Source organism: Anguilla anguilla, chromosome 7, assembly GCF_013347855.1.
Source record: "Anguilla anguilla isolate fAngAng1 chromosome 7, fAngAng1.pri, whole genome shotgun sequence".
In the NCBI taxonomy this organism is placed as follows: Eukaryota; Metazoa; Chordata; class Actinopteri; order Anguilliformes; family Anguillidae; genus Anguilla; species Anguilla anguilla.
The window spans coordinates 7,906,211-7,977,092 of record NC_049207.1 but is presented as its reverse complement, the minus strand read 5'-3'; the positions used below and the strand labels follow the sequence as shown (position 1 = coordinate 7,977,092).

The window sequence follows — 70,882 nt, the reverse complement described above, 5'->3', positions numbered from 1 at the left end:
CATGGAAGCCCACCTGTTCTGTGAGCATAGCTCATGGCTGTGCTCATGAACCTCAGTGTGCAGATAGGCAGCCTATGTACACAGCACACGTATGACAAAAATGTAGCAGGAAAAAAAACATGCGCGCACGTGAACGCGTCCCTAAATTATAGCTTGAGTTCCTGTGGTTCCCGAACAGCAGCTGGTGTGGGGAGAGGGGACAGTCGACCCAGTGGGGTAGGCCGAAGGGATGGGTGGGGTTGGCTGTGAGGGGGGGGGGGGGGGGGGGGGGGGGGGGGGGGGGGGGGGGTGAGGGCGTTTTGGTACAGCTGTGCCCCTCTTACGGAGACTGTATCCCCTCCTCCTCCTCCTCAAACAGCCAATCAGGTTTACCTCTCATATCACCTCATTGGCCTCTTTGAGAGGGGAAAAAAGCTGAATCGGTTCAGCTGGGAAGCCGGGACTTCCTTCTCACTGACTGACTCAGCACACACCCTCAGCACACGGGACTGTAAAGCAGACACAGAAAATCGCCGGAAATTTTACGGGTTAAGGTTTGTGTGTGTCAACGGGGCGTAAGAGTCCCCCTCCTAGCAGGACGCCCTTTCCTCTGAACATTCTTGGTCATTCAGAGCGACCTTCGCCCATCCACGGCTGGGCAGTAGTCATCACTTCACAGGGTGAGCTCCTTAAAAGGTACCCTCCCCCCCCACATCAGAACCGCTTCTGTTACAAATGTCCTATTTCCTAACGATCAGGTCTTCAGTCTAGGGGCCCGCCTAGTTTCCACAATATCCTGGCTCAGAGAGAACTCGATAGCATTAAAATGGGCCAGACATCTCATATCCCGCTGAGTAATCCCAGCCAAACCTTTACATAACACTAGCATGGCTGACCTCCCGCCCGCCCAAAAAGAATCTGTAGGTTATGTCACAACTGCTGCCGAATGCCCAAGCTGTCACCCTGAGCGACGTGCCCTCAACTGTGAACCTGTCCTGCACCAGGGGGCAAAAGGTAGCAGGGCAATGACCTTGCTGTCAGGCTGCTCTCCTGTTTTCATCAAACCCTGCAAACTTACTTACATAACCTTCCAGGTGAAAGAGAGGCTTCTCTGGTAAACAAACAAAAATGCAAGAGTGACATTCTCTACCCTGGGTCAGAATAGGAGATCCGTATCAGCTCAGTAACAGTGACAGTTGTGCTGGGGAAATAGTGCTACACTTGGAAATGCTTAATGGTTATTTAATGGTCTGATGGTTAGTTTAACGGTTATTATAATATAACCGTGGGATGAGTTTATTAAATTAGAGGCACCTCATCTCTAAGATTCCACAGTTCAATTAGTTTTCCTGCTGTCATGGTTTTGTTCCAGTAGATTTCATCTTCAGATTTCTAGATTTTTATTTATGTAAAGCACACTGGGTTGCATCTGTGTATGAAGTGTGCCATAGAAATAAATTTTGATTGATTGATTGATTGATTGATTGATCTTCACCTCCTTCGGTCTTTAAAAAAATATATACAATGGCCCTCTGTTGGCTCCAGTTGATATTTTAGGGTTTAGGATTGGAGGGGATCCTGTGGGAAGGGAGTCATGGAGACAGCACCTTTGTTTTAAGTGGTGTAGCAAGCAGTGGGCTCTTACTGTATGTTTTCATTTACTAAATCAAAGAGACACAGGATAATGGAGGCCTTGGCATGCTCGCAGACTGGACACACACACATATACACACACACACACACACACACACACACTTGGGAGTTATTTTTTACCTCAGAGAGATGGTTATCACTCACACACAGACCATCCGCCTTCCTTTGGAGACTGAGGAGGGCTGGAAAACAGACTATTTTTATCTCTGTTTTCCCTTTCAGCATTCCTTCAGGGTAATTACTCAGCAGAAGAGCATTTGTCTTGCATCGCAGAGGAATGCTCCCAGGTTGGAAGTGCCTGCCTCCGTGGAGTTTGGGGGGGTCTCTGGTATTCCATGGTCAGGCTGGCGAGGGCACACAGTGTCAGGTACACTATACGGCCAAAAGTATGCGGACACCCGACATCCCACATCTCATCCAAAATCATGGGCTTTGATATGGAGTTGGTCCACCTTTTGGTGCTATAACAACCTCCACTCTTCTTGGAAGGCTTTATACTACAGATGTTGGATGTTGGAGCACTGCTGCGGGAATTTGCTTTCATTCAGCCAGAAGGGCATTAGTGAGCTGGGGCACCGATTGGGCGATTAGGCCTGTCTCGCATTTCCTATTTTCTAGAATTTTATATCTGCATCAGTGGCACTGTCATGTGTTATTCAGTGACATAAATCTGTCTGTGACATCAGCGCGCGCGCCTCTGAGGCACGTGTGCGCTGGAGCAGCAGACAGGGGTCAGGGGTCAGGGGTCAGGGGTTAAATGTGTACGCGGGGCCAGGTTGGAACGTGGCGGTTTTCTCCGGCGTTCGGGAGGGCTTCTTTAAAAGGAAACGGCAGCCGAGCCGCGAAACGGCTCGTGGCGACCGCCCCAGCGATTTAATTTAGACTCGCTTTTCTGCGCCCTCGCCCCTGCCGCAGACTGCCGAGCGCTAGCAGGAAATCAATCACGAGCTCACTTTGAACGATGTGACTGGCCTCTCTAGTGGTGTCAGGTGGGTAGAGCGATGGGGGGTGGGGGGTGGGGGGGGGGGGGGGGAGCGGGCGGGGAGGGGGGCTGCCTGACTTTGGTTTGGTAGTGTCCAGGCCAGCGTGCTCGTTCAATGGGCGCTGTGTCCATGAGATGCTGGGACAGCAAACTCTACCGTTGAGAAGACCAGCTACGGAGTGTAACTTCAAGAGAAGATGCCATTTCGCTGAGCGCTCTTAGCTGACATGCTAACTCGTTCTTGTCTCTTACGCTGGTGGCAGTGTTGGAGAGAAAGGCAAAGAATTGGGCTTATAAACTGTAACCAGGAAACACGTTTTTTTAATCTTGAATCTCTTCAGTCAAGCTCTAAGGACGCCACGTCGTACGTATGTTACATAAACCCCCTGACTCACACTGGCTCATAATATACTATAATATGTTCTGAGAACTAGTTACACAGATTCCAGTGAGTTAGCAACATCTACCAGATAACTCAGTCCTTTCCTTGGAAGGATGTAGGCTTCATAGATAAGCCTAGTGCAAAAACAAATAAAGAATAAAGAATAAAGAAGAATAAAAGATGGAAATGTTTACCAAGTTCGTCAATTCTGAGAGAGTTTACAGAGGTCACAGGTCACATAGGGCAAAGTTGAATTGCGGTATGCAGCTCTTTTTGGGGCCAGGGTTGAGACACCCACCCATAAAGATAAGTCCCTGTAAGTGCATTGGTCTGTCCTCTTCTTTTTAAGATTAAAGCAACTGAAACAACAGATTTATCAATACATTCTGTTCCTCACAACCATCCTGTCCAGCGGATCTGGTGTTGCCTAATCTCTTCTAAGTTGGTTGAGAGACAGACACCATGAAAATATGTTATGAAGTACAAATTCCCTTTTGGGAGGTCGTATTTACATACAAAATATGTCCAAAATACATCAAAAAGCCTGAAGTCAGCACTCATCAGATAAAAAGTATTTTTCTTTGCTGTAACTTATGTAAGCTGTTTAACCGATTTCTATCCCCAATATGTCAGCGGACTTTCAGATTGTATTTGTTGGCCCATCTTATAGCTGCATGATCCTCTGTCAGTACAGAAGGGCTTATGCTGCATGTGTTTCCTGCCCAGTCACCGCTGCTGTAGATCACCAGCTAAGCTGCGCAGTCATTGTGCAGGACGACCCAATGCGCAGCTGGAGCAGGCAGACTTCAGGCAACCAATGGCCAGGTCAAGTGCTATGTTCTGCGGGCCAGCCGGCCACTCTGAGTGCAGCACTTATAGCATTTCCTTATCCACACTTGGAATCAACGGAGGACGTTGCAGTGAAGAGTCTGGCTCATAAATGCACCTGGACTTCCCAAAATCAGAGAAAACAAAAAACAAAGGTTGAAAATATAAAATCTAAATAGGTCAAGCCCAAGAAATGGAGTGAGAAGTATTTTAAGCGCCTTCAGTGTGTCGAGGTCACAGGAGTAACACTTCATAAAAGTTCACCTGACGGTGGAACTGTCTGAACCTGTTAGGGTTACATAAAAGCAGGCAGCTGCTCCTCCTAAAAAATGAAAGAGGCAAGATGGTGTTCTGCTCAGATTACACGTTCCTCTCCTGACAAGGACACAGACTCAGTTACGGAGACGCTTTTATTTTGAGGCAGCGCCGGTGTTCTTAATCCCCTACCCATTTTTCTTCTGAAAGGGGTCAACCTGGGGAGACGGAACACTCCACCCGCTTTCTGTAACTCTTTCATTTTACGCCTCGCTCGAGACCGGTTTCTTCAGGGGGGCTGAATACCAGATCAGTTGCGATAAGGTGAGCTTCCCTACATGACATCACACGCGTTAGGTGAGTCAGCGGCTGGCGTGGGTTGTTTGTGAGTAAAAAGTTTCGTTGTAGCACAGGCCGCTCCCTGCTCTGGGGACTGATAGCGGAGTATCAGAAACAGTTGTGCATTGTTTGACTCCTGAACTGTTCTATTCTTAGATTGCTCAGGTGCCAGGGCTGTGAAGCTGTGATCTCTGTGCCCAGAGTGCGGGTGTGAATATGATCCAGTGCACAAACGCACGCACTCACACGCACACACGCACATAGACATACACCTTGACCCAGTTTGCCTGTTTACTGTGGCAGACTGGATCATGTGGAGAAGGTGTATGACTACGTGTGTGTGCATGTGTGTGTGCGTGTGGGGTGTGAAAGTCAAAGTACAAGCTGTGGTTACTAAAATGTTGAACAGCACTACAGAGCCATTCAAATATGGAGTTCAAACCTAAGAGGGGAGAAATCTGGTAAACAGGGGAAATATAATTGTTTGGAGAGGACTAGTAGCAACAGCCAAACATTTTTAGTGTTAACCCATTAAGACCTTATGCAACATTTGTGTGTATATCCCTTCGCTGGGAGCGACATTTGCCTGCTTCTCCCTTTAGAGCTGGATGCGACGTGAGTGCATTTTAGATGCTGTCATCATCATGTTTTCAAGACACGTGACCGATGAAATGCATCGTGATTCGCTGAAATACACGTTGGGCAGGCGAAATGCATAATTCATTATTCGCCTTAATGAAGAACCACTGGACACAATGTCATTCGGCTCTGAATGCAATGTCAGCCAAAGCATGTTAATGCAGTATCCCTGTCAGCGCAGACTCATTCTTCCTCTCATAACAGGATACTTTTCTGCTTGTGTTGGATTCACTTTACTGGCTTGCACTGAGTTAGTTTGGAAATAATCTTAGATTAAAAATGCACCACGCTCAGGTTCTCCATGAGGTGATTTCTGTGGATTTATCACCTCAGCGAGCTAGGTAATGTCTGTGTGTTTATGAAAGTGTATCATTTTTTTTTTTTAACAGTTGGGTAATGTCTGTGTAACTCTGTGTATGTGATTTCTTTTTGGATAGTTTCCACAGTTGGGTAATGTATTTGTCTGGTGTCCGCGTGTGCATGATTTCTATGCAATTTAATTTTTAAAACCCAAGACCCTGCCAGTTTTCCAGAAAAATACACCCACATGCAATCACTGCTGGATGTTGAACTGATATTTTCCAGCTGAACAAGAAGGTTAACAATACCTTTGTGTGGTAGAGACAGAGGCCGCCCTTACCAACTTGCTGCATGTACATGCACACGTGACTAACAACAATAACAGCAAAACTGAAGACGACAACAACAAAAGGAGAAAAAAAAAGAATCATAGTCTTCTGTCCTTATAGCAGTAGTGTAATATAATCTTTAAATAACTCAATATCTGAATGACTTCACTAAATTTCCACGTTTGTGAATGAATAGTAAGAAACTACATGGCCAAATATATGTGGACACCAGACATCCAACATCTCGTCCAAAATTATGGGAATTAATATGGAGTTGTTCCACCCTTTGCTGCTATAACTACCTCCACTCTTCTTGGAAGGCTTTATAATAGATGTTGGAACATTGCTGCATGGATTTGCTTCCATTCAGCCAGAAGAGCATTTTTGAGGCCAGGCACTGATTGGGCGATTAGGCCTGGCTCGGAGCTGGCTTTCCGATTGGCCCAAAGGTGTTGGATTGGATTGAGGTCAGGGCTCTCTGCCGGCCAGTCAAGTTCTTCCACACCGTTCTTGAAAAAACTAATTCTATATGGACCTCGCTGTGTGCCCGAGGGCAGTGTCATGCTGACACAGGAAAGGGCCTTCCCCAAACTGCTGGGGAAGCACCAAATCGTCTGGAATGTGATTGTATGCTGTAGCATTAAAATTGGCCTTCACTGGAACTAAGGGGCCTGGTCCAAAGCATGATAAACAGCCCCAAACCAAGGGGAGTCCAGATACTTTTGTTCATTTAGTCTATATACTGCTGAGGACAACGGCATCTGCTTACAAATAAACAATCATGCTGTCTTTCTTATTTTGTTTTTTCTACACAGCTAATTTATTGAATGGTAGAGAAAAAACATGGTGAAATTCTTGGGTGGTGATGGGTCAGTAGTTATACCTAGAAAGTGTGGTCCTGTAGGGGGGAAACAGGGAAGAGTTTTGCTGCAGCTGAACTGGAGAGGGATGGGAAAAGGGCAGCGTTTTTATGTGGGGGCCATTAAAATTCAGACATGTGCGTGGGCTTGGTTGTCACAAAACCTTTACATAATCAGCTTGATTAGCAAGGCAGCTACTTATTAGACATTTGTGTCGAGACTAGTCTGTTTCTTTGCAATGGAATGAGAAGACAGAACTTCTGGAAATGCTCCAGTCATGCAGACATTGTTCCTCCATCAATAATTCAACAGTGTACAAGACAAACACAAGGGTACAGTGTTCCCAGAGGCCCCATAGTGTTCTCATTAAAACGCAGAAACGCAGACCGATAATTTATTTCCCAGACGTACGCGCAGAAATTGTGTGTTGACCAGGCAATTAGAATATATCTTTCAATTTGAGGGTCATTATGTGAAGTTATAGCCATAACACTGTATTTTACATTTTTTGGTATTGGTTTAAGGAAGGGGGGGGGCGGTGGTTGAGGCAGGGATTTCAACATTCCAGCATGTGCTGGAAGAAAAAGTAAAACAAAGGAAGCATGAAACTTCTTGAATTTGTGTTTAGTGCTCTGTAAAAGCCTTCACCTCTATAATTATGTTGGGAAAGCAAAGAGAACTTGGACAGAGATGGATTTTCTGTCATCTCATAGTCCACGGCCTGTCCCCACAGGCATTTACACTGCATGTCCTAGACAAACTCACACTAGGAGCTGGAGTGCTGCTGGTGACTGTGCATTTACGCACTTACTGCCATCGAACACAGTACAAGCTGGAAGCCCAGCCCTGCGTATGACGGAATGATTTTTAAACTGGCTCTATTGTGGGAGGTAACCTCTCGTGAAATTAAAGGTGAGCCCCTTGGGGGGATTACTTATTGGCACCACTGGAATGGATACGTGTTCACACCCCTGTAACACATATCAAAAATAACAAGCTTCGTGCAGGCCGGTCGTGATGAGCTACTGAGCGGAATCCCGTTTCTGTTTTGTGAGTTGGTCTGATTGCATGTGTTTAGGTGGCTGGGTGGAGTGCTATAAGGTTTCACGATGCACACACAAACAGGCGCAGACACAAAGAGCAGGTTAGCAGTGACTGGCAGTGTTTTACCTGGGGGGGCTGAGTCACCCTGCAGGGGTACTCTGAGAATCCGCTGGTTTTTCTAGGGTCGGTGGCAAAAAAAAAAAAAAAAAAACTTTGTCCAATAACACTGTTCTGGGTAATTTCCGAAAAGTTTCCATACCCTCAATGGGGACGCGTGGCGAGCCGTACCTGCAGGGAAATGTGTTGTGTGTCAACAGCGTACCTTGGCGGTCTGAAATTTTGAGGGAAAGTATTCTGAGAATCTTGGCATTGGTGCGGAGACGTCTCTTCTGAGAAAAAGAAATGGTGTGGAGCACTTGTACATAAAACAGCATTTAACCCTTGTCTGCTTTGCCTTTAGTGAGGCTATTAACAATAAAAACAGCCTTCATAACCTGCACAGTCCTTATTTGAAATCAATCACAATGACAATCACAGTCACAATCAAAACCATGTGCATGTAGCCCGAGCAATGGCAACGAAAGCACAGTGAGATGAAATATGAAGTGAAGATCGGAATCAGCGCACAGACTAGTGAGAAAGCAGTAGATTGGAAAACCTGTTTATGGCCCCGTGTCATTTTTCAGCGTCAGTGAGACACATCAACAGTGGCGAGACAGTTCTCTGCCATTTTTTTGTAACTGTCAAAGGCAACGCCTAGTCAACTTTGTACGGGACTCAGCCAGTTGCGCTTTTCATGAAGCTTCTGTTGTGTCATGTTGCTAAGGTATCAGAGTTGTTTGCGTATTTAGTTACTAGCAACCCTGTACCTGTGTACAGACAACCATTATATCCCCCTGAGACCTGGCAAGAACCATATAATACGCTGTGCTGAAACCTGCACTACATTTAAAGACATGCAAAAATAATAAATCAAATTTATGAAAATATTTTCACAACAACACGTTTCTGTCATCTAAGATACTTGTAATATAAAAAAATAAAATACTGAAACTTTTTTTTTTCTGACAGGTCTCTATATTCCTCTGTATAAGCCCATGCTGGACACATAGTATTTTTCCTGTCCTTCAGTAAAGCTACAGTTCACAGAGCGTCAAGATTCACACAACATGGCTATAAGATTCAACAGTGTTCCTGAAAACTTTGGATGATGCATTGACTGGGTTGAAGTGGTGTCTGAGACTATAAGAATGAGAATATTTTCAGTGGTTACTGAGCAATTTAGAAGCAGCATTTCCAGACTACACGCTGTGCACCGACTGCTGCAGCAACATCTGGTAAAAGCATTGCTTCGCCACTGACAAAATGAGCCCTTAATTCAAGCCATACAGGAAGTCCTGATTAATGCATATCCTATCAGATGGCTTGAGGATCAGGTATCTATGGTAGTGAGGCCCTCTTGTTCATGCTGCATCTTTATTACCCTGATGAAAGTCATTACTTGAACCACTCAGCTGGACTATGAGTTAGTTTGGATACAGAGTGTGTTTAAAAGAAGGTATGTCCCAGTAGCTTCTGTGACTTGCAGTTGGACATTTCTTCATAAATCGCAATGATAAGAAGAAGGAACTGCTAAAAAAAATAAGGGGCCTTTGATCGACCAGAACAATCTACATTGTCATGGTGCAACTATGCATAACATTTTTTAACATTTCTGTAAGGGAATGTTTCAAATTACAGCTCAAAATAAAATCCATTGTTCAAAAGCCTTTAACCGATACTACGTAAGGTACTTATTTCCGAGATGAGAAGATTGTGGAAACTGGACGAGATAAAATGTGGGATCTGGCCCTCAACATTCGATCTAGGAGGACAACTCTAGCTTTGGCTTTAGCTTGTGGTTCCACTGTCTTAAATCACTGCGCCCATTTGGGCCACAAAGTGTCTGGAAAGTTCTGTGGGGGAGGCGGCCTACGCCAGCAATCGCTCCAAGCGCTGCGCTTAATACTTTACTGAGCTGAGGCAAAATAGACAATTAACGGGCAGCTCAAATATTGACTCCATTCTCCAGGGTCGTGCTGGCTCCCCCGGAGAGCACATCAAAGCTCCCGTGTTTCAAAGATGGCCACGTGATAAGGCTCTTATTTAACCGTCCTCAGAAGGGCGGATTTCGTTCAACAACATCTTTATCCCGGAGGGAACACGGGGTTCTGCGCGTGCAACAATATTGTTTCTAGCAGGGTTGTCCAGCACAAGGGCTTTCCACGTTCCAGTCGACCGCTGGAAAGTGGTGACGTAAGTTTGCACACGCATCCCAGTGGACTCAATACCGAAGATAGGCGCATTGTTATTTTTAGGCTGACTGCGTGTCTGCTACTGTTTGACTATTCGTCAGCTACGCCGCGGCTGTGTTGTTTTATCGACAGGATGCCCTGCGAATCTGGACCAGCTCTTTTCAAAATACCGAGCTAACCGCGGAGTGACCTTAGCGAATGTAAAATACCCAGCTTCAAAATAGACCAAGCGCACGCCCTGCACGGTATTCCCAGACTATGTTTAGAACCGTCAGGGTGAGACAATACCTGTCACCTGCCGGCGGTCTGCATTGTGTTGGGTAGAGAAAGGCTCGCAGGATGGTACGCACGCTTGGCCTAGTACACGGCATCTAAATTTAAAAAAAAAAAAAAAAGAAAAAAAGTCTGATGTAAATGCATCCTTTGTCGCTGGGGTTAGTTCAGAACCAGTCCCCGGGGGACTCGGTTTATCGCGGGCAAATCTTTCTGACGTCTGCTAGACGACAATAACCTGTTCCTGTGCTTTTGTGAGTGTGTGTCCCCCCCCCCCCCCCCCCCCCGTATGCCACCGCGACAGCAGCTCCTGTTCCCTCTGTATCTCAGAATCAGAAGCGAAAGGTGCAGGGGGGAGAACAATGCGTCGAGTTTATACACAGATAACTGAGGGGAAGATGACTGTCCCATCTCGATCTCGATCTCGGGTCACAAGACCGGTGCTTTCTTTGACAGAGCCGCTTTCTTAAAGCGCGGGCTGAATGCAAGGCCCTAATCTGATCACTGCTGCATTCTGGGACACCTGGCAGGTTTCACCCCCAGCTGATAAAGCATTTTTATACAGTCTATGAGTGAGACACATCTAGTCACAGGTTGTTGTTTTTTTTCTATAACAGAAATCCATTGTTATACCCACTGTTGTCCATTTTTCTATGGAGAGATAATGCAACAGTGAGTAGATCAAGGGTTCAAATCTTGTATGAGACACCGCCAACCTTTTGACTGCTATACCGACACAACCCCAGAAGTTAAAACAGTAGATGGAATATATGAGTAAAATTGTTACACTGTCTTTAGACTTAACCCAGGATGGCTGCAGAGCAGGTTCACAATGTGCTTCAGTGTGTAAAACATTGAAAAATATATTTGATCGTTGAGAACCAGTTGGATGAAACAGGAAAAACCCTCTACAAAAAAATTGTCATCAATCTTTCATCTCCCAAGAGAATGACTATAAGAGCGACAGAACGTCTGTCATCTTCAAGGAGCAAGTCACTTCTCAAATTTGTTCAAAGTTTTTTAAAAAACTGCATCGAGGATCCCAGTGGGTCACCCACACTCTCAAAGCCAATATTTGCATGTCTAACATCCGCACAAAAGATTCTCCGGAGGCCATTTTGTCTCCGACAGCATGTTGGGATAAATTTCACCTCACACATGTTTTTTAAGTCACGTTGTGCAGGAAAGCAGCGCAGGCTGCTAAAGTAAACAAGAGTGAGTGGAAATGGCTGAGGGGCAATCCAGCCTCAAACTGAGGCCACTCTGTCACGTTTCTCACGCGCACCCCTTTCAGCCTCCGTACCGCGAGGCCGCTACCGTTCTCAGAATGCATCCGCGCTGCACTCGAACGCCGTTACCAGCGCGCAACGACGTCGGAGACGCGTCTGGTGCCGGCCCGCGTCGGCACCGGTAACCCGACCCGATTCCCGAGGCCGCCGACTGCCCTCCGACGGCACCGGGTGATAAAGTGCTTATTGTGTGCAACTGCCCCAGTCTCGTGGGAAACCCGATCTGTGAACACACAGTCTGTAATCAGTGAGGTCACACACAAGGACAACCCGCACCACTTAATCCCCATTGGCCACAGTTGCTGACAGAAGGGTGATGTCACTCACCTACACGGTCTACCCTGTACAGTGACAAGGCTCCCTTTGTGCTCCTTTTATACGCGACCACATTTTTAGCAACACGTGAGACAAAACAGGAGAGAAACGTGAGCCTCCGGATTCCTTTTTCAACGGGGAACACCACAATGCACCTCAGACCCTTATTCTCCCGCATTGTTTTAAACTTCTTTTTTTTAAACCACACTCTTTTGCGTGAGAAGGTGCTGGTTCCCTCGCAGGAGGAAATTTATGACGGATAGGCCATGTCTCAGTCTTGTTCTGGAGAGGAGAGGAGACGGACCATTTTGTGTAATATTCACACAGCTGCGCCGCTTGTGAGCCACACAATCCATTTGTACTCTCCGAAGCCGTCAAACAAAAATGTAAACATCACACATCGCGCTTTATCTCCCCCCGCTCCACCGAGAGTGGCGATAAGACCTCACAGGACGTGTTTTTTACAAATCACAAAACACAATGGCAGGACCGAGAAGTGAACAGGTTGAGTGTGTTTTAAGGCATTTGCTTATTGGTATGCTGGTATGTTTATATTATAATTATCTCAACAAAAGGTTCTTCAGCATATAAGAGTCAGGTTACACACACAAAGCACACGCTTTATATATATATTTTTTTTTAAACCCTGGCCAATCAAGCAGTAATTTAACCGAGTCACAAAACAATATTACAAGGTTATACAATATAAATTGATTTTTTTTAAATGTGTTTTTGCTGGGGACAGAAATTATATGTCCCTGTAAGCAACAGTATTAATATTTTGGTTCTTATTAGTTAGCGTGTGAGTATTAATAACTGAGGCAAGAGTTTCATGTTTTGTTCAAGATTCCTGAACAAAATTAAATAAAATAGCATCATGTGTGCACATCCTTATGTAAAAATATTTTGTTATGCAATTTGCCACTGTAAACTGGGGTTGTTCATTGATGCCCAGAGTACCCATTTGTATGATAAATCAATAGCTGATATAAATAACTGATATTTGCATGGCCTAGCTGCCATTATAGCAGAAGTGCAAACTGCAACCAAGTTTACACATTCATGGAAAACGTAGATGAGCACAGACATCAAGTTATGAGGGAAACATGTTAATTGTATAACAAAATATTTCAACTTGCTTACTTTTTTATTAAGCAGAGAGCATGAGCCTGGGCAGCTACTGACTCTCTGTATAGATTTGCTTGAGTGCCTGGCTGGTAAAAATGATACAGTAAAAATAGATAATAAATACAGAAGTCACTATCTGTGTGGAGTAAGATCATGTGGTCGCTGTAGTTATTCCTGTGGGAAACTCCTGAGAAGCACTTAACTGTGATGGACAGTGGCATACCAGCCATTCCAGTATAAAGACTGGGGAAAGGTGGGTAATTGCAGGATAATGCAAATACTGCTTTAAGTCCAAGTCCTTTGTATCCTGCAGACGACACGTCATGTAATGGCAGTTGACTTGGTGGATTTCAAAGCTCTGGTAACCTTAAAGGTCAACTTGTGGAGCTTTCCTTTACTACTACTACAGGGGTGCCAGAGGCACGTCCAAAATTATCACCACCCTTAGTGACTCAGCTGATCTGCACTCAGGGAGTACTGGTGCCACAACCCCATCCGAAGATCCACAAGTGGCCTCTTCCAACCCCATCCAACATAAACCCACAGCATGACATCACTGCACTTCCAGACGCATCTTTAAGTTGAGATTCCACGGGTTTTTTTTTTTTCTGAGAGCATGGATGCCATGGATACAAAGCCCATGAAAACATGGCAACCAAGCTTCTTCGCCACTTGAACAAATAACTCCACAGAAACCCACTTGAAACAGGGCAACGGTTAATTTAACAAACAAAAAAACTCATTGCCATTACTCAGTCAAAGTTCTGGTTTATCTTGCTTGACCAAAGGTTAATTGATCCTTGAAAAATAGTCAACACTGGGTAATTATTTGCCCCAAGTAAAATCTTCATGTTGCTTTATACAGGCAGGTTTTTTTTAAAAAAACCTTCAGTAGTCACGGCGAATAGGACTGAGTCTGATGTTCTTTCATACGTAATTCCACAGAACTGCCTGTACTACAGACCAGCCCTGCATGGTCTCTCTCTGCTGTGCCTTTAACACTCAAGATAGCAGTATAGGAGTCAGGGCATCGGCATGACCGTGGGGGGTCGAACACCAACATGCCGTCCATCCGTAGGCCCACAAAGTGACTTACACTAGTAAACCCCCCCCCCCACCTGTGTAAACAGATCATCAGTAAAAACTAGGCCACATAAGTCGACCTGGATGAGAGTCTTAGCAGAGCAAATAAATGCAAGGAGGGAACAGCCAGAGCGAGCTCTCGGAGGACTGAGCCATGTTATTTTCAAACAGAACATCAGAACAAGGAGCGACTCCGCGGGAGCCTGTAATTATGGGAAAGGATTCCAGCTCATAGAAAAACAAAAAACAGGAGATCAACGATCTATTGACATTTCATTTAACCGTTTTACGTAATGGCAACCGACCTCTTGACTCTCATTTACAGTGATGACTTGTGGGAAGGTGAGGGGAAAGACATGCTGCTAATGGCTGTATAGCCAACTGGTTCCACAGGACAGTTAGGTTGCCAGATTGAGAATGCCAGGTAGCGTCATATTCAGTCAGTGAATGCTGTGGAGTCTTTGAAGACTATAACATGAGTTAACCTCCACAGACAGACCTGAAGACCTAGACTGAACTGATGGCATTAGCAACATACTTCAACGTTCAACATAACTCTCCACCATTTGCTGGCAATAAAACTAATATAAAGTACATTCTGATGATCTAGACTGACTGGTGTTCACAGGTTGGGGAATGGTTCATAGTGTTGTGAGCTTCTTTACTGGAGCAAAACCAGGTCAAAAGGCCACATGGGGGGGGGGTGAGGTGAAAGAGGCAGGGGGGTGAAATTCAATACCCCGAAGATGATGCCAGAGTGAACTACTCTACTACAGCCTTCTCCTGAAGCCCGTGAGAAGCTAAGGCCACGGCTGCTGCAGCTACGCCTGCAAATGTCCAAAGCCACCCAGGCGAGCTGACGAACATAGCCACGGTTTTACGGCTGTTTTTCAGAGCACTTCTGCAATGCAAACTGAGATCAGATACGGAGTCAAACAGACAGGCCCCGACCCAGCGGAGGGTCTTACAGACAGGCCCCGACCCAGCGGAGGGTCTTTTAATAAGAGCGCACGAGCGCGGTGGGCCTGCGTTTTACTGCTCCCACTGAAATAGAAACCGTGCAACATTAAGCCGGTCAAGAAGGGAATAACATCCTGTCTATAGGCTATATCATGGGCATAGCCGTGCTTTAAAAGCACAGATAATGCGTTATATACAGATATTAGGTTGATAAATGACATTTAGAGAATGAAATTAATGGTCAAAGTGAGCATTAAAATTGAAAATAAATTTGTTGCGCACAGTAAAATATTAATTCCAATGCATTTTGGAGCAGATAGACAGACAGCATTTGTTAGATAACAAGATGAACAGGTACACACCGCCCCCCACCCCCCACCCCAGGTCCACATTTTGCCAGCACCGGCAGGTTTTCCAAATATGAAAACGACAGACACATCGCTTAGTCGGTTAAACAGATACAGATATAGGCAATGATATCTATGCACATCCCTACTGTACACGTATCTAACCAAGTTTACGGAGGAGCCGTGCGGGCGATATTATGCAAGGCAAGTGAAATCAGATGAAATCTGGGCGGCTCATACAAATTTTTAAAGCTAACAAAGTGGAACCTCTAAAGCTGTCGAACGACCTTTTTGACTCCCATCACAGGGAGCTTCCTGACAAATGAGCCTGTTAGCGCTCAATTAGCGCCTCATCTCGGGCCGAGCGCTTGGCGGCTCCCTGTTTGTTTCCTGCCTGCCGTTGCTTTCTGAGGAAAGCCAGAGCAGGCGGGGGAGAGCGAGACAGCGGCCTCTCCCTTTTCCTCCGCCACCCGTCCGGATTTCTCTCTCTCTCCGCTTTCTCTCTCTCTCTCTCTCTCTCTCTCTCTCTCTCTCTCTCTCTCTCTCTCTCTCTCTCACTCACTCTCTCCCTCTCTCTCACTCTCTCTCTCTCTCTCACTCACTCTCTCTCTCTCTCTCTCTCTCTCTCTCTACCCATCTCACCCTCTCCCACCTCTCCTCCAGTCAGACCGTCGTTCTCTCCTTGGCCTTCCCTTCCCTTTCCTCTTCTCTTCTGTTCGCTGACAGGGCCCGGGCCCGGGCCCAGCCCTACAGCCAGTCGCTGTTTGGTTGCCTCCCCGAGTTTATGAGCTTCATTCACCGACTGGGGGTCACGACCTGTTTGCGTGTTGCTGAGTTCCTAATGAGGTAATGGGGTTTGACGGCAGTGCTGCCCCTCCCCCCCCTTGGCAGCGGCCATGAGTCGAGATACACCTGTACACTGATTCACTGTTTTTTAAGGCAGTAATTGCTAATAGCACGCGATGCAGCAACGACCTATTCACTCACCCCACCTGATACAGCGCGGCACCGACAGTGTGAAGAGTCTATGATTACCTGTTATGTAATGAGAAAAACAGGTATGCTGGCAACCGCCACCTCCGCCCCGACGCAGTCTGGTTCGCACAATGAAAGTAACTGCGGAGCCAAAGTAGAATTCGGGCCAGGGGAAAGAAAAAGGTAGAGAAAAAAAAAATGTAATAATGGATTTTCCAGTGTATTTGCGTTGAGCTGGAAAAACTGTAATCACATGTCTGTATCGTGCGGCCTGCATGTGAATTAGACCGCATCTACAGACCGGTGGACTGGTAGGTTGCAGAAGGCAGTGGAGCTGATCAATCAGACGAGGGTCTCTCTCTCTCTCTATCCCCAGTCCATTAAAGTTAACAGTGACCTGGGCAGTGGGCCTTTTCCGGCCTCAATCCCTCCCTTTGTCAGACTAGAGCTCAGGGTTGCCCAGGTACCCTTTCACTGCCAAGGGGAGACACAGGCCTGCCAAACATTCCTCCCCGCCCGCGAGACAACAGTGCTCCTCGGCAGGCGCTGAGTGAACCAGCGGAGATGCAGTCGCCGTACCGCCACCGCGCGCACACCGCAGCTCCTCTTCCCGCTGTGTTCCCGCCCGCCACCGGGCGGACGCGCCCGGGGCAGGAACAACAACCGGTGGCGTCCCAGCAAACGCGTTTCAGCCGTCGCCGGGGGGGGGGTGGGGATAACCGCGGCCGGAAAGCGCTTCCAGCAGCCCCACGGACTGCTGACACTTGGCGGGGTCCAGCGTTCCCCTCGGAGCACTTGGCGGGGTCCAGCGTTCCCCCGCTGCCTGTTGACAGTTGGCGGGACAGGGAGAACTTTGGGGCAGCTGAGCCCGGGGCTGAGCTGTGGCTGAACCCCACAGTAATGACTGCGTTCGCCTGGAATTTACTGCCCTGCTGGTCTTGGACCAGTCGAGGCACCGCTGGACAATAACAGTTCAATAATGATCAGTGAAAATGCCGCCTGTGTGTGTAGAAATACATTTAAAGCCAACATCAGGATTAAATTACCAAATGACGCACGTGCTGGACTTACCACTACATACAATTACATCTGCTCATTACACTTCTGATTCATTCCAAATACTCTCTGTTGTTCTTTCTTTCTCTCCCTGCATCTCTGTCTCTGTTTCCCTCTCTCACAGACACACACACACATTCATGCAAGTACAGACAACTCTTTCTCACCTTTTTCATGCTGATAGACAAATTTCTTTTAACCAAGTCATTAAATCCTACACTGGCTGTGAAGAGTTCCACAGACTGCTTGGCTATAGTCCTGTCTTTGCATAAGAGCCTGGCGCTGACCACTGCAAAATTTATGACTGTTTTCCTTAACTCCACAAGTCACTGTAAAAACAAAGCTCATTCATGGGGCCAAGTGTGACCCGCGTTGGCCGCTACTAACGTTAATAACTTCCTGAGCACACGCACAAGACGTGCAGAAGAAGGGAGGAGTGGGGGCAGGGGGGAGGGAAAAGGGGCAGGAGTCCGTATCTTTAATAACTGTAGCAGACACAATTTAATTGCTTGGGTAGTTTTGCATGGTAAGGACATTATGGCCGAGGTTGGAAGCGTTTGAGGGGTTTGGTTTGGCCTTTTCCTTGAAGGATGGATTAGCAGTGGACCGCTAACGGTGCCCGCTGCCCAGATCGTCGAGGAGAGCGACGCTCACGTGGCGACTCTGCACTCACAGTTCAAACGCCAGGCCAGCACTCAGGGGCCGATAACTGCAGCCTGTAAATTTCTATTTCCAAAACCTCCCTCCCGCAAAATGACAGGCCCATATAACCAAATTAACGTTGTTGTTTTTTTTTTTGCCTGTGTTTAGCTGACGGGCTCATCAACATTCCTTCCTGTCTATTGTGGATTTACTGGTATAATCCTAGCAGTTGTACAAGTAATAGGAATAGTATCGGTCGTGGGGGTGGTGCTGGTAGTAACATTACATTACATTACATTACAGGCATTTAGCAGACGCTCTTATCCAGAGCGACTTACACAACTTTTACATAACATATGAAGGATAGTAGCACTGGGGCGTTGTGGTGTGGTGTAATAATAGAAGTTGTACCGCAAGACTCACAGCAAACAAAGAGGACATTTTTTTGTTGGATTTTGTTGCAATAGCACTTATACTAAAGTGTCTTTGTGACAGTGTCTCTCTACTATACAAGTGTTATAAAAATAAAACTGAACTGACGTGAATTACAATAGGGATTTTTCTGTTGCACAAGTCAGTTTCTTGGGGTTAGCAGCAAAAGCAGTTGCAACCACAGAACGCCGCAATGAGAAACAGCAGCCATGGCAGCAACAGCAGCAGTGACCATGCTGTAGCTGCCCTTCCTGTCAACATCACTGAATTACAGCTGGTTCTAGAACAATGCCCACCTTGTCCCTAGCCGCCCTGGAGAGATTCCTGCCGTGACTTCTATCAAACGAAACCTTTGCCACATCACCACGTTACATCTCACGGCCTCACAACCCAAATGGAGGGCAGCTCTCTCATGCATAGGTATTGATTTACTTCCTCTGCGGGTGTTGGCTTACTTCCTCTGCGGGTTTGGCATTTCAATTTCCTGAAAATGGGGACGGAGTGTCTCGCCCAAATGTTCACCAAGGGTAAGAGATGTGATTGCTAAATAACTGATTGCATATCTAAAATGATACCAATTCCTTACAAAATGGTAGGAAAATGTTAGCTGAGACTGGGTAGTGGTGGAGGGTGAGACTGTTCAAAACAGTCTGAAAGACTAGGCCAGGGTTTGTTTCTGATGTTGGAGGCGAGAATGGGAATGTCAGAAGCTGTCTGGAAAGGTACTGGCAGACAGTGCTGGCTAGCAGTGCGCAATTCAAGGGAAGCCATTTTGGCTTTAAAAGTTCTTAGCCTGGCAAAAAAAAATCACTGTTTACACTGGTGCTGCACACAAGGTGAAATAATACGAACGAATTTTACAGGCAAGAAAGCTAAGAAATATTCCTAAGGCTGACTGGAAAGCACTATGGGCAGATGGTTTCCATCTGAAACAGACGAGACGGAGAGAGCGAGGGTGCGGAGAAGAGGGAAATCCTTTTGAAGTAAACAGAGAGATTACTATAGCAGGCCCTCTCCCTTTGAAACCAGTTTAGTGTGGATCTCTCTCTCTCTCTCTTTCTCTCTCTTTCTCCCTCGCTCTCTCCCTCACTCTCCCTCGCTCTCCCTCTCTCTCTCTCCCTCCCCCTCTCTCTCTCTCAAAATGATTTATATAATCAGAGTAATAAAAGAGACCAAAATATCTTGGAGTTCTTCTCCTTGGAAAGAGGCAAGGTGCATGATTCCAGAAATCAGGGTAACAAATATCTAAAATTGGCCCTAAAAAAAACATTACCCTTTTAAAAGAGAAAGGGAACTATGTGTTGTGTCATGAATCAGCCGCAGTCATTCCATTCCTAAATGGCTTGAGGGGAGAGCGTCACAATATTGTGTTATGTAAATCGCTATCCAATAGAGAATGATAATTACATTGGACATAACAGATTAATTATTGTGTTAACAGAGTAAACAAACAGTAACCATAAAGGCAGGTCCATATGCACTGTATTTGCTGACTTTTTTAAACGCAAGAGATTTAATCTAATGAACAACTTTACATTGAATACATTTCAGAGAAGGAAATATGGAATATATGGTACTGTAATGGTATTCTGGAAGCTAAAAGTTGTTGTGCTCATTTCAGGAAGTTGAAATTGCTGTAAGGAAAACATAAATGCACTACTGTCTAATACAGTAAATCGTAAAGGTGTGGCAAAGTGCCATTCTGAGACCAGCTGTAACAAGCATCAAATGCCTCTGTTTGGACACCTCTTTTTTTAAGTTAAAATGTGACCTTTGACCTCTCAGTCCCTGAATACAAGGACTCCACAGCTGCTCCCCTGTTTCAAGAAGAACCTCCCCACGCAGATGATCACACGCTACACGCAAACACACATGCGGGGATGCATGTAAACATGCTGCACAGGTGGCTTTCACAGACTGCATGTACTTTAACTGGTCTTTCAGATCAGCACTGTGCACTTTTCAAAGGAAAACCTAGAAAAGTCCATGAATTTACAACAGCATTCAGGACCGCCAGCTGGCTGCCCTGAAACATTAAAACGGTGCACTCACACATGCATAACACCATCTCTGCTTCCCCATGTCTGGTTTTGGAGTTCCCAGACACAAGGCTAGGTTTCCTGTTGAAGCGGTAACAGGCATTTTGGCAAAAACAAAAAAATAGTAGAGGTTTAAATGCCAAAGGTCCAGACTCTGGCTGCTGAGAGGGTCCAATTTCTGTCACTAAATTGAGACTTGAATTAACAGACTGTATGTATCCATAATTTCGAGTAACCACACAGCAAGGAATCTAGACATTACCTAACTTCCCCAACTGGGAACATGTGCACGTTTGCTGTCAAGCCAGGGTTACATGTGTACTTGAAACTGTTACAAGTTTCAACGGCCATTCTGAGCGTGAACTTGCTTATCTGTGGTAAGTAAGTGACTCAGAGAGAATGAATGTGTCACTGTTTGTCCATGGAGGCACAGCTTCCTAGTATATCGCCGCAATGTGTACACACTGTTAGGCCCCAAGGCCGTGAGTTATCTAAAGGAGGGATGGTCTGCAATGGATTGAAGGTGCTTTTACATGGGTACCAAACTTGTGCACATACTCCTATTGCGAGATCAGTGAAGTCAAAAGCATGTTCCTGTCTCAGCACCAGTGGTGTTTTCATTGGTCTGGGAGCACCCAACACAATACTAACCATTTAAGACTGAGATACAGTATTCAAATGTTTGTTAGATTATGGGACGATGACTGGGATGTAAGAAATCTGAAAGGACCCAACGTTGACCGGGTTTTAAGAGTACTACCTGAAAGGACCCAGCATTGACCGGGTTTTAAGAGTACTACCTGAAAAAACCCAACATTGCCCAGGATAAAATACTCCTGCCTCAATGTTGACTGAGATGAAAAGAATGTGAAGCATTCATCTGGTCCACGGGACTGCAGCGAGCCTCTGTGATGCCTCTTCCAGCTGTTTGGCCCTAAATAAATCAGACTCCAGGCAACAGTCTCTGGAGATGCCTGTGGTGACCCCATAAGCACCACACGGCTTTAATTCCAAGACAGAGAGGGGGAAGAGAGAAAAGAGAGGGAGAATGATAGAGGGAGAGAGGTCAGACAGGAGCAGACTCCTGGTTTGGTCTACAAAGAGAAGCAGAGAGTTTGTTTACGGTCACTCCGCCTCCTAAAGATGCAGCACACGGCTGATGTCACCGGGTGGATATTTACGATCCTAAAACACAAAAAACACGTGCACTGGATAATGAATGGCAGGCGCTGGCTGATGCTCTATCAGACCAGGGAGGGTGAGTGGAGAGGAGAAGCATGTGCTCAATAAAGCCGCAAGTATTCAAGCCAGAATAGCTTATTGGCACGAATCAGCATAGCTGCATCACTTCCCATTGTTTGGTTTTTTTGTTGGGTTTCTTTTACCTCAGTTGTTGGTTTATTTTATTTTATTGTTTTTTTTTTTCCTGTGGGTTCAAGCATAGTCTTTCCCAATGTTCTGTTATCCTGTTAAGGCTACATTTAGCCTATATGTGCACCAGTACCCCGATTATTGGTATCAATCAGTTTATGCCAGTACTTTGATTATTGCATACACATGCATATTATTAATGCGAGTACTCCAGTAGCCATTTTTGCATGATTCTTTCCACAAGCAGCATATGCTCAATGGAAACAGTGTACAGAGGAACCATGCTTAGATTCATCCAGAACCTTCAACTTTCGCCTGACAGGCACGGTTTCAAAAAGCTGAAAGAAATCGAAGACGTCTAATCGTCTACATGCAACCAAAAAACAAAAAACAAAAGATTGGGTAAAAATCCAGGTCCCTTAATTGGGTTTTGAATACGCTGATTACGGCCTTACACCAATAAAGATAATCAGATAAAGGCGTTTACATGACCATTTCAATAATCAGAGCATTGCCATAATTGGAGTAAGATCAGAGCATTAGTGTGCATGTACACGCACCCAGTGTCTCTGCAAAAAGCAACATACAAATGAATAGAATGGAACTCAAAGCATTACCTTAACACACTTATTTGACAGATGCTTTTTTCCAGGGTTATGGAGAAGTGAAGGGAATCAGCCAGTCCTGTTGGAGAGATGAAAGAGAATTAGGCACCGTGTGGTAAATGGCTGAAGTAAAGGTTCTGAAATACAGCTTGTGACCTTTGAGAATAGGAATGCAGTCAATATACAGAGATGCAAGGCAGTAATTGCTTTCATCACCACAGAACCAGTTTTGCTCAACTAATGTCAAGGCCTCACTGAATTGCAAATAACCATCAAAGGCCTTCTAACAGCATTCAGCACAGTCTAATCATATAAGCTACTTTTTAACAGGTCTCTTAAGCACAGGCACACACACGCACACATACACACACACAAACACACATGCATACACGCACACACATGCACACACCACACCACACCACTCTTAAGACCTACCATTAACAAGTCCAGCATCAGCTACCTTCATCAAATCATCAAAACCAACATTTCTTTGATAGGTAACAAATAGGGCTTTGCATAGTCAAATGCATGCATGCACACACACGCATTTTTCAATCATACAATGCCCATCTCCTGGTTAGTCTCTGACACATGACTGTAAAACCAACAGATCAGAATAAAACCAGGAAATGATCTTTAACAATGATGCTATACAGCAAGCGTGCTCAGCTCCACTGGTCAGACACTCCATTGTTTCACATTTTGGAGACATGCACATTCCTGCTGGACCTGGTGCTGGGGATTACACTGCAAGACCCCTCTTGACCTCAGACAGACCGGGTGAGTCGGCAACACAAACATCTGGTATGGTCTCAAGCTGGAAGAGTCTTCCCAATATCAGGAGCAATGGATGTAGCTACAGAAGTGCCCCACTGCTACCTGATAAACTGGCATTAATACAACAGCCAGCAAAGGGCTGAGGCACGATGGCCAAGACAAACTGTATCGTCGAAGCCACAAATGAATTTTGGCCACGAGTGAATCGCTTCTATAATAGAGCTGAAAAATTCAGAAACTAGCTGCATCGTCAGAAAGATGACAATGACGTGCCACTTCCATGATGGTTAGGCTTCACTCCGTGTTCATTTTCCTGCGGAAAACCGGCCTATTCGCATATTGCATTTACTGACCAAGGCCACGTGGCCCAATAGACAGGTTACATAAAGGTCACATGATCCTAAACTGGAACAGTTGTGGCAGCACCAAACATGGTGTAGCTTTTCACGAACCCAGGACCCCCTGTTTTATGTAAAATTGACTGTGTGTGCATGTCACTGCTTCACAAACCAACTTCGCCGTGCTCTCGTATGACCACTTGCTAACAGCAGTAGCCTACAATGTAAATAAGCAGCACTCAGCGCGGTCCTGTTTAGGTTATGAGGCCAAACTCGTGTGCAGACGTGCAACTTGTCAACTCCCTGGAGAGACGCAGAAAATGCTGAGCGAGTGTTGCCCTGAAGACAGGCCTAATCCCACCTTTGTTTTGTAACAAACACGGCCTTGCACAAGCACTGGGCATGTATGGTGCTGTCTGAACAATCTGCCCCCAAAAAACCAATCTTGTGGGCTTGCCTTCACCCTAGTAACACGGTTATGTTCTCGGCGCCAATTATAGTGTACCTGAAATAAGGTCAAAAACACTCGGGTTGATGGGATGTGTTTTATAAGTGAGGAACACGTCAAACTATGGGGCTCTATTACTGTCACCACACCTGGTGATTACAGTGGGTGATAAAAGCTCAATTGCAGAGAAGAAAACAGAACAGACATGACCCAAAGCACATTTTGTCCTGGGTCCGGATGGGGCTTTTTGGTATACGTAATATCTCAGGTAAAGGTTGAGACTCTGTGGGAAGGAGTTGCTGGCACGATCAAATGCCCCACCACAAGCACGCTTATACAAACACACACACAAAAACATGCAACACCGAAGAGAATACGGTTAGTCCATTTTCTAAAATACTACATCAAAATCTATCCATGAATAGAGAATATGTGATTCTGAACAAAAAACACTGATAATAAACCAAGAATTTATTTAGGAATGTAGTCAATATACAGAGATGAAAGACAGTAATTGCTTTCATCACCACAGAAACATTTTTGCTCAACTAATGTCAAGGCCTCACTGAATTGCAAATAACCATCAAAGGCCTTCTAACAGCATTCAGCACAGTCTAAGTCATATAAGCTACTTTTTAACAGGTCTCTTAAGCATGCTACACACACACGCAAACAGACAAACACCACTTGGGCTTAAAGAGCTACCATTTCCAAGTCCAGCATCAGCCACCATCATCAAAGCAAACATTTCTTTGATAGGTAACAAACTTACGTGATACGTGTTTGTTGAACTGCATGTACAATCAATTGCCCCACCACAAGCACACTTGCACGCACAAACACACGCAAAACAGAAGTTACCCCCCTCAAGCAGTCATTAGCAATGTAATTCCATCTTTCAAAAAAATGTCATAAAGGGCTGACTGTAATGTGAACCAGAGGGAGAGGACTAAATGGTTCCAGACCTTGATTTGTGTGCGACAAGCAGCACATTGTTTTGTCTGGGATAATGTGCGAACATGCACATGTTAGCAACCATTGTTGAAACCTAGCATGAGGCGCTTTTAGGCAAAGTGTCAAGCATCACATTACAAAATATTTTTAAAATAGAGTGACTGGAGCGACAGCACTTTCTGCAGCATAGTACCCCCTCATCACAGTGCTGGGCCAATGGATTTTATTTGGTCTACAGAGAATAGTGCCCCCTACTGGCTCAACAGCACACCTTCTGGCAGCAATTTTTTTCCCTGAAGTTTGAAATGGGAAGGCTACTCAGTGTAGTCTTTTGGCACTGTCATGATGAAAGATGTCCCTTGATCAACCTTATCTTGACATCTCTACTGAAACAGCCCAGCAGCATTCAAATGACAAATCTGTTTCCTAGGAGAATTAGTTTCACAAACATTACTAGAGACAGCCATCCACACAACCACACCTTCCTTCAGGACAAACCAGTCTTCTACAGCAGTTGGAAAAGCTGTAGTAGGCCAGTAACTACATGCTTTCAACTTTTTTTTCTGTTCGCATTCACGTGGCTCAGAGAAGAATAAGTCAATCCTGGCTTTCAGCTGCACACCGTCGTTAAAAAACAAACGTGACTTCTATTCCTTTTTTTAATTCAAACAAACCACAGCACGTGAAAAGCTTGGAAAAAAAAAAAAAAAAAGCTCTGTTTTCTACAGGTTAGCAGTGAAAAGCAGGTCTGGGTTTTCCAGCTCGTGTTTGGGCTGTCGCCAGAGCGTTTCAACCGACATTGTCTTCGAGGGAAAACTGCTGACTCCACCACGGGGCTCCGCGTTAGAGGAGGGGGCCACCCGCTGTCGGGGAAACAGATGGTGCTGTCATTTTCTCACTGCACAAGAGGAGAGGCCGCGCACACTCGCGTTAGGCGCCTAATGGCTGATACCTGTTTCAGTCAGAAATGTCTTCACCTACGGAAATAACACAGTCCAATCCACCCTCTCTACTACTTGGCTTTGTTTAGACAGGCAGTTTGAAGGGACCCAAATCTGATTTTTGTCACATGTCCAGTACGTATATGATGTTTTTTTTCTTGAAGAAGCGGCAAATAATCACATCAAAATTTATATTTTCAATTTGGACATGGTTCGCATGTGGGCCTAAATTGAATACATATCCGATACTTGCTGACTTGTGTCTAACTATTCAAATCAGATTTTTGCCCTCTCAAGTTTTGTTTTTTTTTGTTTGTTTTTTTTGTCACTGCTCAGTGTTGACTTGCATCATCATTTCATGGCAGAAGTTAGAAATAGCACACACATTTGATATGGCCACTTGGAAAAGCTAGACAGTCCCCCATAAAGTCCAGATTTGAAAAACAAATGACATCTGAGAATTAAGGCCTACAGCCAAGACAAAGCTGATGCTTCTGACAGCAACAATAAGTGAATCCATAAACTTTTATATTTCAATATACTTAACTTATAAAGTCAATAATTCACTGAACATAATGAAGCATTTGGCCAATTGATGGTAGGTTTTCAACTGCACTTTGTAAGTGTGATTATTCAGTGATCCTAGATAGTCTCTATAAAATGTGTTGCTGTGCATACCATAGGGGATTACGTTACATTTATTTAGCAGACACTTTTATCCAAAGCGACCTACAAAAGTGCATATCATGGTCATTGGACAACTACAAAACACAGGTTCAATGTCTGCTTTAGTTGAGTATGAATTTCATTTGCGATGTGCTGCATCTCACAGTTGGTTCCAGACAATTTGGTCGTATGCAGATACCATTGGGGGTTGCGAACTGAAATGTGCAGCTCCCTGTCTGTGAGAAACAGGCCTCACTGGGAGCTAGCAGAAACAGGCGGCCACAAGTGCTACTTTCCAGGCAAATTACTAACGGGGTTTTTTTTAATGATAGCTGTAAGTAAAGGCCAGAAACAGACCCGCAAAACATCATAGCGGAGGACTGTGTTTACCCTCCCCAAATGAGATTCAGGCTCGGGGCAGATTCCTCGTCTGTCGCGGCGCTTTATATCTCGGCTGACGATCTGTTTGTTCCGTTGCTCGGGTAGAGAGAGTTCACCTCAGGCTTGAGCAAGGAAACGGGGCAACAACTCTTAATTCAGGAAATAACGCCGACGGCTCCCCCAAACAGATGCAGAATTAATATGTTACTGTAGTTCTGTGTTTACGTTTCCAGGGTGTTCATTGTTCCAAGGACGAATGCTGCATGGCGTCCCGTCGAAAAGTCATCACATGAAACATCACGAATACGGATAGTAAAACGCCAATGCAAGGATGTATAGCCTTTGAACTACAAACTACAGGTTTCATAGGCCATGCTATAGCCACGGCTGTTCAAAAGCTAGGACATGGGCGAGCACTTCCAGTCAAGCTAAATCAATTAAACTCTACAGGCTAACCTAGCGTTCAGAACTAACAAGAAACACATTATTGCACAGTCGTCTGTGCAGGACTCGAGTCTGGTATGGTTTATGTTCGAGCAGAGAAGTGAGTGACTCATTTTGTCAGAAGTTCTGAGTGCATAATTCAAGGGCCGTTACTTCCTAACAACCTACCATTATATAGCCGATAAGAAGGAATAACAAATCTTCTTTCTGTATCCGTGTAAGAGCTTAAGTCCACGCTCTCAGCATTGTTTTTAGGGCACGACTGATACCAGAAGAGGCAGATGAACCACAAGGAAACCGTTTAAACTCGTATTATTTAAATAACTTGGATTCCTGGAAGCTACTACCATCTAGTGGCCACCAGCAAACATAGGAAACTAGACAGTTCAGTTGTAAATGGGAACTATATTACCTCCGCATGCTTGTGAGAGAAATAATCTCATTACATTACATTACATTCATTAGGCCCCTTATATGAAACTAAAAAATATAGAATCGTTATATATAGAATGTCCACATTTGAAACAATAAGACCAGTTCACAAGATTTCTTGATATATCCATCACGTTTTAAAGGAAGAAACAAATGTGACGTGTAATATTAAGAAAAATAATCACATTTATAAATAATATCCAGTAAATTGGAATATATTTAATACCAATAAATATGGAATGTTGGGTAATAAAGAGCAGTGTACTGAAGACCATAAACGAATGGAGAGGAGATTTAATTAATCACTGTTTAACAATACGCCCAAGTGTTCGTTTTCAGCAAGGATTCAAATAATTTTAAGTTGGAAACAAACAGCACTAATACAATTATGAGCTGAAGCAAGTATGTAAATTAACAACTGAATGGGAGAACAGTTACAGGGAATTGTTACGGTTAGTCTTCATTTAATAAGAACCAGAAAAACTCTGATCCAAGGCTCAACCATTCATCCAGGGATTTGGATGCAATTAGTCAGCGTTTGTGAAATTGCCCATAATCATTAAGATACAAGAGATGCTACCAGTAGGGGAGAGACATTATTACTGTCTTTATGTGCATTTATGAGGGGAAACCTGAGGGTGTGATGTTCAGAGCAATATTGTTCAGCAGATAAGGGAACTATGTGTACACAGCAGGACGATCCCTTCCTGTTGGGAGTGGTAACAGGAAATGTTGCTAAATTTTATGCCTCGAATATGCATATATCATTTTATCACTACTGTACGAACACATCACCTTGGCCCAAATAAATCTGTGTTTTTCAGCATATATAGGTCAAAAAACCTGCTGCCACTACAACAAAATCAAGGCTCTCATTCACTGACACGGTGTACAGAAGAAAAAAAAGTAACAAAGAAAGTAATGTGAGTAAAGAAAATACAGCAGTTAGTGATCCTAATTATATTTTAAATGGCCACAATTAAGTCAACGTTTTTCTTTTGTGTTGAAAGGGTGACAATTATGGAGTCTGAGCTCTGTAACTACACTACAAAGTCAGTTACGAGAAGTGTGAATTCTTCACGTGCTTCATACTGTGGCTGTTCTTTCTCACCATTACTTCCATTGCATTTGCTCATTAATGCCGAAAGCATTATGCTATTCAGCACAATCACCCACAGGCCAGGGTAAGGCTCAGCCAGTTTTAACGGCAGTTCCTTCCTGTCCTTAAAAGTAAACAGTAAGACGCATATTTTCTAGTAGTGATAATTTGACTCGTCTCACCACCAGAGTTTTTGCCTTAAGTGACTGTCGAGATCCTGTGCATCAACATATTTTCCTTCAGGGGCTATCCAAGACAAGTACATTTGAGAAGCCTGACAGTTTCTCACCAGTCAACTGCAGGAGGTCATGGGATTAGTTAGCGATTGGTTGTAACACCTTGATTTTTTATAATCAGAGAGGCTGAGTGAGAACGTGATGAAATCAGGTCTTATAACTAGTGGTGCACAATATAAAAATTTTTGGGGCCTATATCAGTAACCAATACGTCTGGCTATATTGGTTGATACTGACACTGATTCCACAGATGCAAACTGCAGCCAGGTTACCGCACTCATCAAAGAAGGAGATGGGCATAAACATCATCTTGTGAACGGAAAATGAAACACGTTTTAGTTGTATTATAAAATATTCCAACTTGCTTACCTCATTATTAAACAGAGATCACAAGTCTCAAGATCTGCTGACTCCCTGTATAGTTATGCTGGTGAGTTTAGCAGGTAAAGGGAAAACATAAATGAAAAATAAATTAGTAAGAGGGTCAGATGAATGAATGATTATCCTAGTTTTTGACATTTAAATTTCATTTACAGCATCAGTGGCACATCAAATGCACCATAACAGATGTGTGTGTTATATCACTATATTGGCCCATCTTATCCACCATAATCTTATTGGCTGATAAAGTTAGTTTGAAATACTAGCCTGATTTTAGGGTAAATTGCTTCATACCCAAAGATGTTGCACTTCTTGAGTACATTTTCTTTTATCTTAATAGCACCAATAAATAGCCAACAAAAACGTGTTAAAGATTTTAAGTGAGCTGTAAGTTTTAACGTTCAGACCTTTGCAGAAGTGAATGGACACCAGTGGAAAAAACAAAAGCAAACAGTGCCATGGTAGTTTTCCATTTCTAAAAGCTTTCAGGAAACCAAAACATACAGTTTGTTTTGCCTGTTTAAAATGGAGCTCAAACTACGGGGTACATCTGGAGAGGATCATGGTGCTATTCATGGGTGCATCCAACAATTCCTTAGATTCTTGTGTGTTGGCTGCCAGGTAGCAGCTCTGTGTTTCCTAAAGTCACAATGACTAATATTAAGGTGGAGTGGCTTTTGAACTTCAGAACTTCAGGTATGGAATGCATTACTTTTTTTCTCAAGATTCATCCACACTCACTGTGCAAAGAACAAACATCACATGTTTATTTTGCCATTTTCAATGGCGGTATCCGTTTGTATCGGCAGCAGTTAATTACTAAACCAGCACTGCGGTACAGCAATACTGAACCTAAGAATCCAGTGCACATCGTCCTAGTACTTATGGTAATGTGACCACATGAATGAGATATTAGCATAGTAGATACTGCATTTCTCAACCATCACTGCCTGCGTCAGTCAAGATGACATGGAAGGATGACACATTTACAGTTTACAAGCATCATCTCATTCTGTAAGCCACTGCCCAGCACCATTAGGAGTTTGGGTCTTGCCCTCACTCTCCTTAATAAGTTCAGAGAATTACACCTATGACCAATAAGCCAGACCCACATCAGGAATCCGTCTTTATCTTTTGCTGGATAAAAAAATATCCAGAGTTCGGAACATGCACTAGGACAGACTACTGCATATCTTACGTTAGCTTGGTGGTTTTATATTAATCAAACTCTCATTACAGACCAAATGAGATCTGGGTCCAGGCTGTATTTCTCTGAGTATATAGAGAAGATAATAATGCTACCTCTTCCTCCAGGCCATTTCTGTGCAAACTTTTGAAAAAGATTCTAGGCGCCACCTAGTGGTGGGCTAACAGAAAAAACTTTTGTATTTTTTAAGTTTCAGTAGCTTCACAGAAAAGGTAAAATGACAAATTTCAAATGTTTCCTTGTCTCTCTGCAGATGGAGTCCAAGATAGGAAGAATATCCAGAGTTTTACCACAGAATGATTAAAGAGACATCCACCAATTCATTGTATTCTAGATGGCTAGAGTATGTTGCGAGTCCCTCTTGGCATGGTAACAAATTTGCTGGTGCCAAATGACCCCTTTGCACTACCTGGCTTCTTTCTACATTGTTGAAACAAGTTTGAACAATGTGCATGTTCCAATTGTTCATGTTCTAAAAACAAGGTTTAAAAAAAACTGGTCGACTGGAATGCATCTTCAGTGTCTATCTGTGTATTCTATTGTACCTCAATGAAAAAGACCTACAGAGATGTTTTGCAGGAAAGTACCAGACCAAGTGGATAAATGATTGGTCTGGTTACTTGCCTGCAAAATGTCTCTATAGGCATTTTTTAGTTAGGTACAACAGAGTACACAGATCCATACAGTCTGAATCTTCCATTTCAGAATGTCCCAGGTACACTATTTTACTGCATAACGTTCAATGGACAAGTAATTAATTCTGTCCATAAATACTGTTGTTTTAGTATATCAGTGAGTACAGCAGGAATGTTTCACCAAAATGATATCGATATGTACGTATGTGTGTCATGTGCTGTTTAAAGAGCTTCACAGCACAGCAACACTGATAGAGATGTAACCAAGCTTTTAAAAAAAAGTGTAAATGGTAAATGGACTGCATTTATATAGCGCTTTTATCCAAAGCACTTTATAATTGATGCCTCTCATTCACCTATACACTCACACACAAATGGTGAAAAGCTGCCATGCAAGGTATCGTTCAGCTCGTTGGGAGCAATTAGAGGTTAGGTGTCTTGCTCAGGGACACTTCGACACTCCCAAGTGTGCTGCTTGCATGCAGGACAGGCTTAAGGGAACCGTTCTAAACACATGGCCCGCTTCAGTCTAGAGAGTACAGGAATGAGATATTTCACACAGAAAAAAAAAGTAACTGTGTGCCTTGCAGCCAATCGTCCTCTATGGCCAGGAGTTCCACTCCATTAGAGCAGCACTGGCAGGGGGGGAACAGCATATCTCCCACATCCAGCGCAAGGCCAACCACAACCACTGACCTACTGCACAATCAGAAGAGCAGTGTGTAATTAGGGCTGAGCACATTGCTAAGCAGGTATCATAATGGTCAGGGACCTGGGCCTGCAACTCCAGGGATTCAGGTGTGGTTGAGGAAACAGTAGCAGGTGTAGAGGTGTCTTTGATTGGTGGTATTTATGGTGTCATTGGGCCGGCCGAACAATGGGAGTTTGTTAGGATTATGATCCAGAATGGAATGATTTCTTGGGTCAGCAGCTTCTGAATGCTGCGGAATGATCTTCTTGTATTAGTCCTCCAACAAGTGGCTGGTGTGCAAAAGGGTATTCTTAGTAAACAAGGTCGCTGTCAAATGTGGTGCTGTTGGGTCCAAAGGGGCTATTCATCCCTCAAAACAAAGTTGAAAAAAAACAGAGCTAAGCCTGTCCTGTGGTGCATTGATGGGGATGCTGTGATGTCCACTCAGGCCCGAGTTTTAGGTGAGATGGTTAGCTGGCTGAATCCCTCAAGCCTTTGGAGCCAACATCACACCAATTTACAAAGAACAGGAGTGACAACTCCAATATCCAGGTCAAGTCGTAGCTCGATCCGCTACCTGCTAATCAATCCCAGCAGGTGACAGGCTGTCCCCTCCTTCGCGTCCGATTCCCCTCCTTGATCCGTCATTGTAAATGGGATAAGCAAGTAAAGGACACGTTTGTCAGTAGTAGGAGAGGTAGTTGATGATCCGGTTGGGTAATGTTAGCTTGGACACGACCTCCAGGGCTCTTTTACCTAGCACAGTCCTCAGCGTGAGCCTGCTCAGGTGCTGCAGACTCAGGGGCGTACCTACAGACAGACAGGAAACACAATGCTTCATGGGACTTGATGACATCACACACATATAAAAGCTCAGCACATAGCCACGACCTACAAATCCTCCATTACTCAGTAAGGCAATAGGCTTTCTGTTTATCTGCTCATCTTTGTCACTTGAATTATGGATTGACTTCACTCTGAACTGGATGAAATATAATCTACATGGGTTTACAAACACATTTGCACAAATCCAGTTTTGTGTGAGAAATCTTGCACAAGATCTCTCGCACAAGAGCATAAGGAATGCATAACTAATGTAATGTATTACACCATACTGAAACATTAAACAAAACCATATTTTTAAGGATTTCCCAGGGCACGTGATAGCAGCTACAAAAGGACCTGGCAGCAGGTATATATTGCATTTGTACATTTTCAAGTAAAAACTCTGGGCCACCTTCTTCAGTTAGAACAGAAATCCCTAAGAGAAGTGGCTCCCATTGAAGTCAGCGGTTTTCCAGTAAATGTAAAAAAATTTTTAAAAAGAGGTCAGGTTTGGTGAATCAATTAGCAAGTCAAAGCAGGTCCAAGCCGGATCTTTTATATTTGATTTTCTCATTAAGATTAAATCTAGGTGTTGGATTTGACCGGCCCTCCGTGACTAATTGCATAATGAAAAGCAAAATCAGGTTATTTCCTCAGCACGCCACCAAGTCACGGAAAGAGAAGCGTACCTTCGTAAAACTCTAAGCAGAGGTTCGGGGGGGACCCCGGCCTGGTGTAGTCGACGGGCTTCTTGCCCAGGTTGTCCCTGGCGTACACGTTCCCCCCGAACTCCACGAGCATCTCGATCAGATCCACGTTCTTCACCTTGGCCGCGTGGTGCAGCGCCGTCTCGTGCAGCTTGGCGGCGTTCACGTTGGCACCTTCGGAAAGGCGGGAGAGCTCGTCAGTGCTGTGGGTGCTAAGCAACCGGAGTGACGGACAGCTCACCGCACCCCAGCTGACCTATCCTGGCAGAGCACTGCAGTCACGCACTCCAGCAGGGCAGTTTGCCTCAGATAACGCACTCAGAAACCCAGAGGAGCTGTGTCTTATTTAGGGTGCGCGTGCACACTGTTTTACTTTGGGGAACAACTCCAAGTAAAATAACAATGCCTAACAAACCAGGATTCAAAATCAGGTCAGCGGTGTAATATCCACAGAAACAGAATTATTGCACTGCATAAAACTTTGCTATAGAAGGGAATCCCTGAGCAAACACTAACAGACAACCCTGCGCTCCAGAATCCCCAAAGCAGATTTGGTCATACATCCATAAGACCATTTCAAAACAGTTGATGGGCTTGCATATGTCACGGCATTACTTGCAAAGGGACGTCCATAATTCTGAAGTCCACAGTCAAACCTTTGGCTGGGTCCCACGAGAGGGCGTGGTCAGACGCGTCACCCTCACCTGCGTTGAGCAGCACCTTGGCGCAGTCCAGGTGTTGCCTGGCGCACGCCACGTGCAGCGGGGTCCCGAAGTGACAGTCGTGCGCCTCCATCTGGGCGCCCTTGGCGACCATGAGGCGCACGCAGTCCGCGTTACCTGCAAACGAGCACACGTTAGCGCACCTATCCGGGCCTCTGAGAGAGTCACTATAAATCTGCTCAGTGCGCAGATCAGTAACTAGACCTGTCGGTTGTGAAACGCTGAACACCCTCACTGGAGAGTGTGGACCGAGAGCTACTTAGCCTTCATGCCCCGCCCCTCTCAGCCAGGGTCCTCAGGACCCCGGGTGACCGTGCGCATATTTAAGAGGCGCCGGTGTCTTACCGCCCATGCAGGCCTCGTGCAGGGGCGAGAAGGTGAAGAGGGGGGGGTTGACCGTGGCTCCGTGCTCCAGCAGCAGCCTGACGCAGTCCAGGCTCCCCGCGGCACAGGCGTCGCATAGGGGCGTGCTGCTGTCGATGTTCCGCGCGTCTACCTGTGGGTGGGGGCGGGGGGGCGTCAATGCAAACAAATGCGTGGGAGGAAGTAATGTCAACAATGTGGTGACCCCCCCCCAAAAAAAGAAACCAATGCAGCAGGACCCAGCTATATCCTCTTCGTACAACCTTATCTCCCTATCCTGTGCTCTAGGGGAGTGGCCCTGTCTCTCTCACCTTTGCCCTGTGAGACTTGCCCTGTCTCTCTTACCTGTGTTCAGTGAGAGTGGCCCTGTCTCTCTTGTCTGCATCCTGGCTGTGCTCCAAGGCTTGTCTAATCTTCATCTAATCTTAACTGTGCCCCAGGAGTGTGGGCCTTTCGCTCTCTCTCACCTGTGCACCAGCATCCAGCAGCAGTCTGACACACTGTGTCTGCCCCTGTATGCAGGCCTCGTGGAGGGGTGTGATGGAGTCCACCGCCACTATGTTAACGGACGCTCCTCTCTCAATCAGCTGCTGCAGCTCCAGGGCGCGGCCTTGCGAGGCAGCCTCGTGGACCTCGGAGCGGTCCGTCCAAAATCCCAGGCCATGAGCTGAGGTTATAAAAAAGCTCAAGAAATGGGCTCCACAAAAGGACAAGCGAGCAACTACACAATTCAGCTTAATTTCACAAAATCTTTGCCATCTTTTCTAACCGGCAAACCATGTAATATCTTTTAAAGCAAAAGACTTCGAACTGCCACCAACCTTTGCACAGCATTGCATCATTTTGAAAGGAAGCAGTGCTGCATGCACAGGAACATTACTTTTAATTCCGTCAAAATATTTCGCAACCAAGCAACACACATAATTTAAAATCGCAGAAAACAAGTTGTACGTAAAACAAGTTATAGTAATACCAGCTGCTCGAGAATAACCGTTGTGGAATGTCGTGGCCGCAACATCAACAACATAGCCGTTTGACAGATTGTCTGAATTATCATAACGTATAACTATTACACTTTACATAGTGTAAAGGCAAATGAAGTACTATTACACTAAATGACATATGTTATTATTTACACTGAGAAGCAAGCACACGTAACAAACTTCGACGGAGGAAGTCAAGCGTTTGCTAACATGACCTTGATTTGCTTAAAAAATAGCTCGTTACCAGAAAGCTTACTAACGTTAGCTGGTTAGCAGGTCAGGTCGTGCCCGGTGCAGCTAACGACGACAGTCTTCGTGTACACAAAAATAACTCAAATCTGCCTTCATTAGACAAAGTGGGCACACGGACTTGTGTGACAGATCATTCTGCTTGTCTACACAGTACATATTAAAGAACCACCGTTAGCGGCGGTGTTGGTCAGGTTACGTTTACGTCATGTGGGAAATAACAGCTTGAATACCACCAGCAGCTGTATTTACGGACTCACCGATGTCTCCAAACAGTGACGGTCTAGCGTGGGTAATATCCATGTCAACAAAACACTAAAGCCTTTGTATTCGCTTCATCGACTATAATTAAGGTATTATAAACAAAACCGACAGCTTGAGAAACAAAAATACATATCCCGTTAGCTCCCGGCCCACCACTCTAATCAGAACAGTCCTGCAGTCACGTGGCCGACGTGTTTACAGACAGGAGACGATTATGGGATATGCAGTTCAGCGTTCTGTTCTTGCTCGTGCTTTTCAGATCCTTGCCCTGACAAAGTCATATGCAATAGAGTTTTAACGATGAAGTGTTGCAAATTCTAATGCGTTTCGTAAATTGAAAATGTACGTTTAAAAAAGCCCTTAATTTATCCATTATTTCCAGTATTGCGCGGTTTCATTTTCATGTGAGGAAGGCCATCTTGTACCAAGGTGATCGCTTGTTCATTTGCTACAACTTAAATAAACTGCGGTAAGCGTTTGATATGGGACACACTGAAATTAGGATAGAGTAGCTTAGCCTTAGGTCTACAATTTTGTCTATCTGCAGTATATTACATACAGTAACAATTCTCCATATTCTGTTCATGTCCGATTATTTAATTGCATGGTTGGGTAGGGGCTTAAAATATTCAGGAATGCCAAGTTATTAGGCCTGCTGTTCTGTGCCCTGGAGAATGTTAGTCTCGACGCAAGATGTTGCAGGTTTGTGTGAACTCATTTTTCCAAGTGCTCGCTGTTGTTGTTAGATTACAGCAGTCATCCATGTCTGTTTGTATACACATTACACAATTCTTCTGGAAAACATGGTATTTTGCAATGGATGTTAACTTTTTTGGATTCTGAAAGGCGATGCAATTTTGTGAACAGTGATCAGGCTTGGAGACAATCCATTGAAACACATGTTTGTAAAACAATCCTTTAAAAAAGCATAATTAACTTTTATATAATTAATTGCTGTCACAAATTACTTTACAGGGTTAATTTGTTGACACACATCCCCCAAATCATCTTCTGTTCAGATTCCAGACCTTTATTTCCTGACAGTACATTCTTTGTACTTGTGTTTATATAAAAAAAGTCACACTTGTGCATCTCATTTCTAGAGATCTCGCCTGCCTAGAACAGCAGATAAATGTTCTTTCCTTAAAAATGCTTTTTTCCCCCCAACGAATGTAGTCTTGGTTACTAATTCAAATGCAATCTCAGAGTGTACGGTGATGTACATTCCTACACTTTGATCATGCAGGCAGCATTGTAAATACACTGGAGCAAACTCCAGGGGCAAGTCTTCTCAAAGCAACCACAATATAATTTTACAGCATTTATGAGAAAATCATTAATACAAAATGGAAAACATAATCAATGTTCAGGCAGTCGTTATGTATGAAGCACTTCCTCTTGCTCAGATTGGACAGCCCTGGCTTAAACTGGAGTCATGCAGATTCCTAATAAGACTAAATTAATGAAGCCTAATAATCAAATATTGGACTACCTCAAGCAGGCCAACGCAACACCCAACATATGGATTTAAAAAACACACCAACTACAGACTCTTCACTGGAATGTGAAGATGCGAAAACAATGACTTATCAATGAGCAATAACAACACACAGATTTCCATTAGTTCACTTTTACTTTGCAGAACAGAAATCATTTAAACCCTGTTTTTGACATCCGCACTACTCCGTGGGTAGTCCAGGGCCCTTGTCGTGTCGATACTGCAACAGACATTTTGGTCCACCAAAAGTCACACTGAAAAGTACATTGAATTCAGTCACATATTTGCCCACTTTTACTCCGTTCAGTTTATTTGTTGAAGAAAGACAGAAGGACTTGTTAGGGTACATTGCATTCAAAATATTTGACACTTCTGTTGCAGTAGCTCTGACTATCAGCAGATATATTACATTTTGCCCTGTGCTTGGTGAACTTTAGTCAGGAGTAGGGGTAGATGCAAGAAAACTGGAAAGCATTTCCCCATTGAACATTGGGTTTCCCCTAAAAATCAGTTTCAATTAACAAAATTTTAATACATATTTAAGTGGATAACTGGAACTTGGTTAACTATCACCCTTGTGCTGAATTAACCATTGTCCTTGTGCACCAAATTACTTAAATTACTTTGGCAGCCCCCCACCCCCCGAAATTCAGGTTCCAGGCCAGGGGGTGTCAAATCTTATCCATAAAGCACTGGGTTGGGCGCATGTTTTTGTTTTAGCCCAGCGCTACGACGCCTGATTTAACCAATTAACTAATCATGGACTTCAAATCAAGACCTTTAAAGGTAGAATCAGGTACCTCAGTGCTGGGCTAAAAGAAACACTTGCACCCACACCTTTTTGGATAAGATAGGACACCCCTGCTCTAGACTGACCATTTCCCATTGTACACCCCCAGTAAGCCTTAGCCCCAGTAATTCATCACCAATAATCCCACTCAGGATTGTTTTGCTGAGCCCAGGTCATTCCAGAAATAACATCGCTTTTGTGGAAAAACTCACCCGCTAGAAGTTCACATATAAAGCACAACTACCCGTTGTTTCGGTGTTGCAGAGAAAAAGAGATATACTATTTAATAGTACTGAATATTCCCCTCCTGTAATCACTTTACTAAAAACCGATTATTTGGCATCTTTGGCAAAACACCCTCACTAGACAGGAAAGGAAAACTCAGCACATGATGTCAAGATAAATGTAAGGGGGTAAATGCAGGGCGTTTACCAACAATCAGTGCAATACTTGTCAAAATGCAATTATAAAAAGCAGGCTGGCCACTGCCTATCCCAACAATACAAAGTTATAACTTTATTCAGTTCCGTAAATGGGCGAAATATGCTTGGATCGTCGGCCTGTAACCGCTCGGTGATTACAGTCGTTTGAAAATACCATATATACTCGGGAGTGCAGTGGGCTGTTTTACTGATCGGCAGCGTCGCCGAAGATGTCATTCTTCTTGCGCTCCATTTCCGCAAAGTCAAAGTCCGTGCCCGTCATCCGCTTGTAGATGTCCTTGATGTCATCGCAGGTGGTCTCGAAGTGGGTCGTGGCGTCGTAGGAGCGGGAGATGAAGACCTGGCAAAGAAACGTTCATCTTTTCTTTTTTTTCGATGGGACGGTTTTTATTGTACCTCGTGTACAACGTAACTTGCATTTTAATGTGCGTTTGACACGCCGACAGATGCATTCATACATGAACAGTGCTAAACATTGGGCTAGATTAGTCAGATGGCAGAATGCCGATTCCCTTGCAGTGTTTCTTTGCTGATACTGAGGCACCTGTGACATGGCACAAATCAGCCCTAGCTTGCTTTAACTCAAGTTCCCACCCACACTTCTACTTTGTACTTTCCTCAGTCTACAGTCTTCAGTTTGTCAGCGATCAACACAAGGATTTGAATGGATTAACCTTTTTATAACCCTTCATTTCGGCTTAATAGTTCATAATAATAGTTTTTTTTTTTTTTTCCCCAGTGTGCAAGACAGTGTCTTTTTGTGAACAGGAGTCAGCTACAGACAGGCCATTGTTTGCTGCATGCGCACATGAATTGCATCACACCCACTCTTCAATATGGGAGCATCGTCATTCTAAAATGGATTAAAACGAATGGATGTACCATGCTTTCACTTTCAAAGTTACAAACATACAGAGTCCTGAACCGGTCCTCATCCCCCATTCCTGAAATGTCTGCATCACTGAGGTTGATGGTTGCTAAGCAAGCCTAGGCATAAACAAGCTACTGACCTGGCTTTCGGCACCCATGTCAACTGGCACATGCATGTCGCTGATGCTCACGAGCCTGCAAAGAAAGAAACAGATGCTCAAACTAATATCTGCGATGTAGTTTCTAATACTGACAAGCCATGCTTATTAAATATACACTCTCGCATGCACACAGATGGCAACAGGGAAAAAAACAATGCTTGCCAATAAGTCTAACAGTTACTAGTGTATCGCTCGGCCTTTCTGTAGTAAAGGGAAATGTGTGAGGAGCAGCTGTTGTTCAGGGAAATGGAGCTAGAAAGAAAGCTGTGGCAACTGCACGATAGACCATTGGTGTTAAAACACACAGGCACGCAACATACGCACGCGCACACACACAGCTGCTTTACATCATGTAAAGCACTTATGAGCCAAGGATGGATTAAGACAGAACACACATATAAGAGAGAGAGGGAGGGATGAGGCTCGTACTTCTGTTCCACGGGCTCCAGCAGGTCGAGGGCGGGCTTGATCTCCTTCTCGGGGTCGCTGGTCTCCACTGTAGTGCTGACGATGGCCACGTACTTGCCCTGGGCCGCCACGTTGTGTGCGAAGGAGATCATGCACACGTAGATGTCTGCACACGGTGAGAGGTGGTCATGTTACGGCACGCGACCCGCACACATCACCAGCCCAGGTTAGAAAGACTCCCCACTTGTTGCTTTCATTGTTATATCCCATTTAACAATTAATAAAAGAAAATAAAATAAATACCTTCTGTGCAACCAATAATCATTAAATCCAGGGCATTCTCCCCACAGCCACCAAAGTGACATTAAATTACATTCAGACTGCAGATGCCCTTATCCAGAGTGACTTACAAAGTGCAAAAATTATTATTTTTTTTTTTTTCTCAGAAACTGTAATGCCATACATTCCACCATATTTCCTGAGAGGTTGCTACAGAGAAAGCAGAAGAAAAACCGATCGTCACCACCGAAAGACCAACCAGAAAATACTTCCTCCCCTCTCGGGTCGGGCCCAGCCCCCTTCCGGACTCACCGTGCTTCCTGCCGACCTGGTTCTGCGGAATGATGATCTGGCAGGAGTTGGCGTCGCTGGTGTTCTTGATGGGGTGGTTCATGATGCAGATGACCCGGATCACCTGACCCACCTTGGTGACCTTGTCCATCACGTAGCTGGGGTCACAGATCAGCTGCTTGCAGCGTGCGATCTGCAGAGGCGGGAGGGAAAAGAGCTCTTCTGATACAGTCCGTCACACAAGTACTGTATCTGTGGCAGTACAGGCTGGGCACAGCACATACATATTGCTTCTCTTCAACATACTATCACACACCAAATACCTTGCTGAAATTAGCTTGATTTTAGAATTAAATGGTGCTTTACATTTTATTATGTCAAAAGGACAGACACAGGTTCTTGTAGCATGGTAACTACAAACAGTGCTGTAAAATGCTGTACACAGTGCTGTAAAGAGTGCTGTAAAATGCTGTACACAGTGCTGTAAAGAGTGCTGTAAAAAGCTGTAAACGCTGTAAACGCTGTAAAATGCTGTAAACAGATGTAAAATAGATAAGGAAGTGGCCTTGTCACCCAGGAGTTAGTTTTGATTCCCAGGTAGGGAACTAGCATCTAAACCCTGAGCAACTGGTTTACTTCTGTAAATATGCAGCTAAAAATACACACCATGTAAAAATATAATGAGCTGTACAAGTCACACTGCTCTGAATGCCTAACTGTAAGTGTAGAACAAAAACATTCATTATGTGAGTTTCACGCTTGGAAAAAGTTCCCCCTTTCTCTCCACAGGATAACACTATCAAATCAAACTACATAAAATGTATACACATTCAAATGAATTGTCGTTCTATCGTGTTTTTCCGGGGAAAATGCTTTTAAGGGTTTCGGCTATTGAGTTCATATGAAGTTTGGACTTGGGTGGAATTCGTGTGTAGATGAATTCAGAGCTGGATTCCGTGGCAGGAGGCGATGCCTCACCTCGCCCTCAGACTTCACTCCCACCACCTTCCCGTTCTCGATGATGATCTCCTCAATGGGCTTGTTCAGCATGTAGGTTCCCCCATAGATGGCACTTAACCTGAGACGAAGAGGAGGTTGGTAACTATGGTGTTAACGCTGCCCAAAAAATATGCATACTAATGTCATAACTGTCACTGAAACATTGGTTTAGAATCTTAATGAAAGCCTGCAGCAGCCCCCTCAGAGTGTAGAGGGCGGTAGAGGCAAGTAGAGAGCGGGCCTCTCACCTGGCGAAGCCCTGCGGCAGCTCTCCCAGGCCGTACAGTGGGTAAAGGTAAGGGCTCTTGCCGTATCTGGCCAAAGACTCGCTGTACAGCTTGATCCTGTTGATAGTGTCTAAGCACGGCTGATTCAGGTAGCTGTGGACAGAGGAAAAAGGTGACAGTCAGCTTTCCAACATAGTTAGCTACCCTGGCCAAATATTAATATTAAAATCAAGTGTTTAGGATTTACAAGGCATAGCAGCTTGGATATTGTAGGATTTACTAGAAGCAGGTGAGTGTTGAGTGGAATCCACCAACAGGCCAGTATTGACCATCAGTGACCATCCATCTAAGCAGCGGACCCCATCATACTGATATAAATCCAGGGGTTTTGTTCGCGTTCTGTTCATGTTGACCAACCGGAACGAACCGGTCGCGGCCACTCACTCATCTGTCCGGTAGAGGGCGAGGGCGTGGCCCGTGAAGTCCATGACATCCTGGCCCAGGGAGAATTTTTCGTAAACGGCTCGCATGGTCGTGTTTTTGGGGTCCACGCCTTCCAGCGTTTTGGGGTCGTTCTCGTCGAAGTTGGCGACGTACACGAGAAACTTCCGGAACCGTCGCTTCTCGAACAGCCCCATCAGACCTGCGAAGAGGACACGGCCGTGATCACTCCCGACTGAAGAGCTGAAGGATTCGGTGCGGGACACCGTGCAGAACCGGGACACCAGCTACTATGGTCTTGGTGCAAAGTGGTGCAGGTGCAACACAGTATCTAACTACTATTTTTGATTTATTTTTAAAGGCCCAATAGCAACAGACATACATACACCGTATTAGCATGTCCTCCAACGATGGGAGAAGAAAAATATTTAAATGCATTGCAGGAAGAGGCTTTACAAGTTTCATGCACAGTACAACAAAGACATGCTTCAAATGAAACAGCAAGCATCATCTTTCTCGATTTCGAACGTGCAAGATAGACATCGAATTTAAATAAAGATTCTGCTATATCCAGTTGGAAGGATGGTGGAAAAGGTATTCCTGGAACAGCTCCTGTTGAGGTTTAAACTCACTGGACGCCAAGGCCTCGGTTTCAGTGGAGGGCACTTTGTAGATGCCGCCCTTCTTGTAGACGAAGCTGCCCTCGATGACCTTGAAGTCCAGGTAACGGGTCACCTGCGTGATCAGCAGCATCCGAACCAGCTGACCTGGAGGAGGAGCACGGCTCAGGTGATGCACGTTTCGTTTTAATCCGAGTCCACAGTGCGCCCCCTCTCTACCTCTTCATAAATACGGCAGAGAGTATCAAAAACACAGACGGGCCATTTCCAGTCTGTAACATTACTAAGCTGAGGATAGTCTACAGCTGAACAAGACAGAAGCACCATGTTTACCACAGTATTGCAATTGTAAAACAAACTTTATAATTTGTCTTACGCAGGAATAATTCCCCCACAATGGTCCCCACAAAATTGTTTGAAAGACAATCAAAAAAACTGTCAAAAATATGTTGCCAGACAACTTCACACAAGTCACACGAGCAGAATATTAATGTAATGCATAAATTAATCCAGTGTTCCTCACGGGGTAGAACAATTTTTGCAGTAATGGTCTCGGTTACAGACAAACCTTTATACTACCAGAATTATTTGGAGAATAATACAATCACATACAAATTCTAAACATAAGATAAGGGTATTAAAGTCACTGCTGCCTGATATCCATAATGACCTCACTTCTAGTTAACAATGGTTCTCATCTATTTCAATTGAAGTAGTAACATAACCAATGTTTTCCCTCCTCCTCCAGTCTTCTTTTTTTAATGAAGAATTGTTTTCATTAGCTAACTCCAGGTATCTAACCTAACGTTAGCTGGGTCAATGCTGATGCTTGCTAAATGCTAGTGAACATTAACCCAAATAATGTTGCAGCCTTGCTTAGGGCAGAGGACACTTTCTTATGAGGAAACGATTCATAACAAAAGCTAAAAGGGGGGAGGGGAGTAATAACAGTCGGCTGTATGTCACTTTCACATTTGAAAGATGAACACAAATCAAAATGAAAGGAATGGTAAATGAAGAACACCCACAATCTCTGTCCCTGAAGTGTCTAATACCGTTTTCAAAACGAGGTAGGCAACCCTGGTGTGGACTTGTGGCCCACATCCACAGCGGGGTTCTGATCCAGCTGAAAAGTCTTACCATTGGCCATGAGGAACTTAGGGATGAGGTCCACGTTCCAGTCTCTTCCCTTGCCCATGGATTCTGGGGGATTGCCAGGCAGGCTGAACCGCCTGTACAGCTACAGGAAACAGCCATAAAAAGTCACACTGTTAAAACAAACAATCAAGCCGACTACAAACGTGGCAAGACATTCACTTCAGTCCCATTGCTGAAATAACAATGGAGACTGAAACCTTTTGTAATTACACACATCAGTATAACTAAGTGCTAAATGGTTTCTTTGACCCTGACAAACCAGATGACCCAATGCTGATTTGGAGCCATGCGTGTCTTTCATATTCATGTGAAAGACACACGTGGCATTTAGGCAGTATGGGCACCGATCTTGGCTCTGAAATTATGGCCGAATTGGATATATGTGGAAACGTTTGTCTGAGTGGAGATTGTATCTGAATGGTTCTGTTGTAACAGTAGTGGCAGGACAGGTTTGTAGCTGGAACGCCTCAAAGGTGTCAAAGGTCACAGCATTTCCCTTACGTCTTCCAGAGGCGTGATGGAAGCGCTATCTCCCCCGTAGTAATTGTTGCGATCCATGTGCAACACCTTCTTCCCCTTCACGGACATGATTCCTGAGAGGATGCATTCCTGGATATTTAGAAGAAGAAAAAAAACAGAAGAAAGAGGGATACCGCCATTAGTTAAGTTCCAAATTTTTGACTTGATGAGGTGAAACTTTCCTCCTGGATGGAGGAATAAGGCACAACTTAATTCTTCCATTGTGGCAAACCTAAAGGACAGAACACCACTTCCTGAAATCTCCTGTATCCCACTTACAGTACATTAGGCCCGCCCACTGTCACTGTGCCCTTCAATTCTTAAAGGCACAGTATTTATTTTCAAATGGATAGCAATTTTTTTGCTGCAATACAAAGCAATGTCAGGTGCATTCTCATAAAGCACTGATTTTTGATAAATGTGGGTATTGTAGTTTTAAGATTTATATCGCTGTAAATTTTTTAGTATCGGTAGGCTATATCATGCAACCCTAATCACCATCACACTACCTAACAGTCATATTCCACATAGCTAGCCACAACATTTGACTGGTAGTTGTCAATGAAAACTAAAAGAGCAATGATTAATGCAGCAGAAACTTTAGCAGGAAAGATTAAGCAGGACTACAACAGTTTGCTTTATTGTGGAGAGAGAAGTCTGAATGTCCATCAGTAAAAATGGAGTATGGCTTTCATCAGCCATACAGGCAATGAACTGGAATGGGAGCTATTTTAATCACAGCATCGTTCCTGAGAGGAACTTGGAACTGGCTCCAATGCAAATATTCTGTGGTTATGGTTATATCTCTGGAGTGCTGACACAGGATTCATTCAATCAAGTACAGTGATGAGGGTTTTGCAGGACTGGAACATTGCCACAACATGATTCTGACTTGAAATCCAAATGCTTATGCAACACCAGACTGAAATTCCCTCCCTAAAATCTTAATGCGATTACGAGAGGTTTCCTTTTAAAAACAGCAAATTCAATGTCATGTGACCAAAGAATGCTAGTCTTACGGCCAATACACACTACACCAATAGACTGCTGACAGGGTCACAATACGGGCACTAACACACACCACAGTAACCAGTACCAGAACCAAATGCATAAAACCACGCAGAGTTTACTTTTCAACTGCATTTACTATCAAGGAATGGCTCCTACCCGCTGTTAGGCTGAACCAGATCACATCAAATGGTAAAAAATTTTTTTTAAAAAGACAACACCCATCTGCATAAAAAAAGGTTCTTCAAAGGCAATGTCTGCCTTTAAGTTGTGTACACACTGCAAACGTGGCCTTTAGAAACCACAACTCACTGTGCTGGTATAGGCTACATGCTTTTTACTCCATCAGATACGAAACCTGTTCAACAAGAGCAGTAACTTGTGTCCTGTGCAACCCATTTACTATGCCGACTGCAATTTCAAAGCATTTTACATTTTCCATTTGCACTGTGTAAGGACGATAACAAACAATGTGAACATAAGCCAGGCTAGCCATTTCATAATCAAAGAGCTTTTCATATCACCACATTTTCAAGTGCACTGCAAAATCAGTCTGAGGAGATGCAAGAATTTTACACAGTAGACATAAATATCTTGTATCAAGCCAGTTTGAAATGCAGAAGCCTTTCAAAAAAAAAACCCATCTTCTCTGATCCTGCGACATTCCACAGTCAAAAAAGACCAATATTTATACACGTGGATATGAATGTGACAGGCTATACTCCTGCAAGCATCGCAGTTCCGCACGGCAAAGAAAAAGTACAACAACCAGTGTAAAGACCTAATATAGGAAAAAGGCTGACGCAGTCAAAGCTCATGCAAATAAAACTGTCCTCTTATGGTAAAATTCAAATTAGAGAAACGATCATGTGTCATATCCTGTTTGCTCCTCAATAGCTGTGTCCCAGATGGCAACGCAGGTTAACCGCCACATTGTGCAAATTTCAAAGCGGTCCAATAATGAGAGAAGGGAAAGGACAAAATCCATCAACTCGTGTTCAAAAACATTCCTCCCTTCTGCCAGAAAAAACCCGCACCAGATTTAGCGCCGTTCTGCACCGTTTCCTGACTCTTCCAACCCCCTTTCTATCAGAAAAAATGCGAGCGTGGGTAAAACTGCAACTCACTCACTTCCTGCTTCCTCTAAAAGACCTGATGCTTATGTAACATTCACGGAAACCCTGGAGAACACGCATAAGGCCGCCAGGGAGACTAGCAACGGCTTGCGTTTCGCGCACCAAATCAGTATTTACTTTCTCATCTCAGCTGAAGATTGCATAATGGCTGGAGACCCCTGAGCTTGTCCTCCTCGCGGGAGATTGGTAAATACATGGCACTGACCCAGTCTGACCCTAACATGCATTTACACTGCTCTAATCATCAACAATGCTGTCACTGTCACGTCTATGACATCCCTTTGAGACAAGTGTCATGGGTATACCTAGAAACCTTGCCTGCATGAACATGCTTCTACGTGCAACATGAAAGCTGCAAGAGGCCATTACATCTTCACAACTGTTAAATACTTAAAATTATCCCAAAACATTCATTTTTTAAGATTGGTGTCAGGAACAGAAACAAGGAGCAGAGCAGTCCTCAAAAAACACTCACTTTTCTCAGTAAAAGAACAGTGAGACGGATCAGATGAGACCTCAAATCACAAAAAAAAAAAAATTTAATCCCCCACAATCTTAAAACCCAAATTGCAAAGGTAAACATTATCAGTCTCTGAGCAATACTGAATAACAATGTTACTGGTTATGGATTACTCCTTGGACAATGGATTAATGGCCACATTAACGGATTTTAAGGTTGGCATGATTACATCGCAGCAAAAGTGCTTCACCATCAACTTGTGAGTTTGTCTCCTCTGTCCAGAGAAGCGGACACTGTTGTTTGAGATCGATTTCATTTTAACAGCAGGACACACATGGATCTGAATTAAGTATTATGGAAAGCCTGAACATTTGACCAGCCTTTATGGAGTACAAAATCTGTCAGGCTTTGCTGTGGTCAAATATGCAGAACTTCTCAGCAAACAAGAAAACTGGACTAAGGACCTTCACAGCCGGTCTGCATAGAAAGAACAGGACAAAGGCTTGGGTTCATGCACTTCTAAAAACTTGTGCACAGCACTGCGGTACATTTAACAGCGACATAGCTCAGGAGGTAAGACCGATTGTCTGGCAGTCGGAGGGTTGCCGGTTCAAACCCCACCCTGGGCGTGTCGAAGTGTCCTTGAGCAAGACACCTAACACCTAACTGCTCTGGTGAATGAGAGGCATCAATTGTAAAGCGCTTTGGATAAAAGCGCTATATAAATGCAGTCCATTTACCATTTAACAGAACCCGGTCAGGGTTTGGGCAGCCCTCGCCGCCCGTTCCCGAGGCTGATGACGTGTCCGGCTCCTTTCTTCTCAAACGACTCGCATGAAAGCAAAAGCACACCGGGTGGGTGCCCGGCACTGACCTTTGACCTTTCCCAACACACTTCCGAGCCCTCACATTCTGAAGCCCTTCTGCTGGGATACAGTGAGCACACACATTGGCCCGCCTCAAAGGTGATGTGCTGTTCTTTACCACAGCATCATCGAATATCTTTTCAAGTTGCTTCCTTTGAAAGGATCGCATTCATCAAGGTCAGCCTACCTGCCAGCTCAGTCTTGCAGCAGAGATTAAACATCAGACTCTTAGATTTATCATCCAGCCCCAGCTGGCTCAATGAGGGTTGTTAAACAAAACAATTCCATTTTTGTCAAATATCTTTTATTACCTCGAAGATAATTTAGATGAATGGACCATGGACCAAACCTAACAAACAAGTAGTCATACGTGAAATAAAACCTTGTGTATGCCCTTTTCAATTCTCACCAGTATAACTCAACCTACCTGCGTTCCTCCATCTTGCTTGCTGACTGAAGTCATGTCACAGAAGTGTGTAATTTGCCAATTAAATAAGCCTAGACAAATACCCATAGCACATCCGTTTCTAAATCTGATGGAGAAGATGCACCAGCATTAGCCTGCTAATAAAAAGATTTGACAACAACTACACTACAAGGCCAATAGTATGTGGACACCCCTTCTAATTAGTGGCTGTGGCTACGTTGGGCACACCCATTGCTAACAGGCACATAAAATCAAGCATAGCCATGCAATCTGCATAAACAAACACTGGCACCAGGATGGGTCATACTGAAGAGATCAGCGACATTCAACGTGGCACAGGCACAGGCAAGTGCGGTTATCGTGAAATGAAAACGCATAGGCGCCACAGCAGCTCAGCCGTGAAGCAGGTGGCCACACAAGCTCACAGCACGGGAGCGCCGAGTGCTGAAGCGCATAAAAATCATCTGTCCTCAGTCCTTCCAGACTGCCTCTGGAAACAACGGCAGCACGAGAACTGTTCACTGGGAGCTTCATAAAATGGGTTTCCATGGCCAAGCAGCCGCACACAAGCCTACGATCACCATGTGCAACGCCAAGTGTCGGCTGGAGTGGTGTAAAGCACACCGCCATTGGACTCTGGAGCAGTGGAAATGCGTTCTCGGGAGTGATGAATCACTCCTCACCATCTGGCAGTCTGACAGACGAATCTGGGTTTGGCAAATGCCAGGAGAATGCTACCTGTCCAAATGGATAGTGCCAACTAAAGTTTGGGGGAGGAGGAGGAACAATGGTCTGGGGCTGTGTTTCATGGTTTGGGCTAAGTGAAGGGAAATCTTCATGCCACAGCATATTCATGCCACAGCATAAAATGCCATTCTATAGAATTGTGTGCTTACAACTTCATGACAACAGATTGGGGAAGGCCCTTTCCTGTTTCAACAATGACAGAGCCCCCTAAACACAAAGCAAGGCGTGGAAAAACTTGACTGGCCTGCACAGAGCCCTGACTTCAACCCCACTGAACACCTTTGGGATGAACTGGAACGCCGAATGCGAGCCACGCCTTCGCCCGACATCAGTAACCGATCTCACTAATGCTCTGGTGGCTGAATGGAAACGAATCCCGTAACGTTTGGGACAGACCTGCTTTTTCTTGATTCTGTACTTCACAATTTTAGATTTGTAATCAAACAATTTACCCGTGGTTATAGTGCAAACTCAACTTTAATTAAAGGGAATTTTTATGCATTTTGTTTATTTATTTTTCGTATTCCCTCATTATGAAGCCTTAAAGCATCAGGCTGCGCACTATAATGCCATTACGCCAGCAAACATGTGTTGAGACGCACCTAACATTGTTGTGTACGGACAACAAAGTTCAACTAGGTTATTTACACATTGCATTGCCCGAGGTGTAGAGGGCAACTGGAAAGCAAGGTAAATGCGACAGTCTGTAGCCATGTTCACTGACAAGGTAAGTTAGCTAATGTCCGGATAAATTTTTTATTAGAAATGCAGCTGTTTCAACGAACATTAAACATAGCCAGATGGTGCATAGGGCCGTAAGTAGACTATCCCACAACAGAAACCAGTAGAATGAAATATTTTTTCCGCCCAGTTATACTGCCTAGCTAAGTAACGTTAGCCATATCACGAGGTTTAGCTACATACCAAGGCACCGTTAGACTAGCCATAGCATGTTTCTGGTGGGAACAAACACATGTACGATAATTTATAGTATAATGACTTTCAAATGTAACGTTAGTTAGCTAGCTAGATTGTACATTAGTTTGCTAGAAAATACTATCCATAAAATAACGAACATAGTAATCAATAAAAAGGTGACATATTAAATACACATTTAACTTAGCGGAAACGATTGAACTGGGGTGGGTAGATGGAAGCATAGCTAACTACTAGCCAATTCCAAACCAGCTGACGCTATCGTACCTAAATCGGTCAAGCAGTGGTGTCTCAATTTCGACAACAATGTAAATTGTACATAGCTGAACAATTTCTGCATAATTGGACTACGTGAAATGCATATTTTTGCCTTTGTGTTTCGAAAGTGTGCGCGCTGGTTAACTACCTACTGACTGTAACGATTGTCAATCGCAAGACTCAAGTAGACGTTAGACAACGCCAGTTAGACAAAATTTCACACTGCAAAGACCAAAAAGATTTATTCTTTCACTGAAATCTACAGAGCTAGTTTGCTACAACTGACCACCCGCGATAGATATAAGATATCTGTAACGTTAGTTATCATGCCAACAAGTAACGTTAAGTCAAGTGACAAGTATTGCAATGCACAAGATAAGTTAGCCACGTTAAAAATTGGATGGCGGTGCAGATTCGTGTGGTATTTTTTATTGCCAGCTAGGCCCAGTCTAGTTCAGCTGTGTTCGATTCATGCAGTTCACACGAAGCTGAACCACGTAGGGAACTGACTCGCGAATTCAACAAGTGAAACTAGTATCACTATCAGTGTAGTGCTAGCTAACTAGCCGTCCAACTGTTACACGTCTCCACCCAAACCACCGGCCTGCATAGCACCGGTTGTGTAAAAGAACGGCGACCTTGCGACCTTTTCCCTTTAGAAAACATTAAACTCCAGAAATACGGTACTGCTTTAATGAAGTATCCAACTTATTGTCAATAGGAAACAAACTCCTGATCTGCAAAAACACAGTGAAATTGTTTACTTGACAAAACAATGCATCTTGTCCCTTTTGCCGGAGGTAGTTTTTTTTTTTTTTTTTTTTTTTTAAACCTAACTAGATACGAGACTAAAACAGAAGTCCAACTTACCCTGTCGTTAAAATACATTCACTAACTTTGTTAACTGTAACTTAACTATTAAATCAAAGGAGTCAGTCTATTCTACACTAGCCAACTAGTTTTACACCGAAAGTCTAAAACATGTATTGTGAAGCTGATCATATGGTTAGTCTAAGATTATGTACAGTTCTCTACGAGACAGTAATATATTTGTATTAGTTGTAACGTTAATTGTGTACGGAGTGCAACGCGCCAAGCACACGCAAACGATTGTCTAATTCTGTCTAGGCCTCAACACAACTAAGTAGCTAGCTAGCTAGCTAACGTTAGCTACATCTGAAGAGAACAATTTCGGACTGCCTTCTCAAAATATTTTCAAAGTTGCAACCGATTCCGGTCAAGCCGCATCCGTTATTTTCTCACCGTAAGACCGGTCCCCAAAACGATAACATCATATTCTTCATTCATTTTCCTTGGGGTTTTCTCTTTGTCGTGGAAACACCTCGATCTGCAGAAAATGGAGAACAGCAAAGCTGGAAGTGAGATGTTACAATGCTACGTCAAGCCCGTGCTAGGGGAGGGGCCAACTTCGAGTCTTCCGTCAAATCAGATGTGAGGAAATGTAGAAAGCACTGAATCGGTAAAAAGTTTATGTCGAAGCTCAAGTTTGACGTTCGGCTACCGGCTTTATGGGAAATGGCGGTATTCGTAAGGCAGGGGTAAAACTGTGATACCGTGTGACTGTCAGTGATAAGATTCCATTGCCTTCGATATGATGAATTCTCATTTTAAAATCCAACCCATCAACACCAACTTTTTAATGTACATTGATTTGGCCTGAGGATGCTATATTGTTTTAACCAATGGCCTAGTGCATGTAGTATTTAGTTCTACCTCTGTTATTCAATCTCCTGTTTCTCTTTCCTGAATATAGACCAGGTCTTACCCAAGTTACTGGACCATGATAGCATACGTTAAAATAATTTCATGCGGTTATTTCTGTGTACAGGCCTCTGACCAGTCAGAGGGTCACTTTAACTAGAAAATAATCATTTGCATCCTGCTCTGCAGTGTCAAGTAGAGTATAACATAATAGGGCAGTATAGACATTTGATACATACCTCAGAAAGCTTTGAAATGAGGAAGCAGAACAAATGTAAATGTACATTAGACACTCCTTAATGCCAAATATTTCTGAAGCTGTTTCCTTTGAGCAGTGTTATTATTACAGTGCCCTCGACTGGTCTTTCAATCTTTGCTCCCTGTTGGCTCAACTATAATACAGTTATCAGTATAACACGCAAAGATGCATTGGTAAAAACCCATAAAATATAGCGGAGGTAGTTCCTGAAACTTGTTCATACTGTTACACGGTGCAGAAACGATAGCATATCTGGCAACGCAGAGAGTGGCGTCTTCTTAATGAGATCCGGAATAAATGTCAGCTTCATCAAAGTGTAAAAAGGATTTCTTATTTCAACAACTCCTGTTTGCTGATTTTTCTGTGTTCTAAACAAACAGTTTTTTGTTGGATAATGCACACTTTGTTTTGAGGGCATTTAATTAGGATTCTTTCTTATAATGTATGTAAAACACTGGAGGTAATACAACAAAAAGAAAACACTACACATGTGCCATGAAAAAGTATTTGCCCCCCTTCCTGATTTCCCCTGTTACTGCATATATGTCAAACTGAATGCTTTCAGATCTTTAGACAAAATGTAATATTAGAAAGGAAACAGAGTAAGCATAAAACACATTAAATAAATAATTTCATTTATTGAAAAAAGTTATCAATTATCTTTTAAAAGCTCATTTTACATTACAGGCATTTAGCAGAGCGACTTACACAACTTTTATATAGCATTTTTACATTGTATCCATTTATACATTTTTACATTGTATCCATTTATACAGCTCGATATATACTGAAACAATTTCGGTTAAGTACCTTACTACAACGGCAGTGTCCTACCCGGGAATCGAACCTGCAACCTTTCGGTTACAAGCCCAGTTCCTTACCCACTGTGCTACACTCCGTCCTACTTTACATTCAGACCAGTCTTGTCTGTCAATCAATCAATCAATCAATCAACCAATCAATCAATCAATCAATTTCAATCTATTTTTACTTGTATAGCGCTTTTAACAAAGGAGCTTTGTCACAAAGCAGCTTTACAGAGAACCGGCCCCCAAAAAGTAAGCCTAGGGCAACAGTGGCAAGGAAAAACTCCCTGACTGATAACAGGAAGAAACCTTGAGCAGAACCGGACTCAGAGGGGGAACCCATCTGCTGCGGGCAGGCACCGGTTTGTTATGGATATGGCTTACATGAAAACAGATAAATTATAATACATAAACAGCCAATCTAGTATTAATTAAGTCCAAGCAAAGGCTACTCCGGTCACATAGAGAGATGGGCAGGAACACCAATGGGTGGCAGGGTCAGACAGGGGGTGCTACAGCTGAATCAACAGTGGCAGGAGGTGGGGGTGCCCAGCTGATCCAGCTGGTCTAGGGCTGGAGCTCTGGGCCAGGGGGGGGTGCTCAGCAAACATGGGCTAGAGCTCCGGGCAGGTGCCCAGAGCCAAGGAAGACGTCCAGCACAGACACTGAGGCAAATCACCTGTACGCCACTCATACAAAGAGTAGGTGCAAGACACCATGGGGCTGATTTAAAAAAGAGCAAGTGCAAAACCAATAACACAACCAATGATTGGTGCAGAACAGATACCATAGCCAATCAGTGCATGTGCTAAAAGGTTTTGTAAATCAGGCCCCATGGATTTTATCAGTGCCTGTCGTTCACCTTGGAGAATTCAGGATAAAATTCATATTTACAAATTTAAAACGTGTTTGAGGTAAGAACAAAGACATAATATAAAGTGCAGTATAAAAAAAAACGTACATCCTCCACATTGATGTGTGCTATGAATCCACTCTCTTCATGTTTCTGATCATTTCTAAAGCTTTCCTACAGTTCCCAACATTTTATCTCCAGTCTCTAACTGTCATGAATGCAGTGTGTTCCATTTTATTCAATATCTGCCACAGTGGATCAATCCATTCCATTTATCTCCTGCGGTTGTATTTTGATGGTAGACTTCGGTAGGGTTTAATGGGTCTCTTTTTGTCTTCCATGGTCATACCTTGCTAGACCTGTTTTGTTCTTGCTGAGGCTGGTGTATTTCTGGGGGATGCAGAGGCACGTGTTCCGTTTCTGGTACTGGCAAATCTCTAGACCTCCATCCACTGAAGCTGTGCGTGTGTGTGAGAGAAAGAGAGAGCAAGAGATAATAATAATAATAATAATCATCAATTCCATGTATATGGTGGCATTCATCTTAAGATAACAGCCACCAAACTGAGAGGTGTAGGAATGGCCAATGGGATGATTAAAAAAAAAAACATTTTAGAAAATAGCCATACAATAACTTCAATGGTAGCTGTAGGACCAAAACGAATGGACAGTTTCTTTGGTAAGGTGTGCAGACATTGGCTGCAGCCCTGCATCGGCATCTCATGGCTTCCACCTCATTGCACTCCGCAACATTTCTTACCATTGCCTTTGTAGCATCAGGCCTCCTCCCACTGTTACAGCGATGAGAAGGATCACTCCGACACCGCTGCCCAAACCTGACAGACCACAAGAGAAGCAGGGCATGCCATTGGAAACACTTCTCTCTGCTTAGCAATTAAGTCAGCTGAGCACGATCATGTTGCTTCAGCTTACCAATGGGTATGGTGTTGTTATGTATCGCATCTGTCTCTGTCTTTTGTGTGCTGTTTCCTGCAAGAGTTAAAACAGATGGCAAAGATGAGCTATTTACAATGCAAGGAAGGACAAATATGAAATAAAATAATCGTGCAACTCTGCAAACCCAAAGCCAAATCTGTCTAATGCAGTACTCATGCAGGCTCTGACATCCCTTGTCCTTTATTGGTTGGTATTAATTGGCCAATGGACAGAAAACGAAACCACACTTTGATACATTGACCGTAAAATTAAAATAAAACAGTGGCCAAAGGTGTTTGCTATGTGAGGCATTGTTAATTTGATCGCCCCTGTGACTAGCATTTCTGACATGCTATGGCCTAAGAGGGTAAATAATCCCTCCAAACATCAAAAGCACATAAGTAAGAAAAATTAACAACTTGATAAAATTCTGGGATTGCAATTGGTGGTTGGAACAAAAACCAGCATACACAGACGGGCCCCGGGCCGGAGTTTTAACACCACTGATTTAACTACCTGTTTGAAAACCTTATTTAAACTACATTGTCACAGTATTTTCTATTTTATTTAATAATGATATTATTTATAAAACCTCTTCCGATATATAATACATCATATACATTTCATTTTTGTAAAATTCTTAAAAAAACAATGCAAGAAAACTTTGTTATAAACGTATTCTGCCAACATGGCTATAAAGTAGTTATTAGTTAATAATAGTTTATTATGTAATAGTTTATTATATAACTATTACATAAACTATTATTAACTAATAAACATTTTCTGCCAACATGGCTATAAAATAGTTATTAGTTAATTGTTTATTACATAATAGTTTATTATATAACTATTATTATAACAGTATCAAAAACTCACCATACAGTTCTGTAGAAGCTTTAAAGAGGAATTCCATTGAAAAATTTTAATGTGATAGCATACCCTTTACCAACCAAATCTTTGCTAGACAGAATAACACCTCATCTGAGAAAAAGAGGTTGAGCTTCATAACATATACGTTTGTACTTGGTACACACTTCTGCTTGCAATAAAAGTTGGCACACCGAGAAAAAACCCATAAAAAATGATAGTGCTTGGCTGAGCAGATTGTTAAATGTTTTTGCATGTGATTGTGTCATGTGAGGGGAGACTGGCAGTGATTCACCCTTTTAAACCCCACAGGAGCCTTATGTGTAGAACACATATACAGAGACGGTGTGATGTGTAGGACATATATATACTTAGACAGTGCGATGTGGGGATCATGGAGACAGAGTTATATAAGGCCATTGAGTGATGTTTAGGCCAAAGAATCAGATTTAATAAAGATTTCAATGAAGCAATTTACCTTCAGCTGTCTTCTTTCTCTTTGGATCAGCTAGATATGAATATCAGAAAAAAATCTCACAACCAATACCATCAGCACCATGAACTTACAATAGACCAGTCCTCACAATTTCTTTCATGGACCACTGAAGCAATTATTAGAATCTTGGTTGACCAACTAAAAATGTTTACATAAGTGCACAAAAAAACTGCACATTTGAAATGCATAAGTGCAGACTTACTTTCAGTCATCAATGGGATTGTTACGTTGTATCAACACTGTAGAAAACCAGTTCATTACACATCACAAATTCAGTTCTCATAAACTTGAAACATCACCTATGGCCTATCAAGGAGGCTTTTACTGGCAGTCACAGTACACAGGCCACAGTTTGGGAACTGCCACACTTGAGTAATCACAATTCACACAGAGAAGTGCCTGAGTGTGTGTTTGTGTGTGCAGCTTCTCCAGAGTGTATGCTACTGTGCAGCATATATCGGAGTGTTTATGTGCACAGAAAATGTTGCACAAGTCATTAACGATACCAGACTGAAGTAATCGCACATGCAATACTACAGCTTCAACTTTACAAGTACCATTTCAAAATAAAATGTGTTTGTCTACGTGAATACAAGCAGCTATGTGTGTACAACACCTGTACACACATGCCACAACTATGTGGCAAACACAGCATATATACCTATGAGAGCAAGGATGGCTTACGTATGCATACTAATGAAGTGTCCCCGCTGATATTATCCCACTGCAGATTGCTTCCATGGTTTCCAGATATTTTCAGACACCGAGTCATGGAAGAAGTCCCAGCTTTCCTCACATAACCCTCAATGCAGGCATAGAAGAACATATAACCCTGTGGGTAGCTCTGCATTGGTTGGAAAGGCTTTGTTTTGCTTTTGAGAGGGAGAAGTGGGCACCCTTCTGTAGCAAGAGAGGAACCATGTCACATTTCAGAAACCATTTCCTTTCCTCAACCTGAACCTCGCCATACATTAATTACTACAGCTATTGAGCAGCACTATGGCAAGCCATTTTAGCTTGAATTCATTTCTAGAGGATATCGCAAATACAATTCTAACTAGTTAGAATGCAAATTCTTGATATCAGAAATTCAATTGTGACTAGTTATAATTCAAGCGTTTTCCCCATTCATTTCAATGGGACCTTTCATTTTTGATATCAAGAATTACATTTTAACTATATAAAATAGGAATTCTTGTTATCGAGAATTGTATTTTAACTAGTTAAAATTGGAATTCTTGATATCAGAAATAGGTATTTTAACTAGTTGAAATTATATTGTTAATATCAGTAATTGATTTTATGATATCAGAAATTGGCATTTTAACTAGGTCAAATTCCAACTCCCATTGAAATGAATAAGAAAAACGTTTTCAATCTGACTAGTTAAAATAGAATCTCCGATATCAATAATATGCATTTTAACTAGGCTAGTTAAAATCGAATTTCTGATATCAGAAATACACATTATAACTAGTTACAATTGAATTTCTGATATCAAGTATTTGCACTCTCACTAGTTAGAATTAAAGCTAAAACGGCTTGCCAGCACTCCAGTATAAAAGTATATCCCCACTCATAATTTAACACTAGTAGTATGTCAATAAGAGCTTACTTGTGATTTTTCGAAAAACTTATTACCTATAGATAATACAACACTCTTAACACGCACAACGACTGCATGTGTATAAATAACCAAATTAAGTCCAAATTAATTTGATTTGACTCAACTGCTAGATCAATGAGCGCTTCACCGTGCAAACATTTTTCATACATCAGCCACAGGCAGAAAAAGGGCAACCAAGGCGTAAATGATTACTCATATCTCACGATACAGGCTGAATTAACGATATGGCCTATCATTATAGCGATATAGCCTGTCATGAATAATAAAGTTAACTAGAGCCGTCTTTACACAGAGCATCAAACCCGGGGAATAGGTGGAGCAGAGCCGGGTCTGATTTCTGTGTAAAGACGGCTTAATTTGTTTTAACGAAATGCAAACATGCAACAAGACTCGAGCAAATCATCAACATAGCTATTGTGTTCCAACGTATCGATACCAAGAATGTAAGAACAGGTTAACTGGCTTTTTTTTAAAGGTGAATGTCCTACTTACCGATCGCAGACACAATATCATTATTAAAGTTCGTTAAAAGAGGGAGGAGCCAAATTAAACTGGATACACGACTACTCAGTCTGAGTCTGTCCATTCCTGTAGTTTCGAGGCAGTCAGACAGAACTTAAGACCGCGCTGTCAGAAGGAACATAAGAGCTACACCGGTACTCACTTTCTCTTTCACTATAGAGACAGCGTCATACTCTGAAAACCACGCCCATCGGAGGAGTAAACAATCGGCGCCACAATATGCAACCAAGGGCTGAAACGTTAACAAAATGCCTGTAGCTAGCTAAAAATATTAGATTTAAGCATGTCACGGGGTTATTTTAGCACCCTATGTCCACCTGCGTTAGTCTAGCTCTAGCTCTAGAAGGTGGAGGCACTGCATCGTTTGTGGGGCACAATGTTTACTATTTGCTTGTTATGGAGTTTTAACGATCATTTGAACACTGCCATAGGCTACATGGTGGATGAGAAAATTTGAGTGCTTTTGCGCGATAAAAAGCAGCAGCAATTACTATGCAAATTCCAGATTCAGCTGAAACCTTTAAAACAAAAGATTAATTCAATTCAGCTTCAATTCTATTTTTTAAATCGATCTTTTATCTAATTTATTTATTTTACGGCTCTGTGTATGCCTATACTCCATCACCTTGTTACATTTTCTGCGCCAGTGGTCCGGATGTCCAACGCACGATGGCAGCAGAGAAAATAATGTCGTGCTTATGAGCCAAAGCTCCTCTTGTTCACCATTGTGCTGGTATCTTACCACCATAGATGTGTATCATACTCGTATCATGCTGTTGTCTGGTATTGTGCATACTTACGGCAATAATAGATGCGATTGCAAATGAATGTTTGTTGCAGTTTTAAGTATTCAATCAGGTGAGTTAGTCAGAAATCTGTATTTTGTCCTAAGTAATACATTTGCTTCATGGAACAAAAACGTTTGATGTTTCCCGCCAGCTTGCTTATCAATGAGTGCGTAGTAATTAAGCCAGTTAGGTACACTATGCCCCATCTTTTTAATAATAAATTAGCACATATTTATAGCCTGCATTAACACGGTATTTTATCAAATGTGGTTTAAAGTTTGAGTTTAAAGGTGGCATAACGTGTTGTTTCATTGATTATGAAACGGCTTGGGACACATACAGCTAGAAAATGACAGAAAATTACTGGGCGATTGCCATGTCATTTGTTTCAACCACCACCGGGCATCGATAGCTACACGGAGCCTCTGTTTCAAGGCACCAGTCAAATAAATAATTCTATTTAATGCAGTAATTGTCTTACTTAACATTTCTGTGACCATTTAAGCAGGCACAGTAGAAAAACGGCACAATGTTTACTTTCGTTGACACCTATCACGTGTAGTGCAGTAGGCAATGCTGCAGCATTAAAATGTCGACTAATGTCAATTAAAAACGTAGGATGCGTCATTTCATTGTTTTTGTGTCTTTGAGAGCCGGTCCGCTATAATTTTTATTCTGTGGTCTAAAGTCAAGTTGGAAAATAAATCACGAGCATTGAATGTACCAGTTGGGTGTTCTTTTTACTTTCTCGTCTGTCTGGGCGTTTTTGTGCATCCATGTTTCACTCCATTCCATACTTATCGTTAATGGGATGTTTTGCAGTCTTTTACTGAACAATTTAAGTGTCTGCTAATTGAACGATCGTTGAATTCAGAATGCGTACAGCGACACCTGGAGGATACCTATTGAAATTTGACTGCTCAGGTGTTCACATGGTTGAAAATTTCTCAGCCTATACATAAAGCTACTCTAGATATGATATTTATATCTTTGAGTAATATATAGGCTACATTTATTATTAAATATTGGGCATTAGACTAGAATAAACCTGATATTTAGCCATTGTGTTTTTAGTTAACTAGTAACTAGATGTATTAAATTGGCTTGCTAACTTAAGATAGCATCTTGTGTTTTGTTAGGTAACTTCCAGTGATCATATACTTCCAGTATAAATTCCAGTGATCATGTCCCTTTATGATGACTTGGGCGTGGAGACCAGTGATACCAAGACTGAAGGCTGGTCCAAAAACTTCAAGCTCCTGCAGTCCCAGCTGCAGGTGAAGAAGGCTGCTCTCACTCAGGCAAAGGTATCTCTTCTTGTGTAACATATAAGCACTTGGCTTCTGGACGGGGGGACACGTGCTAAAGTGAACTCAGCGAATTTGAGAGGACTGGCGCCATGGTGTTGTTAATCAGTAATCGTTGAAATTGTACGAAATATAGGCCTACGTGAAACAATATACATGATGAAAAACATGAGTGTGATATTATCTGAACACTGGGTTTGTTGTGGTTCAATACATTTTTGTAAAGGGGAGTTACTGTCTGAACCATCTTTTTTCTAATTGTCTGAACAATATTTACCCTGTTAGCATCTGTAATTTCATTCTTTTGCTCTTGTTTCTGAGAAGTGTAAATGTGTGTTCCCCCAGACTCAGCGTTCGAAACAGACCACAGTCTTGGCCCCGGTGATTGACCTGAAGAGGGGCGGATCCGGTGAGGACAGACAGATTTCGGACACGCCCCCGCACGTGGCTGCTGGTCTCAAGGTTAGGGCTGTCAGCCACGTCTCTCAGATCAGCCTCTGTTTTCTTTCCCATTGCCTTGTGGGCCGTGCGTACCACGCCATCTGGAGGAACCTAGCGCTGTGTTACCTTTAACTGAATAAATTGCCAGTTTTAGCAATTTCTCAAGACTAAGCAGCAGCATTTAGGCCGAAAGGTTTCTCGTCAACGTTGCGTCTTCTCAGTAAATAGGCAGACTGCTGTGGTTTTTTTTCATGTTTGAACAAATTGAGGGGAGGCTGTTGCATGTACATGTCATGTCAGCATGCAGCTGCCAGTTTATCTGTAGTTGTTACACCTCGTGATATTGTTGTTGATCACGTTTCATTTTCTTGAGTTGATTCCTTTTAAGAAAGTTAAAATTTGGATGCATGTGTCTGTTGTGGAACGAGTTGAGCTGACTGTGACTGGTCCCTGGCCCGTTACTCTCAGGATCCGGTTCCTACAGGGTTCTCTTCGGGGGATGTACTGATACCCCTGGCGGACGAGTATGACCCGATGTTCCCCAATGACTATGAGAAGGTGGTGAAACGCCACAGAGAAGAGAGGCAGAGACAGCGAGAGCAGGAGAGACAGAAGGAGATTGAGGAAAGAGAGAAGTATGAGTCTTCACGCCCCCCCCCCCCCCCCCCCCCGAGAGTGTTACAGTACATTACATTGCAGACACTCTTACATTTTTACATCCATTTATATGGCTGGATATGTACTGAAGTAATTCAGCAAAAGTGTACAACAACCACTGTCCTACCTAGGAAGCAAACCTGTGACCTTTAGGTTACGAGCCCGGTTCCCTGAGCATCATACCACACTGCCTCCCAGTGTTCTGTGCGTACAGCACACACGCATGAGGCCTGTTCTTACACGCGTGACCTGTGTTCTCTGCATCCAGGAAACGGAAGGAGCGTCACGAGGGCGGAGCCCCCAGTGGATTCTCCCACTTTCCAGCCGACGGGGAGTCCGACGAAGAGGAGGATTATGAGAAAGAGAGGAAGAAAAGGGGTGAGCGCTAATTTACCTGACCAAAACTCAACGCCTGAAGCTGATGCTGATGGTGGCGTTGATGTCTTTTGAGTCCACCGACCGTTTATGCTATATTACTGTAATATATATTTCTTTAAAATAGCTCCCTGTTCAGTGTGTGCATGCAATGAGGAGGGAATGCTAAAATGGACGTTGAGATATTCAGATAAACGATGTGTTTTATAATGGTACATTGCTGGCTATGAGACTAAGACTGTTTCTCCCTCTCTCTCTCTCGCTCTCAGTTTTGGGCGGAGCTGCCATTGCCCCTCCCACATCGCTGGTGGAAAAGGACAGAGAGCGTAAGCGCAGATTTGTAGTCAGGCTGATAATGCAGGTGTCGTCTGTTTGGTGTTACTTCCACTCTTGTGATTTGGAGAACTGGAGTCAGCCCATAATATTAGAATGATTTGAAATGGCCTATTCCTCTGAGCTTCACTCCACACTTGTTTTCACCGTTTCTCAAGCATCAAGTTGATGATATCAGTTTGATTTTACAAATTTTGGAGTTTTCTGTGGATTATTGGCAAATTTTGCACGTGTGCAGACAACCACAATTTTGCAAAAAGCAAATTGGCACGTTGTACAAACTTTCACACAAGTTTCCTGAAAGTTCAGTGGAATTGCAGTGTGAGAGTTTGACCACTAGGAAGTGCTGTTGTGCTACGTATGTGGGAAAATAAGGCGTATTTTCTTAGGGTAGCTGAATGCCATACGCCATGTATCAATGTATTGACCCTTTTCCTGTCAGTGTTGAATGCAGCATACCAGTATGATGATGAGGGACAGCCGCGTGCCCCCTCGTCGAAAGCTGCCATCCCACCCCCCATGTACGAGGATTCGGAGCGCCCCAGATCCCCTCCTGGGCCCGCCAACTCCTTCCTCGCCAACATGGGGTGTGTCTCAATGTGCCACTGTTTAAATTTCCACATTTTGGGCAACAAACATTGGGGGTGCAACACTGATATCCACCCGGTTTCACTTGTTTTAAATCACAGATGAAACAATGACTGAAAATGCATCAAACACGTGACCGTTAATCAAGAGATCGCTGTATAATGATTTTTACTTCTCTTTTACTAATAGTGGTGGTTTGATTGTATGTGTTTTAACCTTGATGTATAATGATTGTGTAGAATTGAGATGCCCATGGTATTAATCATTAATAAACAATAATGGTAACGTCATAATTTCTTAGACAAAGGTGCATCTCTCATGAGAACATAAGAAGTGTTTTTGACTTTGGCCCAGGTACAGGAAACAGGAAGTTGGTTTCATACGGGTAGAGGGAGAAGTCAATGGCACTTTGCAGACTAATGACGGTCATTTTGAATTGCTGCAGGGATGGTGACAGAATACGGAACGCTCTTGAATCTGTACAGTGATATTAGTGGTTAGCAGGCCAGTAGTGAGCAGGCCAATTGTGAAGTGAGACGATTACAATGTTTTGTACCGGTGGATCAGCAGTGCGTTTTCCTCTCCCCCCCCGCAGTGGCACAGTGGCCCACAAGATCATGCAGAAGTACGGGTTTAGGGAAGGCCAGGGCCTGGGGAAGCACGAGCAGGGCCTAAGCACCGCGCTGTCCGTGGAGAAGACCAGCAAGAGGGGCGGCAAGATCATCGTGGGCGACGTCGTCGACAAGAGTACGGCCTCCCGCGCACGCACACGCACCTCCGTAGACACACCCGTACTATTCACACATGCAATTGTGTGTGTGTGTGTGCTTGTACCGGTGGGCGCGCGTGCCTTTACTCATAGACACGCACACAGGCACTCCCGCTGGTACACCTACCTTCAAGTACGCACATGTACGTGTACCCATATTTATGTTCTCACATAAATGTACACACACATACACAAACACGTCTTGGCCACCTTTAAATTAACCAGAGGAAAATAAATTGTAAACCTCTTGCTCATGGGCAGTAACCTGTCTGTCAGTAACCTATTTGCAATAGAAACCACACATTTGTTAGGACATATGTGTCAACAAATCAACAACCATGGCCTACAATAAGTCTTGTTTGTTTCTAGTTCTTAATATTTGTCACCGGGCCTATAGAAAATTATTTTTCGAGCATCTTTCATTGGCATATGAATGTTATTTTAATGTCTAAGGCTGGAACGAGATTCATACATTTGACCCGCCTGCTAAATAATAAATACCCAGAACAATTTGGTTCCTCTCAGTCGCCTTTGTATATTCTGAGGGTTTGGTTTGTCTTCAGTTACATGTTGGGTCGGAGTTTTGACTTGTTCCAGCCTTTACTTTCAGGATTTGTGTGCCATTGTGTGATCAGCTCAGTTTCCAGCTTTAGGGCAGATTTCCTCACGAGTTTCCACAGGTCAGGTCTAGTCTCCCCCAATACAATAGAGGTGGATTTTACCCTCCCAATTCTGCTCCCGTAGACAGTGATGCCTCCTGAAGACAAGCCCTGCCCCAATTTGCCATTGAGGAAGGTTTGTGCTTCAGGTTGTCCTGGTAGCTGCTGTGGAAACTGAGCCTTTGCCATCCCATGATAGCGTCAGTGCTAAGTGTACCCTTCAGAATCTGCCGCTGCGCCGTGTCTGTGGTTGATCCTGGTTGTCGCTGCTGAGGTTCGGTTGTGCTACCACTGCCTCCTGTGTGTTGCACGTGTATGTGTGCTATGTTGCTGTGGCGTAACCGTGGTGACGCTGGCTTCCGTGTGTGTTTGTGTGTTCGTCCCTCAGCTACGGGATCCAGCCAGACCGTTTCACCTGCGGGTGAAATGCCCAGCTGGAGCTCAGGGGCTACAGGTTCGAGTCTTCATACTTCACGTTTCCCTTGTCTGCTGTACCTTGTGGTTCTGTTGATATTTCTGTTCACCATATAGACTCATTTGTTGAGCCCAAATGATCAATTTTGGCAGAAGAAAACCAGTAAAGCACACACGCATTTTGATACATAGTCATGATAGTCATTATTTTATTTTGAACTAGGAACTAGACTAGTTTTATTTTTGGCCTGGTGAAAATTTTTTATCCTATTCTATAAAACTGTAAAATTCGAATACCTATTCTGATAGTTTCCGAGAGTTTTGTGATTTTCAATGAAAGAAGGAATCATTACTAAACGCCAGGGCCTATCTGGCTCCAAGGTAGTGCATCCTAAATAACTGTAACCACACTAAACCACAACTAAGGACATCTCCTCGGCACAATCGTGGACGGGAGTCCCACAGGCCACTGCAGGATTAGCCGCCGCGTCACTCAGACAGGGAGGGTGTCACCTGCCTCATCCTGCAGCGGTAGCTCCTGCTGTCAATCAGACGCTTGATTTGCCTGCAGCGGCCATGCAGCCGTCCACTACGGTGGTTGAACCTTCCCAAGAGTAAAGGACATTAACTGCGCTGCTGCGTATCGCATGTCCGTATGTCCCACTGTAAAAACGGACCGCGTCTCTCCTCGTTTTTTTTTTTTCCCCGCTAGCGGACGCTACGAAGAAGTCGGACGCCAATCCGCTGACCGAGATCCTCAAATGCCCCACCAAAGTGGTGCTACTGCGGGTGAGAGGGACTTTGAGCCGTTCGGGAAACTTTGGAAACCCTGATAAATTTACCCCCTTTGTGAAGTTTTTCTCTTTTTTAATTTGTAAAGCTATATGCAAATCATACCACGTTTACATGTGTAAATCTTTAGCCCTGTGCCAAACTCGAGGTCCTCAGTGACCGATTTTAGTGTTTACAAAGTTTAATACTGTTAAATGTGCAAACTTTATTTGTAAAGAGGTAATGCCTTTGCACATTTTATTTTTCCTCTTAAACTTGCCACTTGCCTCTTTAATGTCGTTAAATTCCAGGTCATGCCATGTCATTTTTTTAGAACATGGTGGGGAGAGGAGAGGTGGATGAGGACTTGGAGGCAGAGACCAAAGAGGAGTGTGAGAAATATGGAAAAGTGATCAAGTGTGTGATTTTTGAGGTGAGAACACCACTGCAGTATTGTATTGCGGAGTGCCTGCTCTACTGTGCTACTGTAAAGGATTGTGTTTCTTGAAATGAGATCTGCAAAACCGGTTGTGCATCAGTCCAGAGGCCAGTAAGCTAGCGTGTGTCCAAATATTGGCATTGGTGTTGGGAAGTTTAAGGGCTCATTCTGCATTTACATTCTGCTGTAGCGAGTCGAAGAAGCGCCAGATAAAGTATTCACAGTTCCGAGAGCGACCCCCTATTTTCTTGTGAAGCTTGGATGATGGACAGAATTGTGTCTCTTCGCTGACCCCCACAGATCTCCGGTGTCATAGACGAAGAGGCTGTCAGGATATTCCTGGAGTTTGAGAGGGTGGAGTCGGCCATAAAAGGTAAGTAGGACCTCTAACGGTCACGGCAAATGCCAAGCAATAAAAATAAAAAAAATCTCTCTGACCCTGACTTTTCACTCTCTGAAGTGAGGGGGAAAATAAATTGCTTTCTTGGGTTTGAGAGCACTTTCAAGACCTTTCAAGATCTTAGCCATCCTTGCAGTGGTTACTTCTACCTTGGTATCTCCATCATAATTTGTAACAGTGTTCATAAACCTGAGCAGGGTCACACCAGTACAGGTTTATTGTGGACGTTAACCTGTTCTACAAGAGCCTACAGCACTGTTAAAACGTGTACTCTCGTTGATGATTTTCGGTTTTTTATTTTTTAAATTGCTGGCCTCGATTTGCTGTTATGCTGTCGAGTAGAATGGTCCCAGGTCAGGCAGTGGATAACCAGGTGCGCCGTGTTCCCACAGGTGTTACATCACCAGTCTTCTCACCTGAGAATCCCTCACCCACCCAGTTTCCCTCTCTTATGCTATATCCCTCTGGGACAGATTTTGAAGAGGGTTGTGTCAAGGACAAAAAAGTCCTATGTCTGATTCTTATTTTTTATTTTTTTTACGGCTGTATTCAAGGATGCATTTAGAAAGAGAGGTCCAAGAGCCTTTTGGGAGATGCTGGAAACCAGCGACCCAGCTTTTGGAAGCAGCTAAAAAGCTGAGTTAACCAGCTGTCTCGCTCCAGGTACATTACTTAATGCCTGGCTAATCGCAGCAGAGTGAGATGGTTTCATTGTGAAGCCGCCCGCCGCGAACAGAGCGGTGTTGTGTCTCAGCGCGAGCGCTGAAATTAGAATCGAGGTTGTTCCGTCAGAATGGCGTCTGGGGGACGCTCGGACAGGCGCCGACAACGAGAGCGGGCCGGGACTGTTGCCGCGCGCGCAGGTGGCGGTCCGCGGGGGTTTCGGCGGTCCGCTGAGAGAGCTCGCTGCCGGGCGCGCGGACGTCACCCAGCCGGCTTTTTGGTAGACAGCGCAATCACTTGACTACTTCTCTGGGCGGGAAGTGATGCGCGCTCGGCTGTTCTCATCCAACCTACCGCCCTGTAGCAGCACAAAACCAGAGGCAAATGTAGTGACAAAGCAGAACACAAATTTGAGATACAAATGCACAGGGAACGGAAGTAGTTCTGTACTGTAATTTACAGCACAAAGTTCAAATACACCCATTTTTTTTCAGAATTGATATTCTTTATTCCTTGGAATGCGGTTTCTGGTTTCGTACCCCGTCCATAACCTTCTCACCCCGTGATTTTTTGCAGGTGGTATAAATTGATTGATGATGATGATGATGATGATGATGATGTATCTCTTTGCTCAGTGACATGCTTACTGTATTAAGGCAAGCAGCTGCTTAGGCGGGAGCCGTTTGCTTCCTCTGTAGATTTACGGATGCCCTGCGAATGAACCGTAAGGGGTGTTGACGTCATATTTCAAGCGCATAACTTGCTTACGTCATTTTTGTTTTCTATTTAATGAGGAACTTCTGCATTTTTCCAAGAATATCTGATTTGTTTTTTTTTGTTTTTTTTTGGTTGATGAACAACATTTGTACTGGCCGGATTTCAAAATTGTAGGTTATGTGCAATAATTTAAAACGGTCTGCTCTGTTTCTCGTTGCAGCTGTCGTGGACTTAAATGGAAGATACTTCGGAGGACGGGTGGTGAAGGCCTGCTTCTATAACCTGGACAGGTTCCGGGTGTTGGACTTGGGGGAACAGGTGTGAGGGAGGCACGGGTCAGCAGCGTGATCACGCCTCATTGGGCCGGGGAGTTTCGGGAGCACGGAGACAATTCCGTCGGCCTCTGATGTATTTCTAGACCGAGAAGATCAGCAGTCGACGCTCAGCTGTACACGAACATCACTATCAACATGTATTTGTTATGTCTTCTGGTCAAAATGACAGTTTGTGATTTGGGGAGAGGATGCGCTGTTCTTGGAATTTGCACTGAGTGTGTTGTACAGTCATTTGAGAATAACATAGTCAGTTTTTTTTTTTTAAACGGCAATTTCAGTTTGTGGTTGCATGCCATAACACTTGAATTGAACATTCCACAGTTTGCCTGTCTTCCCCTGTATAAAATTTTGTGAATACTGAACTGTTTGTCTATGATGCATTATTTGCACTATTGTTTTAAGACCTTAGCATGTACATGTAACTCTAACAATAAATAATGTTGGTTTACTTTTTTAACATATTGCTACTGTTTACTTTGTTATCTTCAGAGATTTTTGTACTATACATTTTTCTGACTTCTTTGCTTACTTGGCTAAATGACAGTTGATCATAGTTTTTGGAAAGTCGGCAAAGTTTTTTTTTTTTTTTTTTGCAGACTACATAACACAACCTGTATTCCATACATCTGATATAATGAGGACCAACCCAGGAGAATAAGGGCAATCTTAAAATACACAGAGGACAGGCTAATGGGTCAGTGGCAGTGAGAATACAATGGGAGCGTCTCCAGGCAGCGTCGTAACGATGGTTACGCAAGCATGTAGTATTGAGGGTATTACGGCAGAAGTCTCAGGAGGGGGGTTAATTCTGAATGGGACCAGTAATATTGGGAAATTGAGCTTATTCACTGAGGGAGAGAAAGAGTGAGAGACCAGGAAAGGGAGGGAGAGAAAGATGGATCCGTAACCAAGTAATGCTCTGTGAAAGCAGACACTGATTTGTGTTTCTCTCAACCTGCCTGTTTACCATTAAGAAAACCAACTGTGCGATTTTTGTTGCACATGAAAAAGGTTTAAATTCAAATCCTGGGTAGCTTACTATTTGAAATTTAAGGGCAAAATTCAGTAAGGACATCATAGAGAAGTTACGCCAAGATGAGTAACAATTATTTGCTTCACTGATTTTTACCAAAACAAATGCATGCAAAAATGTATTTGAGACTCAGATCATAACATGGTGTAATAATTGCTCTTAAAATGCACCAGGTGCTTTGTTTCTGAGACCTGGCTCAGAAGAAGGAGGGTGCTACCATGGCAACATTGTGTCACTGCCATAAAGTTGAAGTGCAGTGAATTGCATTGCCCTAGCATTTAACTGTACACACATGCTGTTTTAGAGCTAAGCGGTAGCCCGATCCTGTGGCCTCTAGTAGCCCCTGACCTCCTTCTTTCTGGCCCAGGGCCCGTCACTCTGGTTACAGTGTGGGGAAACCGGACACCTGTCCTGAGCGTGCGGACAGCTGTCCATCCCAAGACTGTTTCATAGGGTGTTTATTGCTGCTGCACAGGCTCCCCTGCTGCTTATCACATCATGTACAGTACATGTTATTATGTTGGTTTCCCTCTCTTATGTAAGAGTGGAGGTGACAGGAGAAAAACACTAGCCAGTGAATCTCAGAGGTTAAGGGGGCTCCTGATGAATGTGTGTGGGGGGGGGGTGTTTGGTAAACACGTGCCCACGAGCCCCGCACATGCTCAGGAAGTGATCAGTCCTTCTCGGAGGCAGCTGTGTGTGCCGTTGAGTGGAATCCTCTCTGTAAACAGGGTGGGATGAAAACAAAGCCACTGCTTGCTCCTCGCCGGACAGGCCCAGGGCGGGGTGGGTGGGGGGGACGGGGGCGGGGGTTGTTTTTGGACGAGCAGACGCATTTGCACACGTTTGAAGAAGAATGTCACACCTAAGCTGGGTCCCGGCATAAACAGGCTTATTTGAACAACAGCCCACCCTTACTGTGCTCTGAATAGTCATGTGATGATATTATCAGCTTGTTTGATATGCAGGGGACACCTACTACCCCCCAATACCATGTTTTGTGTTTCTGTTGGAACATTGTGGACCAGAACAGCATATGAACTTGGTAAGTGCTTAATTGGCAGAGTAGTCACTAGAACAACAATGCCAACTCAATGGTTTTGAGAAATATAACTGCAAAATTAACTACATTTTCCCCCCATGAGACCACTAATGCAATTGTTCTAACTCTCCCCCATTACCTCATCATCTTAATTCAACACAATGAGTATTTATGTGGTTCATGGGTTGTCTTCTTAACATGCAATTTATCGTATTACACCTAGTAGAAACCTAGTCTAATAGAATGGACGTTTTGAAGCCTAATTGCTGTTTCTCATTGTCCGCCAGACCATCTTTGGTGCTTTGTGTGTAATAATGTGTTTGCTGCAGTGTGTGTGTGTGAAAGCAAAAGACAGAGGATGGTGAGTGGGTGTGAAGAG

At 43.7% G+C, this 70,882-nt stretch overlaps 4 protein-coding genes across 11 annotated transcripts; 1 reads left to right on the top strand and 3 right to left on the bottom strand.

Moving 5' to 3' along the window:
* Positions 1-29,863: 29,863 nt before the first annotated feature.
* LOC118232132 (ankyrin repeat and SOCS box protein 13-like) lies at positions 29,864-36,799 on the bottom strand. Its single transcript, XM_035426772.1, has 6 exons — positions 36,139-36,799; positions 35,114-35,313; positions 34,629-34,779; positions 34,266-34,400; positions 33,544-33,735; positions 29,864-32,839 (listed from the first exon to the last, which is right to left on the bottom strand). Exons 1-6 carry the CDS (start codon positions 36,179-36,181, stop codon positions 32,712-32,714), a joined length of 849 nt encoding a protein of 282 aa, XP_035282663.1. The 5' UTR covers positions 36,182-36,799; the 3' UTR covers positions 29,864-32,711.
* A 957-nt stretch (positions 36,800-37,756) lies between these two features.
* Positions 37,757-51,992, bottom strand: LOC118232131 (rab GDP dissociation inhibitor beta-like). The gene is made up of 11 exons (XM_035426771.1): positions 51,948-51,992; positions 44,829-44,936; positions 44,310-44,409; positions 43,182-43,316; positions 42,553-42,751; positions 42,130-42,261; positions 41,861-41,960; positions 40,904-41,075; positions 40,334-40,478; positions 39,884-39,938; positions 37,757-39,213 (listed from the first exon to the last, which is right to left on the bottom strand). Exons 1-11 carry the CDS (start codon positions 51,990-51,992, stop codon positions 39,058-39,060), a joined length of 1,347 nt encoding a protein of 448 aa, XP_035282662.1. The 3' UTR covers positions 37,757-39,057.
* A 1,791-nt stretch (positions 51,993-53,783) lies between these two features.
* On the bottom strand, positions 53,784-58,928 carry il15ra (interleukin 15 receptor subunit alpha). Of its 6 annotated transcripts, XR_004766159.1 has the most exons (7): positions 58,743-58,909; positions 57,308-57,523; positions 56,826-56,862; positions 56,606-56,635; positions 55,258-55,314; positions 55,085-55,160; positions 53,784-54,782 (listed from the first exon to the last, which is right to left on the bottom strand). XR_004766159.1 is itself a non-coding variant. In XM_035426094.1 (6 exons), the coding sequence occupies exons 1-6, from the start codon at positions 58,834-58,836 to the stop codon at positions 54,668-54,670; spliced, it is 588 nt and encodes a 195-aa protein (XP_035281985.1). In that variant the 5' UTR covers positions 58,837-58,928; the 3' UTR covers positions 53,784-54,667. The 6 variants fall into 6 exon arrangements, 1 of the variants encoding a protein (XP_035281985.1); XR_004766157.1 differs by having other exon boundaries at positions 55,258-56,635; positions 58,743-58,927; XR_004766158.1 differs by having other exon boundaries at positions 56,826-57,523; positions 58,743-58,915.
* A 434-nt stretch (positions 58,929-59,362) lies between these two features.
* rbm17 (RNA binding motif protein 17) lies at positions 59,363-68,885 on the top strand. 3 transcript variants are annotated; one of them, XM_035426091.1, is made up of 13 exons: positions 59,363-59,630; positions 60,700-60,867; positions 61,213-61,329; positions 61,777-61,943; positions 62,234-62,343; positions 62,610-62,666; positions 63,116-63,260; positions 63,857-64,008; positions 65,078-65,143; positions 65,816-65,892; positions 66,209-66,307; positions 66,614-66,686; positions 68,314-68,885. In XM_035426091.1, exons 2-13 carry the CDS (start codon positions 60,745-60,747, stop codon positions 68,415-68,417), a joined length of 1,290 nt encoding a protein of 429 aa, XP_035281982.1. In that variant the 5' UTR covers positions 59,363-59,630; positions 60,700-60,744; the 3' UTR covers positions 68,418-68,885. The 3 variants fall into 3 exon arrangements, with proteins under 3 accessions (XP_035281982.1, XP_035281983.1, XP_035281984.1); XM_035426092.1 differs by lacking the exon at positions 65,078-65,143; XM_035426093.1 differs by lacking the exons at positions 59,363-59,630; positions 60,700-60,867 and having other exon boundaries at positions 61,793-61,943.
* Positions 68,886-70,882: the final 1,997 nt, after the last annotated feature.

What these genes read in the sequence shown, in the direction of transcription:
- il15ra (XM_035426094.1), bottom strand. Translation starts at nt 58,836, where the DNA reads ATGGACAGACTCAGACTGAGTAGTCGTGTATCCAGTTTAATTTGGCTC. An exon ending in TGATATTGTGTCTGCGATCG is followed by an intron (nt 57,524 to 58,742) that starts GTAAGTAGGACA and finishes CTCTTGCTACAG; the next exon opens with AAGGGTGCCCACTTCTCCCT. An exon ending in GAGAAAGAAGACAGCTGAAG is followed by an intron (nt 55,315 to 56,605) that starts GTAAATTGCTTC and finishes TAACTCTTGCAG; the next exon opens with GAAACAGCACACAAAAGACA.
- LOC118232131 (XM_035426771.1), bottom strand. Translation starts at nt 51,992, where the DNA reads ATGAATGAAGAATATGATGTTATCGTTTTGGGGACCGGTCTTACG. An exon ending in TAAGTTCCTCATGGCCAATG is followed by an intron (nt 43,317 to 44,309) that starts GTAAGACTTTTC and finishes CTCCTCCTCCAG; the next exon opens with GTCAGCTGGTTCGGATGCTG. An exon ending in GAGTGAAGTCTGAGGGCGAG is followed by an intron (nt 41,076 to 41,860) that starts GTGAGGCATCGC and finishes CCGCCTCTGCAG; the next exon opens with ATCGCACGCTGCAAGCAGCT.
- LOC118232132 (XM_035426772.1), bottom strand. Translation starts at nt 36,181, where the DNA reads ATGGATATTACCCACGCTAGACCGTCACTGTTTGGAGACATCG. An exon ending in GTCACTGTTTGGAGACATCG is followed by an intron (nt 35,314 to 36,138) that starts GTGAGTCCGTAA and finishes TTATAACCTCAG; the next exon opens with CTCATGGCCTGGGATTTTGG. An exon ending in CTGCTTAGAGTTTTACGAAG is followed by an intron (nt 32,840 to 33,543) that starts GTACGCTTCTCT and finishes GTCTGTCTGTAG; the next exon opens with GTACGCCCCTGAGTCTGCAG.
- rbm17 (XM_035426091.1), top strand. Translation starts at nt 60,745, where the DNA reads ATGTCCCTTTATGATGACTTGGGCGTGGAGACCAGTGATACCAAGACT. An exon ending in CTGCTCTCACTCAGGCAAAG is followed by an intron (nt 60,868 to 61,212) that starts GTATCTCTTCTT and finishes GTGTTCCCCCAG; the next exon opens with ACTCAGCGTTCGAAACAGAC. An exon ending in CCAAAGTGGTGCTACTGCGG is followed by an intron (nt 65,893 to 66,208) that starts GTGAGAGGGACT and finishes TCATTTTTTTAG; the next exon opens with AACATGGTGGGGAGAGGAGA.